This window comes from Furipterus horrens, unplaced genomic scaffold (assembly GCF_987537825.1).
Source record: "Furipterus horrens unplaced genomic scaffold, mFurHor1.1.pri manual_scaffold_4, whole genome shotgun sequence".
In the NCBI taxonomy this organism is placed as follows: domain Eukaryota; kingdom Metazoa; phylum Chordata; class Mammalia; order Chiroptera; family Furipteridae; genus Furipterus; species Furipterus horrens.
The window spans coordinates 71,993,174-72,065,262 of record NW_028327174.1 but is presented as its reverse complement, the minus strand read 5'-3'; the positions used below and the strand labels follow the sequence as shown (position 1 = coordinate 72,065,262).

Genomic DNA, 72,089 nt, shown 5'->3' with positions numbered 1-72,089 from the left:
GGTCCTTCTTGATTTGGGTCAATTACTAAAAATCCTAAAACTATTATTATTTCTCTCCAACTATGTAAATATGTGTTTAAATAAAAATATTAATACGTAACTGTATGTCAATGCTGATTTGTTTTTAAAATAAATATCCAACTCAGTGCCTGGCAGAGATTAGAAATGGAATGAAATAAGAAAAACGAGATTTACATTAGGAAGACATGGGTTCAAGCCCTGATCGTCATTTAAATGCTGTCACATTGGGCCGAAAATTAATTCATCACCTGTAAAGTTAGCATAGTACTAGTGTGTTAGCATATGATATGGTGTTGTGAGGACTATATGAGGGAGTCTGGTACACAGTAGATTTTTCAGTAAATACTAATTTACTCTGGTATTATTTACTAGTGAAATAAATCCAGATCAGATCAACTGGTTATTAAAGAGCCTCAGTATATACAAGCAAAGAAATCCAAAAGACCAAGTTTATTTGGAATAATTCACTTCCTTTATTTTGTCTGAATAAAAACATTGGCCCCCTAATTCAATAATCTGATTCTCCATGGACTCCTAAACCTGACCTCCAAAGTCCTCTGAAACCCTCTTCCCTCTGCTTTTCCTAAGCTTCACTGGTGATCCAGCCAACATGGTCTATGACAGCCAAGCCTGGGCCTTATTATACTCTGATTCACCCATGACCTTGGTTTTCTCTTTTCTTACCCAAAATGTCATGCTCTCCACTTTTCCATGTAGGAAAATAATGATAATCTTTTTTGTTACAATTATTCCTCCTTTTTCAAGATGTTTTGATCTCATACCATCAGGACTCACTATTGAATTCTTCAGCCTTTGAGTTCCCAAATCCCTGTTAATAATACCTCTCACTGGTGCGTTCATCTTTCAGCCAACTGATTTGGGTATGTTTATCTCCTCACCTAGACAGCAAACTCCTTTCATAGTTTAGATTTTCTGAAACTGCCTCCTTATCACTCAGTGCCTAACACTGTGCCAGGCATAGAATGTACACTTAGTAAATGTTGGAATCTGTATGTGTTTGGTGTCCAATTTGGTTTTCTCCCCAACTATTTTCTTTTCCCTTTACCTTACAGAGACTTGAGAAGAATATTGTGTCTGAGGGTCCAATATTACAGAAATATCTGGTTTTCATTTAATATAAGACAGTGAACTTCTGGCTGTTCACTAGCTTCAAATAACATAAGGTTACTAAACACTTCATGAAAGTATGTGAAGCAAAATATTTTTCCTACTAGTGAGTAAAAGCTCCTTTTTGCTTATACAAATCTAAGACCAATATTGATAAATCAATATGTAATTTAATACCTATTCAATTGACTATCTTTATAAATAATTGGATATATCTTTAATTTATTCAAACTTTTTGAAAATGAGGCAAGCCTTAATTCAAATGAACAAATAAATGTAACTCTAGTAAACAGAGAAAAATTTTAATTTCTATGTTTTTCTACTTACTTTCTTTTAATAAATTACAGAGTATGAGGGTAGAATTGGGACAGCTAATGAATGTTCATTAATTTACAGGTGACTACATTTATTCTCTTTCTTTGGAGAAGATTTATTGTTTAGGCCCCACAGGTTCTGTTTATTTAGGCTGCTTGGAATTCTGTCCTCTTTCAAGCCTCCCCCTATCCCTAACCACCTAATCCAGAGAATACCAGAAGAAAAGTTAGAAGAAAGAAAAACAGAGGAATGATTTGTAATTTTTTTCCTCTTTCTAACTAACCTATTTCTTTTTTCTTTTTACCCTGCTCTTTTTTTTTATCACTTAAGCCATTAAGATAATCTTTACAGAAGTAACATGAGTACCCTTTTAAAAATATGGCTTCTGTTTTCCATAATAATGCAGTTAAAAGATAAATACAATATAACTGAAGTAGACACAAATTCATGCAGTTCCAAGTTGGCTTAAAAAAATAAACAGACAAAGAGACAGGAAAGAAAAAGAATTTAATGCAATACAACACTAGGTGGTCACAGGAAATATATAGCCTTATGATCCAACCACATCCCTCTTTGCTCCATGTTCTAAGGTTTGTTTACAACTTTAGCAATTGAGATATGGGTCACATTCATAAAACTTTATCCAAGATTGAAAACAGTTTGTGGGAGAGATTGTAGGAAACAGGGAATTTGGTGTAATCAAAATTCAACTGGCTCCCAACATGTAAATTTTTCATAGCAGATTGAGAGGGCATCTTTAATTGATACCCCCTACCACCGGTATTTACAGAATTAGACCAAGAATAACCACAGGTAGTTTGCAGACTTTAATTATTCCATCCTTATCTGATCAGAAAATCATGAGCATGTCCTTTTATAAACATGAGGACTACATAGCAGTCAGTAAGGAGTCTCAGTGGGGATGCAATGTAACAGAAAAAAGAATTCTGTTACCATTTCTGCTTGTTATATTGCCATCACAAAGCCTCATGTTTGTATTTTTTTCCTTTGCACTAAAAATAAAGTTAAATTGCTTCAAACAAGTCAGTTATTTTAAGCATATACATGACCTAACAAAAACATCCCACTGTTACAGGTCCTCCCTCTGTCTCATCTCCCTTAATTTTGTTTCTCTATTTTCATTTTAAAAATATATATCATATGCTCTTCTCCTTTAGAAGTTACCCTGGCTTCATTTTTATTTCCTGCTCATTTGCATATATTTTAGGATAAAATTTCTGGCTCATTTCAAAGTAAATTTGGCTTGCTGACTATTTTGATGCCTGCCATGTAAATTTAGTACAGCAACTCAAATAGAGGCACTCAATAGTTTTAGAAGAAAATGAGAACAGGAAGAACCTCATCTAGAGCTCCTGCATCTGACTTGTAAATAGAAAATGAAGCAAATCTCTTTCCTCTCCCTTCAAATAAAGACTGGCAAAGAGACAAGACTCTTGGCTACAAATTTAATCAGACTTTGGCAACTGACCGCCTCAAACTTGAGCTGGGTCTTTGTGACTCAGACTCAGGTTGTATGTTTGGTTCCCAGTCTCTTGCTTCTGGCTTCCTCTGTAATTCTCCATGTACTATCAGAGTCTATTTCATTTTGTTTAAAAAGGGATTGCTCATACATAAGACTAATCACATTTAAATATGAAGGGGAAAAAAGCTACCTTAAAATGTTATTCTTCGTTGTCTCTTTGACTAAAAGAAACATGTAAATCAGAAAATATTTTTTCCTATTTTCTGATGTGATTTTTTAATAATTCAATAAAAGCTTCAATTAAAAAAACTAACTTATAGACATTTGTAAAATACAAGAGATTAAGTTGACCTCTGGTATCTAGATGAATTTCATAAATAATCATTTCTTAAAAGTGAAATCTGGAAATATTTTTAGAAAAGAGTATACCAAAGAAATCCTAAACCACTGAAAATCATAAGCATGTCCCCCCGCCCCTGGTATTTACAGAATTAGAGCAAGAATAACCACAGGTACCCACTTATGGGTACCTTTGTTCTACTTACAAAAACAAAGTGTCCACTTAGCTTTTTCTTGCTGTCTCCCATGACAGCATGACCATGAACTCTGCTAGAATCTGTTTTTATTTCAAATATTTTTTTTACCGATTTTATTTTATTTTTTCTTGAAGAAAACATTTTTCCTTCCCTTATGAAGTCACGCTAATCTGATGTGTTTTATTCCATGTGAGTATATGTAACAGCACAGTATTGCCTTCACCAGACCAACTCTGAGCAGTGGGGTCTACTGTGGGCCCCTTCACATGAGTCATCAGTTTCTCCTCAATGCGTCATAAATTTGCTAAATTCCTTATCATCATGCCTGTCATTAGTTTAGACAACTTCAGTTCATTTCATTAATTTTTGTCTGACTTTTCTGTTTTTCACTAACTAGGACAGCAAATACCGGCAACTTAATAAATAGTGCAAAACAAATACACAAATGAACAAACAAAAAGCTGATTGGGCCCTGACTCAGTGGTGGTATGCATTCATGAACAGGATGGCTAATAGCTCATCCTACTAAACATCATAAATATCAAATCAAATTCATCTTTGTATACACTCTTTAGCTTATCCTGATCCTCCTTCCTGTTGTTTTTCCTAGTTTTATTTAATGTAGTCTAAGATGTTCTTATAGTTTTAAATAAATAGGTTAGGAATTTTGTAGAAATGTTTGAGCTTTACAGAAGGTGGAGATACTTTGAGGTCAACAGAATTTTTTTCCAAATTTAAAGAAACAAAAATACTTAAAATTTTTTTAATTTATTGATTTCTAGAGAGAGAGAGAAATATTAATTTGTTGCTCCACTTATTTATGTATTTTTGGTTGATTTCTGTATGTGCACACACCGGGGACTGAACCTGCAACCTTGGCATACCAGGACAATGCACCAACCATTGGAGCTACCCAGCCAGGGCAAAACAAAAATTCTTTAGACAATGAACCACCAAATCAAAGTGTGCTTTCCTTAAAAAACCATTTATATTTAAGTCTTCTTGACCACTTACTACATATCACATGAGTGCTAATAAAGTGTACCTTGCGTAATGAACAGCTGTTATTATTGGTTAAGCTGATTGAAATGGGAGCATTATGGCCAGCTGCAAAACACATTCATGAGTGGCAAGAGAAACTAGCAGCTGGTGTTCCACTTGCTATAAATATTTTAAATTAAAATTTGCCTCCTGGTTTTCAATTTGTGTAATAGCAGGGATTTTTAGTTAGTTACTTTCAGGGTAAAGGGATATCTTTCTATTTAAAAATAGCTTTTTAACTCTTCTATTAGCAATAATTTCACAATAATGGTGGCATCCTGCTGGCTAAGAAAATGAGCTATGTGATGAAACTCTCATTCTTTTCTAGATCTGCACCCAAGACTTTCAAAGTTTTATTTATTTTTAAAACTTATATTTCTACATAGAGTCCCTGCTATTCATCAGTTCTTATAAAAAGTGAAGATAGTAAGAAGATGTATCTTAGAAGTAAGTACCTAAATGGGACCTGCATTAGAAATACAACACACACACATATTTTCTTACTGAAATTTATTCTTTTTGGCTTGTAGGATTCTCATCCCACTCTTTTATTATCTCAGGTTCTCTTTCATCTCATCATTGATTTGCTCTCAAACAGATGCTTTCTAGAATCTAGTTCCCCATGCTACCTCTACTCTGCATGCTCTCAGATACACGCAGCTTCTTTAACCATGATCTGTAGTATATTAATCTTCATCTTTGTTGCTGTAGCTCTTTATCTGGACTGGGATCATTCTTGCCTAGACTTATAACATAACCTCCTAACTGATCTCTTTATTCTTAGATGTGGACCCTCAAATGTATCATTTACCTAAAATGAAATCTGACTACATCATTCCCCTGCCTAAAATTTTATAATAGTTTTCCACTATTTCCAGGATAAAGTCTGAGGTTTTTAGGATGGAATTCAAGCTCGTCAATGATATGTCCAAACCCTATCTTTTCTTACCGCTCCCACCTTCATATTCCAGGCTAGATGGTACTGAATTGTTCTAATTCCTCACTCATCAGCCTTCAAAAATGTAGCTTAAACATGACATTCTAGTGAAGTCTTCCACAGAATCACCCTCCTCCTCTAGGATCCCTTGACTCTTGATCATGTAACTCTAATGTAACATCTATCAAAATAGATTATAACCTCTTATTTACATGTTTGTATCTATGATTGGGGTCATTCTTTGATCAAAGACAATCTCATTTATTCTTGTGATCTGGCAGTGACTGGAACATGTACACAAATGTTTTATTATATAAAAGAAAGAATTTTAAATAAAATTAAATCACTATTTTAGAAGTCTTTACATTAAAAAACACTGTGAAAATTAGAATTTAAAAAAACACCCATTACTTTTATTTTAATGAGGTGGACAGTTTATTAGTGAAAGCAGGGGAAGATCTTGCCTTTCTCTTCCTTACAAATGTCATTAAACAAAACTTTTTTTTTCTCCTGGAAAATAACCCCATGTTGGAAACACTCCTTATTGGTTTACTTAATTTACCTTCAGTTACCTAAGACTTATGTTTAAAATATCTTCATATGATGAATAACCATTATAATGTATGATTAATAAACCTATTGAGCCCTGATAAGTATGGCATGGTTGGTTAGGTGTCATCCTGCAAAGCAAAATATCAATAGTTCGACTCCCAGTCAGGGCACATGCCTAGGCTGTGGGTTCAGTCCTAGTCAGGGTGCATAGGAGAGGCAACCGATTGATGTTTCTCTCTCACATGGATGTTTCTCATTCTCTCTTTCTCCCCCGTTTTCCCTCTCTCTAATATATTTATACACACACACACACATATATAAAACCCTTAAAAATAAATCTATTTAAAATATTTATATATCAAAAACTTTGAGCCTTTCTTATCTGAGAATAGAATTTAGAGATAAATCTATAGGTCTGGACAGTCATCAATTAATAAGCACGTGGTTGAGAATCTGCTTGCTTATTTGAGTTTTTTCCAGCACTGTAAGAGAAATCCAAAAAATTTCACAAAAAGGAATATGTGAGGTAGTCTAAATTTTTCAGTGTTCAAGAAGACTTTAACTTCTTACTTCTGTCAAAACTGCAGACCAATCTGTTATAAATCCCTCCTGTTAAAAATAGATGGAAATGCTGGACAAAACACAACACAACTTGCAGACAAGTCTGTGCACACATACAAACACAAATAAATAGCTGAATTTTTTTCATTGAAAGAGAAATCTTAAGTCATCAGAAAGGAAGAGAAACTTTGCAGTAAGCCTTATAATCTGATCTCTCATAAAATCTTAGTTGGCAGTTGGGATTTCAATGCCCATGTTAGGACATCAAGTTAGATCCTTTGTTGTGAACTGAGATGTTGTAACTGAGATGCCTTTACATATACGCGGGGCATTGGAAAGGCTGCTAGATGAATAACAAGAAAGTCTGTCTTGGACTAAAGCTAAGTAAGGGGAGGGGGAGAAGGGGAGAAAGAAGGGGAAGGAACTAATATAGATGATCCATGGACATGGACAATGGGGCGGGATTGATTGGGGGGTGGGGTGGGCGGGGCAGGGTATAGCAATGGGGGGGATGGGACAACTGTAATAGAGCAGAAATAAAAAAAATGGAAATAAAACTGAGTGGGAAGGAAAGCCTTATTGGAAAAACAAAGAGCCTGTGTTATACACAGATAAGGAATCCAAATGTATATCACTAGCTTTGCATAAGATTCCTTAGGTCAAAAAATAACAATGATGTGATTCTGGACCAATGAATACCTTGAAGTAACCAGTAGAAATAATTATAAATTGCTTTGTACAAATAGTTCAAGAACACAGAATTTTCAGGACTCTGAGACCAGAAAATAATCCTCAGCTGACAATGAGCTCACACTAGGAAAAATAACCAGCTATACAAGTAATATTTGTTATGAAGACAAGTTAGTACACACATTCATTGACAGAATTAATACTCTATAAGAATTTGAGATAATAGGAAAATCTGAAAAAGACTGTAAAAGAAGTGTTTAAGGTATTCAAGAGATTTTTTTAAAAAGGGGACTAAAAACCAAGAACAAAGAATGGGTTACTTAAAAGATACAAGACAATACAAAAATAACCAAATAGAACTTATAGAAATGATACAACTAAAAAGAGGTGTAGTGAATTATAAGACAATTCTAAGCAAATAGCATAGAATGAAGAGTAGAGAACTACAAAGGTATAAAATATCAGAGTAGCTAAGAGAAATGAAGTACAGAATGAGAAAAACTAAACTAAAAGGAATTCCAAAAAGACAGGAAAAAAAAATGGTGGGAAAGAAATAATATTTAAGTAAAAAATAGGAAAAAAGTTAAAGTTAATAAAGATATGAGTTTACAGCCTAAAAAGCACACAAGTCCTAAGAAAGAAAACAGAATCCACATATAGGTACATTGTAGTGGAACTAAAAAATTCAATAAACAAAGAGAAAATTTTAAAAACAAAAGAAAAAAGCACAGATGACCTATAGAGGAAAAATTATTAGGCTAATAACCATATTGCTGTCAGCAATAATAAAGGCAAAAAGACTATTGAATAATACCCATAAAATAATGACCAATTGTGAATCTAAAATTCTATATTCAAGGGAATTTCTTCAAGAGAAAGAATAAAATAAACATTATTTTAAAAAGGCTAAGGGAGTTAGCATTCACACTCCCATACTGAAAAAAACTCAAGGATACATTTATTTCAGAGAGAAAGGAATTAAATTCACAAAATGAGAGTGGGAGGAATGAGTAAACACATGAGTAAACATATAAGTATATCTAAATAAAAATTGACCTTAAAATAAACAAATATACAGTTATGCATATGTATGCTCTATTTGATTATTAGGATATTTTAAAATAATATGTGATATTTCTACTCAACATTATATTGTATGTTCAAAAATAAATAAATAAAAGATTAAGGATTGGAAAGAAAAAAACAGAACTATTATTATATCAAGACTACACTATTGATTATGTAAAAAGTCCACAAGAGTCTACAAATAAATATAATCAATAAGTGTTCTGAATGCTTGTTATATATAATATTAATATATAAGGGTTAATTACATTCATAATTATCTACAATGCAGCAAATGTAATATTAAAAGATATTTAAAATGAGAACACAATTGTTCCATACCAAAGAATACTTCTTAAAATATACAGAAATGTATGAAATGTTATGAAAAAATATTAAAGAAGACCTAAATAAGCAGGAAAATTACAGAGCATGTTTATAAGTTTAAAAAGTTAATATCATTAGAATGTCAACTCCTACCAAATTAATGTAACATTTATTACAATCACAATAAAAAATTTAAAATATTTGATTGTTATTCTATTACAGTTGTCCCATTCCCCCCCCCCTTTGCCCTCCTCTGTCCAGCCCACCCCTGACCCTGACAGTCCATGTCCATGGGTCATTCCTACATGTTCCTTGACTAGTCCCTTCCCCTTCTTTTCCCCCTCCTCTCTGGCTGCTGTCAGTTTGTGCCATGTTTTTATGCCTCCGGTTCTATTTTGCTCATTAGTTTATTTTGTTCATTAGGTTTCTCTTATAGGTGAGATCATATGGTATTTGTCTTTCACTGCCTGGGTTATCTCACTTAGCATAATAGTCTCCTGTTCCAACCATGCTGTTCTGAGAGGTAGGACTCCCTTCTTTCTTTCTGCTGCATAGTACTCCATTGTGTAAATGTACTGAAGTTTTTTGATCCACTCATCCACTGATGGACACTTAGGCTGCTTGCAGCACTTGACTATTGTAAATAACACTGCTATGAACATAAGGGTACATAGGTTATTTTGAATTGGTGTTTCAGGCTTCTTAGGATATAATCCTAGCAATGCAGTTGCTGGATCAAAAGGCAGTTCCATTTTTAGTTTTTTGAGGCAACTCCATACTGTTTTCCATAGTGGCTGTACCAGTCTGCATTCCTACTAACAGTGCACTAGGGCACCCTTTTCTTCACATCATTTGTTAATGATGGCCATTCTGACCCATGTGAGCTGATATCTCATTGTGGTTTTGATTTGCATCTCTGGTGGCTAGTGAGGTTGAGCATCCTTTCATATGTATATGGGCCCCCTGTGTGTCCTCCTTGAAGAAATGTCTGTTCAGGTCCTTTGCCCATTTTTTAAATCGGATTGTTTGTCTTCCTGGTGTTGAATCATATGAGTTCTTTAAATATTTTGGAGATCAAACTCTTGTCCAAAGTATCATTGGGAAATATGTTCTCTCATATGATTGGTTCCCTTTCCATTTTGATGGTTTCTTTAGCCATGTGGAAGCTTTTTAATTTGATGTAATCCCATCTGTTTATTTTTTCCTTTTGTTCCCTTGCCCTATGAGATACATCAGCAAAAATATTGCTGCATGGGATATCTGAAATTTTACCACCTCTGTTTTTCTCTAGGACTTTTATGGTGTCACAGCTTATAATTAAGTCTTTTATCCATTTTGAGTTTATTCTGGTGTATGGTGTAAGCTGGTGGTCTAGTTTCATTTTTGTTTTTTTGCATGTACCAGTCCAGTTCTTCCAACACCATTTATTGAAGAGGCTATTTTCACTCCATTTTATGTTCCTGCCCACTTTATAAACTATTAATTGACCATAGAGATATGGGTTTATTTCTGGGCTCTCTATTCCGTTCCATTGATCTATATGTCTGTTCTTATGCCAGTACCAGACTGTTTTGATTACAGTGGCCTTGCAATATAGTTTGATATCAGGTGTTGTGATCCCTCCTACTTGTTCTTTATCAGGATTTCTGATGCTTTTAGGAGTCTTTTTGGTTCCATATAAATTTTTGAAGTATTTGTTCTAAACCTGTGAAATATGCCATTAGTGTTTTAATAGGAATTGTGTTGAATCTATAGATAGCTTTGGGTAGAATGGAAATTTTAATGATGTTAATTTTTCTAATCCATGAACATGGTATTTGTTTCCATTTATTTGTATCTTCCTTAATATTTTTCTTTAGTGTTCTGTAGTTTTCTGAGTACAGATCTTTTACCTCCTTGGTTAAGTTTGTTCCTAAGTACTTCAGTTTTCTTGTTGCTTTAGTAAATGGGATTTTTCCCCCTAGTTTATGTTTTTGATATTTCATTGTTGGTGCACAGAAATGCTCTTAATTTCTGAATATTGACTTTGTATCTCTCTACTTTGCCAAATTCACTTATTAGATTGAATCATTTTTTTGGTGGAGACTAGAGGCTTTTCTATATACACTATCATGTCATTTGCAAATAATAAGTTTTACTTCCTCCTTTTTAATTTGAATGCCTTTTATTTCTTTTTATTGTCTCATGGCTGTGGCTAGAACTTCCAGTGCTATGTTGATTACAGGCATCCTTGTCTTGTTCCTGATCTTGAAAGGAAAGCTTTTAGTTTTTGCCCATTGAGTATAATGTTGGCTGTAGATTTCTTGTATATGGCTTTTATTATGTTGCGATATGCTCCCTTTATTCCCACTTTGCTGAGTGTTTTTATTGTAAAAGAGTGCTGGATTTTATCAAATGCTTTTTCAGCATCTATTGATATGATCATGTGATTTTTGTCTTTCATTTTGTTTTACAATCACAATAAAATCTAAAAGCCATTCCCTAAAAAGTGAAAGTTGTTGTTCTGCTGTTTTCTGAATTCCCAGGGCCCTGAATTTTGGAAACCCCACCATAAGATTCTTCCCAGATGCTGCAGATGTTGAATGAACACTTATACTTGAAATCTCTGATTATTTTCTAGTAGGTCTCCCTATGTTAATGCTAAGTGCTTTAGGGCTGGCCAATGCAGGCCATGCTTCCTGTGTGAGCTCTCCATGGGCAACCCCTATAGAATGCCCTCTCCCTTCTCTGTGCCAGGAAGAGGGACTAGAAGAGAAGGCTCATCCTGAGTGAGAACATGTTGTTGTGAGGTACATAACCTGGTGATCATGTCTGGATCATAACCCAGGACAAGGTTTGCAGAGTAGAAATGGGAATTTCTGATGTGCCTCATTTATACCCATGCACCTGCAAGGCCTGGAAGTTATGCCAGCTTTTCCCTCCTGGGTGAAGGTCTCAGGCAACTTGTATGTGTATGTGTATGTGTGTGCATCTTTATGTCAGAAAGCGGGGCCTGTCTCTTTTCTGCAGTTGTGGGTGACTCAGCAATCACAGCAGTACCAGAACCACAAGCACAGTAACAGTAGACTGATCAAAGGTGGCACACACAGTGGGTTCTTCAAGGGGATCAGAGGTGTACCCTTAGACCGAAAGAGGGAAATCACATATCAGAACAATCAGAAAAGCCAGAGTAAACAAAGCAGAATGATGATTCTGGGAAAACTCTGGATTGAGGTGTGTTGGGCAGGACAATTTTTGTAAAGTTCCTGGCAGACCACACAGCAGCCTGTTCTTTATGATCTCACAAGTGAATGGCTCCGGAGTGGCCCAGTTTCAAATATATTCTCAAACCTGTGATCTTGCATCACAAACTGACTCATTGTGCAGTACATCAAAGGTCCTCCCTCAGGTGCTGGGTTAGGGGCCTAAAATAGTCACAGAACCAAGGTATAGACTCTGCTTTCGCATGGTTGAGCAGTGGTGATGATATCATGCAGAGCGGAGACCTGCCGTAGGTGGGATGTTAGGTTATTAAAATCATGACCATATCTTTTTTATACAACAATTATAACTATTTTTCACTTTATGAGCCTGATGCTCTTCTAGGATAAAAGGGACTTGATTCATGTTCCGCAGAGCAAAGCAGACTCAGGGCTTCAATGGTAGCAGACAGTATGGACCCCAACGTGGCTGTGCTGGCAGCAGATTGCACACTTGGACAGACTTCTGCTGAAGTCTCCTGTCCAACACCTTCATCGTGTCTCAGAGATTCAGTGACATTTCCACAATGTTATGATTGGACTGCTTGCTACTCAAAGATTCCTGTCACAAAAAAAGGTACCCCATGATGCACAATTACCTCTAATGCATTACACAGAGGGTCAATTTTATCTTTCCTCGAGGTTTACACATGACTGGAGGGGTGAAAAATAGGACAGATGTGGACACAGAGTTTGGACACATCATTTTAAATGTCTGTTTTTTGGCTCAACCTGTATTTGGTACTAGTAGTGGATTTTCATTAGCTTCCAAATGAAATCCATGAATAAAAGCAAGTAAATATTCTCTTTAAAATCCTCTGAGGTCAGAAAACAGCTTCTGAAGAAAGCCAACTGGTATAGGCATGTTGGAGCCAGAGCAGTGTCATTGTCCCAGCAGACATGCACTGCCCCCTGGTGGCCTAGTGCTACAGGGTTCACCGTTCCGCCAGTAAGAAGCCAATCTCTGAGTTTTTCATGCCTTCAATTATTTAATTTTTTAATTAAATTTATTGGGGTGACATTGATTAATGAATTTATATAGGTTTAAGTGTACAATTCTGTGATACGTTATCTGTATATTGCATTGTGTTCCCACTATCCAAAGCCAAACTGTCCTCTGTCTCCATATATTTGACCCCCTTTACCCTTTAGACTGCCCCACCCCTCTTCCCTCTGTTATCCACCACACTGCCGGTTATATCTATGAGTTTTTGTTTGTTTGTATTTCTTGTTTGTTCATTTGTTGCTTTCAGTTTTATTTCCCACGTATGAGGAAAAGCATATGGTTCTTGACTTTTTTTGTCCGACTTATTTTGCTTGGCATGATACTCTCAAGACCTATGTTATCACAAATGGCAATATTTCATCTTTTCTAATGAGTAAAAGTAATATTTTATCCAGTCATCTAGCAAAGGAGACATTGGTTGCTTCCATGTATTAGCCACCATGAACAATGCTGCAATGAACATAAGGGTGTGTATATCTTTGCAAATAAATGTTTTCAAATTTTGGGTAAATACCCAAAAGGGAGGTCTCTGGGTCATATACTAGCTCTATTCTTCATTTTTTAAAAAATCCATTGCATTCCTATATACTAACAATAAAATTTCAAAAAAAATGGGAAAATTTTTTATTTTGCAATTGCAACAAAAAGAATAGAATACCTAAGAATAAACTTTAAAAAATATGTGGAAGACCTGTACACTTAAAACTACAAAGCATTATTAAAAGAGATTGAAAAACACACAAAGAAGCTGAAAGATACTGGAAGAAAAGCCATAGTTAAAATGACCCTATTACTAAGGCAATGTACAAATTTAAGGCAATCCTCATAAAAAATCCCAATGATATATATATTTTTAAAAGAACAAAAAGAACCACAAAAGATCCTAACTAGCCAAAGCAATCCGGAGAAAAAAGAACAAAGTTTGATGTAACATATTCCCTGACTTCAAATTATAGAACAAAGTGACAATAGTAAAAACAGCATGCTATTGGTAGAACAATAGTACACAGGCCATTGGAACAGAATTGAGAACCCAGAAATAAACCCATATGTATATGGACAAATAATTTTCAAGAAAGAAACAATAAAAGTACAATGGAGAAAAGAAAGTCTCCTCAGTAAATGCTGCTGGGGAAATTGAAAAGCCACATGCAAAAGAATGAAACTAGACTACAGTTTGTCCCCTTGTACAAAAGTTAATTCAAAATGGATCAAAGACATAAATATAAGGCCTGAAACATTAAATTATACAGAAGAAAACATAAGTACTAGACTTATGGACCTTGGTCTTAGAATTTTATGAATTTAACCCCAAAGGCAAGAAAATCAGGTAAAAACTAAATGAATAGGACTACATCAAATTAAAAAGCTTTTGCAAAGCAAAAGAAACTGCCAACAAAGCAAAAAAGCAACCTACCAAATGGGAGAAAATATTTGCAAACAACAGTTCCAACAAGGAGTTAACATCCAAAATATATAAAGAATTCATTTGTACAACTCAACATCAAACAAACAACAATCCAATTTTAAAATGAGCAGAGCCTGAAGAGACACTTCTTCCAAGAAGACACACAAGTGGCCAACAGATATATGAAAACGTGTTCAACTTCACTAGTCACCAAAAAATTCATATCAAAACCACTGTGAAATACTACATCACACCAGTTAGAACAATGATCATCAACAAGAGAAGTAATAAGTGTTGGAGAGGTTGTGGGGAAAAAGGAAACTTTACTCACTGTCGGTGGGAATGTAAACTGTTATGGCCACTATGCAAAACAGTATTGGGGGTTCTCAAAAAAATATATAGGCTTGCCTTTAGATCAAATTACATTTCATAAGACCCAATGTTTATGAGGTGCATTCCAGTGGAAGTCATTGTCTTGGCATTTCTCACTGTAAAATCAGAGACCAGCTCCCAAATGCAGTATTTCAGGGCGTTCATTGGGTACCACAGTTATGCTCAGGGTCCCATGTCAGTAAATTAAAAAAGAAAATGTTGGGAATAACTTGTATACTTCACTATACTGTGTGCTTGCTTTAAAAATTATATTAGCATACCAACCTCCTCATCATATCAACAAGAAAGTGTTCTTTTTAAATTGGAAGATTACAACTCAGCATATCTTCATAATGCCATCTAAATTTGTAAAGAGTTTTTTTTTTAATGAGATCACCCTATATCCCCAGTCAGCTTTTCACTTCATATAAGCCATTATATCTCATTCCTATTGATTTCCCCAAATATGTTTCACGGCTGCCTAGAGTTCATTCTAAAATCTTGTACACAAGTAACCTGCTTCTATGGTTCCTGTTGGGACCCTCAATGTCCCAGGGTTTTGACTGGGTGGGGACTGTACTCAGGGCAGGCAGAAGACAAGAGGGCCTAGGGTCTGAAATCTACAGATCTGGGTGGAAACAAATAGGATGATCCCTGCCTGCACCCCCATTACTGCCCCCAAGATGGAGGGGATTAACGTAGAGAAATTCTCAGTTTCACCAGCCCCACTGCCCCGCCCCCAGATTTGAGGACATGCATGGAAAAGCCAAGAGTCCCACAGGCTCCGGAATGTTACTGTCTGTTCTCTGTCCATGACTCCCTAGGCTCCCAAGGACATGGAATATGCTTTCTACGTTCTGGACTTCCTTTGGAGCATGGAGAGGCTTGGAGTCTTGGAAGTTCAGGGCCGTGTCTATAGTAGCCAGTAGCAAAGAACTGAACCAATCATCTTTGGGTTTGGGCCAAGATTACCTGGCCTAAGTCTCACAACCTCCTTTAGCAAAAAGGCTTATGTCATTGCCCCATTCCTGATGAGAGGGTCCCGGGAATGACCTAGACATACCAAAGCAATGCACACAGGAGAAACACAGAGCAAGCTTCTGAGAGACCTCTGACAGGCCCCTGGATTCTGCAGGTCCTGCTGCTTAGTTCCCCGGGGACCCGGGAGAGCCCACGCCTCAGAGACTCTCAGAGGCAGGTGGGGCGGACTCCGTGAGCCCCCTGCTGGGGGTGCAGTGCTAGCGCTGACCAGCAGGGGCATCATGAGTACAGTGGGTTCAGCGAGAGCAACTGGAGCAGGAGCGCTTCCCGTTTCCTGTTCCGGCACGACATGCACCTCTTTATAATAACATCCCTCCCTAATATATGAACTGATTAGTGGTGGGGTGGGTCATCTTATTTTTGTCTCAGCAACCATGCCCTGATCATGTGAAACTTGCCTAAAGTCACACTGCTAATAAATTACAGAGCTGAGATTCAAATGCAGACACTGGTCTCTTTATCTAATTCTGCTCATATTTATTCAGCAAATATTTATTAAGCGTGTACGATCGGAGAAAATGAAGAAGGTCAGTCAGAGTCCCTGCTTTCAGAGAAGCAATCACTAATTTTAAAAGGATAGGGAAGTGTCTGGACAGCAGGCTTATGATACTACAGAGTAACATACTGTGTATGAAAGAAGACTGGTTTTTCCATTTGGAACTTTCTATGAAAACAGAAGTTCCCCTTATTCATGAGAAAATCAGTTACTGAAGCTTCCAGAAATTTAGGACTATAAAATACTTAGCTCCTTATTTCTTTTCTAATTCAAACATTTTCTTTAAGCACAGAAATGGCCATGTCTCAGACTGTGTTAATAAACAGGGACGGTGCCAGCACAGCACCTATTTCTCCACTGCAAGCACCTTTACCTCCCCAAAGCTCCTAAGGTAGGAGGAAAAATCCTTCCTTATCCTGTTGCTTGCAGTGTTAGCAAAGCTATAGACATAAAGTCCCAAAAGGGAGGTACCTGCCTGTATCATGAACTGTGAGTGTATATGAATACCAAGAAACTGATAATTAGGTTGCATGTAATTAATCTGTATTGCTAGCTCAGGGGGAACATTTTCTTTCTTTTTTCCGCAATAGTTTACTGATGATGCATCAACATGGGACCCTCAGAAAGACTATGCTAATGCTTAATGCTATGACATCCCCCCTCTCAATTACATTGTTAGCTGATAGAATCTTTTTGTTGTGGTTGCTATTGTCTTCTCCAATTAGGATGCAAGCACCATGAGATTAGGAACCTTATCTCTCTCATTTAGCAAAAGGTACTCTAGGCCTAGAACTGTGCCTGCTCTACAATAGGCAAATAATTAATTCAATAAATATTTATTAAACATGAAAAAGTGAGTGAATGAAAGAATAAATGCTCTGTTTTGGCAGGACTTTTATGAAACTAAAAACTTGCATCCTCTAAAAAGGAATTACCCTCTCCATTTACCACACTATTTTCTTATTTTACTTCTCTGGGGGAATCTTATATTTCATTTAGCAAAGAGGACATCAAGAGGTATTTTAAATGACTCTGTTTTAAATATTGATAGCTGTCCAGAATATCTATTGCTGTGCAACAAACAGCTTGAGAACATAATGGCTTAACAATACCAAATATTTATCAATTCTCCTGTTTCTGCCATCTGACTGGACAGCTTTTTTGCTCCACGTGGTGTCTACCAGAGCTGAAATGTGTAAGATTGCTTCTCTACTCACTCATATCCAGAATGTCAACTGTAATGAATGGAACATCTGTGAGTTGGCCAGGTATGTTTCTCTCTGTCTCTCTCTACACTGCCAGTCTGGGTTTCCTCACAGTGAGGTAGTGTCAGGATAGCTGAATGGCTTACACTGCATTTCTCTTCCAAAAGAGAGGAAGCAGAAGTTGCTAGTTCTCCTGAAGGCTTGACCAGGAATTAATAGAGTGTATTCACATTGGTCTAAGTAAGTCACAGGGCCAGTCCAGATTCAAAGGGAAGGAGAAAAAGGCTCAGTCTCTTGGTGTGAGGAGTGGCATGCATAAGCAATGAAGAAAAGCATCGGCGGTGGCTATCTGTGGAGACTATGTGTCACATAATGTGGTTCTTTTAGGGTTGCCTTCCTGACTGCCTGGGTATTGCTATGGCTATGTACCAGCATGTACCAGGCAGGGATGAGGGACAAAGCAGAGTATGAGGCAGCAAAGATTGCACCTTCCTTCTCCTAACATGATGCTGTTGACATGTTGTCATTACTTCATTGCTTTAGTGCGGCAATAGCTCCAGCCAAGTCACTATTACCAGATTTCTAAATTATTACTAATTACCATTATAATGATTCTTCAGCTTCATAAAACTCCTGTCTTCTGCAAAATCCAATAAGATTCATAAAGACTTCCTCATTAACCATTACAGCATCCCTGTTGAGAGTCTGAAGGAGGTAGGTGTATTTTCATTTTAGAAATGAAAAAAGATGAAACAAAATTAAGCTCTAAGAAGGTTAACCAAGATCACACAGCTGGTCAGCTCAAACGAAGGGTAGTGTGTGTACGTGAATGTGCGTGTATGTGTGTGTGAAAGAGAAACAGAGAGGGAAAGAGAGAGAACCCTCTAGGTAAAAGGAAAGAAGAGTTATCAAAATTATTCTTTTTGTTTCTCTTCCAATGCTATATGAAAATCACTTAAGTGTCTTAACATATTGAAAGATTTCTAGGAGCACCCAACTTCTGGTATAATCAAAGATTGAATAGTCCTCAATATTATTGTAATAACATTCAACCTATATTAGATTTATATTTGTTTTGATTCATTTTAACTCTGTGTCCTTGGACAAGATACTGGCCCTCATGTATTGATGGGTATGTTTCAAAGGTTTGTTTTACAGGTTAAATGAAAAGACACACAGCACATAATGTGTGCTAAGTGCCTCATAACTAGAACCCAATAAATAAGATCAAAATAATTTTTTAAATCTTAGGAATATTAATATGTTAATTAAAATATGATTTTTCTAAAGCATTTTTTTCAATTTTATATCTAGTGATTTAAAAAAGAACAACAGAATTGATTTTACTGGATCTGTATGTTATTGAATGCAACCGAGTTCATACATTTAGTCTGTATGACCTCACACCAGTCAGTTAATGTCTCTGGGCATTAGAATCCTTATCTGTAACTTAACAGAGCTGGACTTCATAATCTCTATGGTATTTTGTATGTCTGACGTCTGCAGTTCCATGGAAATGAAGTCTTTCAATTATTGACTCAAGCTATCATTTGTGACCATTTTGCCCTCTAGTGGCAAGAATCAAGAGAAAAAATTCTTTGTGAGAAGTTTCATTTCCACATGCCCATATCAAAATCTAACTGTTTTCATAAATGCTTGTACTTGCTTTGATATTGTTTTAGTTATGTCTGTGTAAAAATGATCAGTTTGCAACAACAAACATATAGTTTTTGAGGAAAGTAATTCGTGGGCAGCTTAGTTGGGTGCTTCTGGCTCAGGGTCTCAGGAGGCGTCCACCAAAGCTTCAGTCATCTGAAAGCCTGACTAAAGGATGTGCTTCCAAACTTTCTCACAGGCTGGTGGCAAGAGGCTTCAGTTCCTTCCCATGTGGACCTCTCCATAGAGTTATTCAAGACATGGCAGCTGGCTTACCCCCAGGGCAAACATCTGAGGGAAAGAGAGAGGCCAAGACAGAAACGGCAATATCTTCACAAACTAATTTCAAAAGTTATACATCATGGATGAATGAAGTAGAATTATGAAAAGTCAGCATGAATATATCTCAACACAAACTATTTCACAAAAAAAGCAAGCTGCACAAGTACACACAGCATATACATGTATGTTTGTTTATAAAATATATACTTTATATATATACAACTAATATAAAATACATAATTATATGCAAGTTTATTCATGTATAATGTGTAAATATGTCATATATAAAATAGTTAAAACCTACTTTATTTTATTTAAAGATTATGCCTCTGTGTGAGTGTGTGTGTGTGTGTGTGTATGTGTGGTAAGCGTACAAACAAAATGTTCATGGAAGTGATAGACACCCCACTTGCATAGTGATCACTTCTGATGGAAGTGGGAGGAATGAAATTAGGGGTGTGTACACAGGGGCTTCAGTTGGCAATATATTATGTCTTAAGTTTAATTATGACTACAAAAGTATTTATTATATTAGTCTATCTGCCTTTCTGTAAGTCTAAAAGAGTTCATTTAAAAATCAAATAATATAGTCATTTCTTCCAGAAGAGAAAATAGAGATATGGGACTATGAAGAGAGTAACTTCATTTCGCATAAATGTAAGATTACCTTATATATACATTTGCATAAAGCTGGATTAAAAATGACAAAATGTTAACATTTATTAATTTTAGGTGAATGGGTCTTGGATGATGGTTGTGTAGTTTCTCTTTTTCTTTCATAGTCTTTTCAACATCAAGAGAAAAAATATATAGTAATTTCCTGTAAGGAAATATACTTCATGGGAGAATAACCATTATCAAAAGGAGATACACCAAGTTACTACAGATCACATTTTCAGTATCATCACATGTGTCTGGAGAAATATAAACCAAGTTATTAGAATAATCAATAGACATTTCAAAACCTCACAGCAAATATGAAGAATTATTGCCCCCACTTCCCCAAATAAAATTTTAGCAAATAATTCCTCCATCTATCTTGTAATTGTATCTAAGTAATTCTTTAAGTGTGTGGCTTAATTTTTTAAATCCTCACCAGGGGATATGTTTATTGATTTTTAGAGAGAAAGGGAGGGAAAGAGAGAGAGAGGAGGGGAGAGAGAGAGAGAAACATTGATTGGTTGCCTCCCATAGGTGATTGGACCAGAGATCAAACCCATACATAAGTATGTGCCCTGACCAGGGATGGAACCTGCAACCCTTTGGTGCACAGGATGACACTCCAACCAACTAAGCCACCCAGCCAGAGCAGTGTGTTGCTTAATTTTAATAAAATGGTGGCATGGAAATGTGGGATGGTGATGAATAAAACCTGAAAATGTATTAATCCCTTGGGTATCTTACTATACTTACTGTTCTATACATTCTGGGTCTTTGCTCCTCTGGCCAGCACCCAGTACCCTTCTTTTGGCAGCAACTCTTACTTTTCCCTTAGTCTTCACTCCTTCCCATTCCCGGCCCATATAGTTTATATGAATGTGATCCACCTCTAGGACTGGTGTTGGAGTGTCTTCCTGGGACTTTTGATGAAACTCTCAGGAAGAAAGAAACTCCTTCTCCTGAGGATTTAATTCTGGAGCTGTAAGTAGACATCTCTGCTTCAGAGGACAATGCTGAAAAGCAGAGCCAAAACATAGAATGGTGTGGCAGGAGAGGGAGAGAGAGATAGAGAAATTGACAAAGAGCATGAATGTCTCTATGACACTGTTGAGGTCCTAAATCCAATTCCCAGCTATTCAGGACAATAAATTTTGTTACTCTTTTTTGTTAGTCTGAGTTGCAATAGCTTAAAGTCAAAGGAATCTTGAAAAATATACCTGCAAGTACTAAGTCATACCAAAATTCTCATTGTAAAAAGCATGTGCTTATTTATTAAGGTGAAGGAGCCCCTCCAACGCCTCTGCCTCTCTTGGGGAGCTCTAAGAATAGGGAATTCAAGTGCTCATAAGATTAGATCCAGGCTGATAAGATACTCCTTCCATGTTGCTTTAAGAGGATCCTTAGCCTGAACCCCTAGGGTTTTATGAAAGAGCCTGACAGATGTGTGAACATCATATCAAATTGTGGGTAAAATGTTATGTGTACCCAAATATATCTGCTTTTCTGGGTATAGGGCCCACAGAGTTCATCACATTAGTAAAATGACTGATAAGCCAAAAGAGGTTAAAATCACTAAGTGATCACAGGCAAAAGTGTAGTGTTAAAGACTGAAGTTTCATGTCTCTGTGTGTCAGGTGCTAGAGTTTTTAATTAGAGAATTTGAAACAAAGAATAAGCAAAGTCACTATTTTGAAATGGTGGCATCATGAAATAACTTGTTTAAATATAAACTCATTACATGTTTAAAATACTTCATCTAAAAAGTTCATTTCATCACAGCCCATCTGCAGTTACCACTACCTGAAGGATGGGAGAAGCATATAGATTTAACAAATGACTAGAAATTTGCTTTCTGGAAAAGTTCATATATTCCCCTAGTGTCATGTAAACAAATAAAAGACTGTAGTTTGTTTGTTCTCCTTGCATAAAATAATTCTCAGTAGTATCAATACACTTCACATGCCACTGATTAAATCTTGAATATTCATGCATGCATTAAAAAGCCTTCTGTTGCTCTGTGGAAACTAATACCATAAATGTGTTTCAGCTTCTCTTTAGGGAGAAGAATATTATACTAAGCATATCAATAAGAACAATTAGGAAGAGAAAGAGGAAGGATTGCTCTGGAAATAGCAGAAGAGGCTAGATTAGATTCCCAATGAGTTATTATATTAATGTTTCATAGGCCTGGGGCCTGGAGAGACTAATATTCAAGCAGTAAAAAGTGTCTTTAGACCCCAAGCATCAATTGCATGTACAAGTTGCATTATTTGTGTGGGTCATGAGACAACAGAAGCCTAGAGTTACAGAGGCAGAGTTGAGGGAAACTGAGTCGGATTGCCCACTGAGGAGCCAGCATAATAGCGAATACTATCTGGAAACTTTGGCTTTTGATACCAGGCAAATTTTGCCCTAAGTAGCTAAGCAAAGTGGAAAATAACTGCTTTCACGGCATGCCTTGTTAGAGGTGAAGCACGTACAAACCCTTTGAAGTAGAATCACTGAAATTTCTGTGTTCACTAATTCTTTTTTTGTTGGGACTGCAAATTCTTGGGCCCTACTCCAGACCTACTGACTAAAGTGAGAGTGGATTCACCTTTCCAAGTGATTCTAAAGTTGGCTAAAGTTTGAGAAATAATGATCTAACTCAATTCCCTCATTTTAAAATTCAAGAACCGGAGAGATTGGTTAAGTAGTGCCTATCCAAGGTCAAAGAACTGGTTAGCAGCCAAAGCAGTACACCGTATCTCCTCCTCCAGAGTTGCTATGAGTAGCCTTGCAGGAAGACATGGCTATCCCTGTAGGGATCTCATCCCATCACCAGCCATGGTTGTGACACATGGAACATCCTGTTGCACAGCAGAAAACAGTCCAAGATTGGCTGAGTATGTTTTTCAGACTTGGTCTCCCAGATTTCCAGGTTTTCTAGGCTTTCATGCAGGATACTTCACTTTTACTGACATTATTTTTCTAAAAATATGTTAATAATATAATTAGTTTAAAATGAGGATGCTTTATTGTGTTGTTTCTTCTTGACTGCCTTCCACTAGATCCCTGTTTTATTATGCAATCATTTGGAGTTAGAAGGGCCTCATTTTACAACCATCGTAATAATTACTGCTATTGATGTAGATATATGTTGATTTAAGGTTTTAAACCTTTTTCTGAGGTTAACTGGAATAGAAAGCAGCTTATGTATGTTAGAAAATAAAAAATATTCAACCCTATGTATTTGAGAAAGTTCCTTTTGATTGCTTATTAAAAAATAGATTACTGGGAAAATCATTTTTTATCCTGTAAATTATTATAGAAATATTAAATGAAAATACATGCCTATTTGCCCAGTGTTTCTGCTCTTTTTAATAAATGTGAAGTGCACATCCCACTCCCACCCACCATCACTGTTAAGCCACATCATGACTTCTCTGCCCATACTCTCTGGGTTACTTGTGTGGGAATTAAGGTCTCTAAGTCCAAAGGAGAGTTGTGAGGCCAACTTACTTTGCATGGGAAAATGAATGAGCAGAGTATAAGGGCTGGTGAAACACACCTGTAGGAGGATGGCTGCATGTGGGTCTAGATTGCTGAAGAGGCCAAGGAGGGGGAAAGTCATAGTCAAAATGGGTCTGCCTGCAGTTGGTGTGGCCAGAAAGGACTTTTCTGGCTAAATTTATGCCAATAAACTTCAGAGATGTTAATTTTTCTTTTAGTGTTATTTGTGCAATTTCTGGGAATAACTTTGCAGATCTGAGTGCATTATTCATATTAATATTTTCAAGGATGTTAAAATAAAATTATATAAGCTGTGATTGTGGGACAGGGGAGAGCAATGGGGGAAAGACAGGACAACTGTAATAGGACAACAATAAAAAAATGGAAAAAATCTGTGATTGATTTGACTGTATTGTTATTTAAATTGCCATCCTTTGAAATATCTCTGTACTGAGAGGTAGCAGTCAACATTGTGTTGACTATCATTTTATAGATCTTCCTATGCAGGCACACACACACATACACACAGTTTTACAAAAACAGGGTCACAAGCCCACTGCTTTATTATGAACACCTACTGTGTTTAGTCTTTTTCCCTACTTTTTTTTTCTTTTCTAATAGCCTTCATTCCTAACATAGCCAGCCTTGAAAGCTTAATGTATATCCTTCCAAATAATTTTTCAATGTGCAATCATATACACATATATTTATATATATCACATTAGTTAAGTAATGTGTAAAGTAAAATAATAATTATATAGAGTAATATTATTATGTTCGGCACATAGGACATGACCAAGTACTTAGAACAGTGCCTGAAATATTGTGGGTGCTCAATGATAATTGTTGAATTAATTACTGATTTGCTTTATAAAAATGGGATAATTACATTATGTATATATGTATAATTATATATTTTAATGTAATTATAATTATGCATATAATTATCCCATCTTTCTGTATCTGGCTTTTATCACTCAATACCTCTAGGTGATCACTCCATATATATTTAGTTAATTATTATGAAAGGTTGCATAATATTTCACAGTCATGAAGGTAACATTAATTTACTTAACTATATCTCTAATTAATAGTCAAGATGTTTTTATTTTTTGCCACTATCAGTAAATAATAGCTAACACCTACTGAGTGTGTTCCATATGCACTGCACTTCTTTTTTTTAACACTTTATATGTACAGAGTCACTGAGTTAATTTTATTCCCTCCATTGTAAGAAACTGAATAGGGTTGGCTAAGAAACTTGCTCAAGCCTACACAGCCGATAAGCACTAAACTAGTCAGTGTGGCTTCAAAGTGCTTTTCACTGAACTGCTTCTATATGACAGTACAGTGGTCCCTCTCTATATCGCAGTTCACTTATCACGGCCTCACAGTATCACGGGATTTTAAAAAATATATTTAATTATCTATCGCGGATTTTTGGCTATATCGCGGGATTTTGCAGTACTGTATACATATGTTGTTAAAGTTACATAAGTTTAAGAGTGTAAACTATGTTTAAGAACATAAGTAGTGTTTATAAAAGTGTGGAAAAGGTTAATAAAGAAGTGGGAACGGTTAATAAGGGACTGGGAACGGTATATAAGTGTGTGGGAAGGGTTTATAAAGCCTTAAAATATATAAATACTAAAATAAATGTAAGGTTCCTACTTCACAGATTTTCACCTATCGTGGGGGGGGGGTGTCTAGAACATAATAACCCGCGATAAGTGAGGGAATATTGTAACCAACACAATTGTACACATGCCCTAACAGAATAGTGCTTTATTTCTAGTCAACAGTTTCCCAGGATTGAAAATATTGTGGAAGAATATGTATATACTTTATATTGATTGATTGCTTTGCAAGAAGGCAGCAACAGTTTACATTACCACCAGCCTGTATGAGAGTATTCTTTCCTCCAGCAGATTATTATTAAAAAATATTTTTATTATTTCTTTTTTACCAATCTGGTAGGGGAAATATGATATTATTATACCTATATGCTTTTCTGGCAGTAATGTAGTTGAGCGTAATATGTTCATCAGCCACAGGATTTGCTCTACTATAAATTACTGCATTAGTCAGCGTTCTCCAGAGAGACAATATATAGAGAGTATGTGATTATGGAAGCCTGGAAAGTCCAAAAAGTTCAGGGTGGGCCCTCAGGCTGGAGTCCCAGAAAAGGGTTGGTGGTGTAGTTCATGCCCAAAAGCTATGAGGCTGAAAATCCAACCCTTCTTGCAACAGAGCTACTAGGTCAGACTGCATGGAGTTGAAGTCTTACTAGTGACTGGGTTTCTTAAGTAAGAATAAAAACTTGCTTTATAGGGCTTCTGGGAACATTGAAGGAATTGCTTCACACTTTATAACTTTCACCTGTTATTTGCTCTATTATAGGGATTTGTAACTTTTTTGAGCAAATTGTAAAAATGTCAGAATCATTGTCTGTAAGACACACAGGACAAAAGCAAAAATCTAAACATAATCCTGTGTCTTGGGATCTTCTACCCCTAAGTAACAATCTGTTTTCTACACTGTACCTCATAAAAATCATTTATGTAAGATACGCAAGGATGGATTTCAGATAATTGTTTCCCATTTCACTGATGCAAGGAATTCAACATATCAAAGACTTTGTGCTGCAGAAAAGTTTTTAAATGACACGCAGTAAGACCATTCATCAAAAGAAGTATTATCTTCAGTGAATCTAAAAAGTTTTAGACTCCGATAGTGTAAAAATTTGTAGTAGTGATGAACTTCATCTTGAAGTCAGCTAATACGAAGGTTTGCACTACGCGACCAACCCCTGGAGTGGGTCGTCGGGGATTGACTCTGAGGCCATGGGACAATTACAGACAACACTTGAGCTCAACTACAATTCCCAGCATGCAGCCAAACTCCGTGGTCGCAGTACATCCCGGAAAAGAACTCTGACTTTCCATTGGCCACGTAGAAGAAGAGCCGATTCTAGCGTAAGGCACAGAGACTGCGCAGGTCTCCTCATCTAAGTTATGCGGAACTCATTTTGAGTACGGGGGGGCTTTAGAGGGAGGGATTTAAGAGCCGTCCCACTTCCGGTAACACCGGATGCGATTTCAAGATGGCGTTATTCAAACTGAAGCGGCCAGGCACAGCAGCTGGGGAAAGTAAATTTTGTAACCAGAAGTCGAAGCCGGAGAAGCGAGGTAAGGTTGTGTGAGAGCCGAAGTCTGGGGTTACGGTGTTTCAAGCTGAGTAACTATACTAGCGGGTATTTAGTGTTATTGGGCAGGCCTGCCAAACAATCTGGCGGATTTGGTGTCGGTCACGTGTTCCTAATTAATTGCTTTTGCTAAAGGCTCCCAAAGTGAAGGTGTGGCAGAATTCGTCTTTTGAAAATAGTGAGGATTTAGAAGTTGCGGAAGGCTTTGGGGACGTTAGGCATCGGCAATGGCTGGAAGTTGTTGAGATAATGAGGAATGCGGTGGAAGTAGAAGGTCGTTGTTAAAGGGTATTTCTTAGTGGGGAATGTTAAAGGGTATTTCTTAGATGTCTAGCCAGGAAGATAATCAGCTGAACTTGGGTCCCGGGAACCAGACCCCCGCGGTTGCATGCTCTGACCCAGCAGAACAAGGAACTTAACCTAACTGTTATTCCTTAGAACAGTGACCTATTTCTTTGAGCAATGACCTGGGGAATAGTGGAAAATTTTTGTCTATACAAGCTGTATTTCTGTCCAAGTTCCTGCACCTGAAATGCTTTATAAAGCCCCCAATCCCTAAGTTCGGGGCTGTCTACTTAAGTCCGGTTGTGGACTGGTGGGGAGTCGCTGGCCAACTAATAAAGGCTCTTTAAATTATAATTTGATTGTTTCCGACCGTTTGGTTCTCGCACTTGCTCCACAACAGTCGTTTCGTATTTGAATGAACGCTGATAATGGAATGAGACAGTTGTAGTGATAAGAAGATTATCTGGCGCGTCCTGGGTGCTAGTTTGTCAATTTGTGGAAAAAAAATTGGAAGATTTATTATTTTAGTGTTTGTCAGATTGCTAAAATATTAGACGACACAGTTCCTACTATTAGACTGTCCTGCTTTTAAATTGCTGCCACATTTTGTTTTATGTTGGTTTTACCCATTTTCTTCAGTGTAAGTGACAGGAAAAGAGGCTAGAGAAATAGCCCAGGGTCTCAGCATCCATTTTTACTGGAAATGTTATAAACCTTGAAGTGTCATTCTTAGAGGCATTTGGAAGTTATTAAAAGTGTTTTGTTTTAATTATGAACGTACATAGCAGAGCACAGTATATGTACAGCTTAAAGAATAAAACCAACATGTGAGACTGGAGCGCTCAAACCGTTGAGCAGAATAATTAGTATTACTGTACCCGGAAAGTTCCTTACAAGCACCTCTTCAAATCATCATATTCTTTTTCATTCTGAGACATGAAGTAACCGTTCTAAATTGTGTTGGTCATTATTTTCTTTTTCTTTATAATCTTTACCACCTATGTGTTACTGAACAGCAAGTGGGGTTCCTGCTGCCCGCCACTGGCCTCTAGGCAGAATTCCAGGGGCAAAGTTTTGGTGGTAAAGAAAAGTAATCTTTATTCAAAAGCAGTTACTAAAGCTTATCAAGTCACAGCTTCAATTAAGCCTATCAATTTCTGTAAGGTTAGTTTACAAACTAAAACAACATAGTACACAAAAGCTACACAATGGTGGAAAAATGGCAGACTTCTGCCTCAGAACCTGTTCCTTCTAGAACACCCAAAGAATAAACCTGCCACTCTCTGGCTGGGGCAGCCTTATGCTAGGCTGTGCCTGGAGTTTCTGCCCATCCAAAATACCGTCGGTTGGGAAATGCAGGCAGCTGTAGCACCAGCATCCTGGCATCCTTGAGGAAGAGCCTGAGAGCTAGAGAGCCAGAGCCTGAGAGAGAGCCAGCTCAGGAGACAGAAAAGCTCATGAGTCAAAGAGCCAGCCTCTTAAGTATATTTTATTGATTATGTTGTTACAGTAGTTCCATTTTTCCCCCCTTTGCCCCCCTCTGGCCAGTACCCCCCCTTCCCTTCAGCAATCCCACCGCCCTTAGTTCATGTCCATGGGTCATGCATATAAGTCCATTGGCTTCACCCTTTCCTACATTATTCTTAACTTCCCTTGTCTATTTTGTACCAACCAGTTATGCTTCTTAGTCCCTGCACCATTTCCCCATTCTCCCCCTTCCCAATCCCAGCTGATAACCCTCCAAATGATCTCCATACTTATGATTCTGTTCCTATTCTGGTTTGCTTCACTGGATTTTGTTTTTATTTTTCAGATTCAGTTGTTGATAGTTGTGAGTTGTTGTTTTAGTGTTCATAGTTTTGATCTTTTTCTTAAGTAAGTCCCTTTGATAGTTCATATAATAATGGCTTGGTAATGAGGAACTCCTTTAGCTTCAGCTTGTCTGGGAAGCACTTCATGTGCCCTTCCATTCCAAATGATAGCTTTGCTGGATAGAGTAATCCTGGTTGCAGGTTGCCTTTCATCACCTTGAATACTGCTTGCCAGTCCCTTCCTGCCTGCAAAGTGTCCTCTGAGAAATCAGCTGAGAGTCCTATAGACACCCCCCCCCCCCCCCCGTAGGCAATTCTCTGCCTCTCTCTTGCTGCCCCCAGGACTCTGTCTTTATCTTTCACCTTTGGCATCTCAATCATGATGCGTCCTGGTGTGGTCCCTCTGGGTCCAGCTCACCTGGGACCCTCCATGCTTCCCAGACCTGTATGTCCATCTCCTTTGCAAAATTTGGGAAGTTTTCCTCATTTTTTTCAATTCTGCTTCCTCGTTCTACACTGGTTGACTGCTTTTTTCTTCCGTAAGTTCCAAATCATTGATTTGAACCCTGGTTTCCTTCCCTTCACCATTGGTTTTGTGTGGAGTTCCCTTCATTTCACTGAGCATAGCCTTCACTTCTTCTCTTATGTGTTTGCCATACTCAAGCATAGCTGTCAAGCCTGTGAGCATCTTTATCATGTGTTTTGAATTCTTCATCTGTTAGGTTGTCTGCCTCCTCGTGTGTTACGTTGGCTATCACCTCGTTGCTTAGTTCTCCCACTGGAACCTTGATCCGTTTCCCCTTTTGGGCCATACTTCTCCCTCTCCTCATGCTGACAGGCTCTTGTGTTTGTTTGCCTCTGAGTCCCAGGTAGAGCTCTCACTCCTGTTACGTTGTAAGGGGAGGAGTCTTATGGATTCTTCAGTACAGGGTGACCTGTTTTACCACATCGTGGTGCTGTATGTGGGGGAGGGGCCTGAGAGGGAACAATGCCGCCTGCCCAGTACTCACCACCTCTCCCACTTCCCCACCAGACTGGCACCCCTCTAGCTGCTGCCCTGGCCGTCGTTCCCAGAGTGGGTGGGTCTTCAGACTTTCTAGAACCTTGGGAGCCCTTTAAACAAATGGACTCTGCTGAGAGACCAGCAGTTTTGTTACAGAAACAGGGGAGTCCAAAAACAAACCCCAGAGTTCGCAGCAGGGAGATAGGGAAAAGGAAGCAGCTTTCAGGATGCCTTGCATGCCTGGGGCTAGTGGCTGGAAACTTTGTTGCACAAAGATTGGCTTTGAAATTTCCAAGGCCCAGGAAGATGGGAGGGGTCTTGGATGGTGGGATGGTAGGGAAAGAGCCTACAGAGCCTGCCTAGGGTTCTGTAAATGGTCAGAACTGGTTGCCACACCCACTGCGTCAGAGGACGCAGTCAGGGATTTAAAAGGCAGCTGTGGACATTTTGGGGGGGGCGGATCTCCAGGCTGCTTTAAGAAGGGCTCTCGCCATGCGGTTTTGAGGAGAGGAGATCCACGCAGTTTGCAGGATGAAGGTAGTTTACAAGGAGGCTAAGAATCCACGCGGTACTGCATTGAGAGCTGGAGGGCACCACAGCACAGAAAGGACCTCCCCAATCAGAACTGAGTGATTGGCAGCTGCTGGTAAAGCTGAACTGTGTCTAGGAAGTAGGGAAACAGTATCTCTAACTTTTCTAAAACTAGCCTGGTTTGGTAGGGGGAGGTAGAACTATGTGTTTGTGGGTATTTTAAAGAATATAAGACCTAGCGGCAGAAATCCACAAATAATCTAAGTCTATATAACTGTTAAATAAACAATTCTTTTTCTTTTCACTAAACTCTGGTATTGAGAGTTATAATTCTGGCGGCGGGCAATCGGGCCCCTAACTAAACAGCCTGTGGGTTCTGTAACAGTTTCTGCCTTCACCCCAACCCCCACTGGTCTGCACAGTCAGAAGCAATGAGGCTTGATTTTTCCTGGTGGTGGGACCGTGAGCTGCGAGGTCCAGTGAGGAGCTGGGAATGCTCCCCAGGTGTCCCTCCTGACTTTTTAAAACGTGTCACTGCACTTTCTGCCGGCCTGCTGCTGCCGCCGCCACCACCACACCGCATCCTCTCTGCCCCGGCTCCACCCCTCCTACCTGTCTGGATGAATATTTCTTTATATCTTTGTTTGCTGGATTTCCATGCAGTTTGATTTTCTGGAACTTCTGGTTGTTTCTAGTTTTGAGGTAGTTGTATTCTTCTTAGTTGTGGAGGGAGATGCAGCGTGTCTGTCTACGCCTCCATCTTGGCCGGAAGACCCCTCTTTTTATTTTGATTGGCTCTCTGCATTGAGCTTCTCAGCTAGTCCCGGCCTAGACTGCCTTCCATTTCCTTGGCAAACTCGTCCTACAGCTCCTCCTACTTCTCCGTTATCTTAATTAGATCTCTGTATCATATGCCCAACGTGGTTTAATTTTACCTGTTTTTCAATTTAATATGAACTAGAGGGGACTGTAGGGATTTTTCTGTGTCTTTTTAGGCTTAACTTTGTGTTTGTTATTTAATCAGGGCAATACTTGAAACTGTAGTTTATTCTTTTCACTACTATATGATGTTCCCTTGTATTAATATGTGCTAATTTATATTTTCATTCTACCATTGATGGCCATTTGCATTGTTGCCATTGTTTGCTATTATAAACAATGCTGCTGTAAACATCTTTGTATATATTTCTTGGTTTACATGTTAAAGAGTTTTCTCTAGGTAGTACGTGGGATTGGAATCCTTGAAGTACAGGGTATTTGTGGGTAATGCTAAATCTTTCCCAAAGGGTTTGTGCCCATTTATATTGCCACTAGCAATGGATGAGAGTTCTCATTGCTCTACGAATAGTTATACTTGGTATTATCTGAATTAAGGATTTCTTATCACTTCGATAAGTGTGAAATGTTATCTAGTTGGGGTTTTAACTTGAGCTTCCCTTATTACTAATGAGGTTGCACATCTTTTCACATGTTTTGGGGCTATTTGTACTTTATACTGTGAAATTTCTATGTATTTTTTCCAGTATTTAAATTCATAGCCAATAAAGTGTTTAAATTTGGGTAAGGACTTGGTCAGATATACATTTTAGCAATGGCAATTGTAGATATTGAGCTTTCTTTTTTAGGATACTGGAAAGTGAATGATATATGAAGACTACCTAATTCACTGTGATTTCAACCAGAAATAGCAAAGTGGATGTATCAGAAATAAAAGCAGGTTTACTTGACTGGGGTGGGTAACATGGACTATAAAGACTTGCTTTTTAGCCTTTAGTAATCTCCTGATGAGATTGCTAAAAGAGATTTTGGGCCCAGGAGCTTTGCTTTACGAAGTGACTGAAATGTATACAAGTAATTTTAATACAGTGTGTGGATGATAATTATAGAGGTCTATTCTTTGTTGAATAATCTACAAAGCATAGGAAGAGGAAATGTAAGGAGAGTATTGGAAGCTTGTAAATGTCCAAAAGTTGGTTAAAATCTTATGTGTAATTTTTTTCCTGTAGATGAATCAGACCTCTTCGCTATACGTATTGGTTGGAAGGAACCAGCTTTTTCCAAAGAGGACAATCCCAGAGGACTCATGGAGGAGAGCAGTTTTGCAACTTTGTTCCCCAAATATAGGGAGGCTTGCTTGAAAGGGTTCTGGCCATTAGTACAGAAAGTGTTGAATGAACATGTATGCATAATTTATATATGTCTTTGAGAATCTGCTTCTGCTTATACCTTTACTTTTAAGTAAGTATGTGTGCTGCTGGATTTTTTTTAACATGCCAGTGTAATTGTTTAATTTGGTTCCTTTGTTTTTTTAAACAGCCTACATAAGCTTTATTCTTGTAATCTATTTGTTTTTAATTTTGTGGATAATAGAGTATTTTGAAAAATTCACATACCTTTAAAATTGTAGGGATTTCATGGACTGTTGGAAACTCATCTGTGCACTCCAAGTTTGAGAACGCCTACTCTGTCCAATGGTAGTCGCCATGTCCCGTACACTTTGAATTTCATTTTAAAAGAAAGCTGCGGATGTGCCAACTTTCCCTGATTTGTTGCTGCTGCCATGCCCTTAGAGCAGTGTATTTGTATTTTTAGCATTTTATTTAATTATTTTTAGAGGGGAAGGGAGGAAGAAAGAGAGGGAGAGAAACATTGATCCAGCGCCTCTCCTGAGTTCACACATGCTCGCTCTCTCTCAGTATGCTCACAAATCAAAAATACCATTTCTATTTGCTTTATTGAAATATCTTTTTTTTTCTCATACTGACATTTGATGCATAATTTTCCAATTATTGCTTGTGGGGATCTGCTCCTTGTGGTTTAGGGAATTGTAGCCCTGGCTTGAGCCTGACCTGTCCCTCCACCCTGGGCTGTGCTTGTCTTTAAGTCTCAGCAAAGGCTGCATGGGAGACGTACCTGAAAACCATTCAGAGGGTTTCCATGGGAATTGGATTTAAAGAATGCTTATTATGCTTTTCTTGATCTCTTAATTAAGTATAAACAATCCCTAGCAAGGAATATATGAAACCTTGTACCCAGTGCCAGTGTGGGGTCAAGATGTTTGATAGACCCTGGCACAGACGGGTCATCGTACCCGCTGTACTGGAACTTGTAATCAGTTATTGTCCGTTGTAATCTAGGCACCTGAAAGCCATTGATGATTTATGAATTTTGATCTTGTATCTCCCATGCGTATCCTTCTCAATAAAAAGCCTGAGGGACAGAGATCTGGCTGCTGTTCTCCACTAGAGAGGGTCGCGACCTCCCTACCCCCCAGACAAAATACAGTGTCCTGGATAAATTTGTTGCGCCATGGTTGTGAAACCTCTGCTGGACAGAGTAGTTTCCAACCGAGTCTAGGGTGTTGGAAGCATCTCCGCCTCAATTGCTTCTTTAGGAACCTATGATAATTTGTTTTTACTTTGTTTGTATTTAGCTAGTTAAAGCTGACTTGAAAAAAGTTGGAAAGTGAAGTCCATTCTCTCCCTAAGGAGTAGATGATGGATGAGAGCTTCATCCAGGATAGGGAAGCCATACAGCTTTATATTTTTACCTTAGGTCTTAAGTATGGCCTCATTTGGATTGTTACATATTTTTTAAATTTGAGATAATCTTTATTTCAGTAAATACAAAGTAATCTAAAGCCAGGTGGGTATAAATGGTTTTAATTGCCCCACTTTCTATATTCTTCAAGTATGAAAGTAATCAAGTATTCTTTGAATTAACTACCCAGCTTCTTCAAAAGGGGAATTGATGTAATTTTAGAGAGAGCTTAACTCATAGTAATTAATAGTTAGATTAGGATAGGCTGTATAAATATCTAACATTGAATTCATTTTTAGACAGCTGCTTGTTCGCTCTTTCCTTTTGTAGCACATTGATGCAACCCTGAACCTGATCGAAGGCAGCATGGCTGTTAATACAACAAAGAAGACTTGATCCATATATCATCATTAGGACCAGAGACCTAATAAAACTGTTAGCAAGGAGTGTTTTATTTGAACAGGTAAATTTACAGTTACAGAGTTGTTCCTTTATTTGTGCCAACACTAGAGACAGCATAACATTGCATCCATTGATCCCTGCCTCCCTACTTACCCCCTCCATTGGTAGAGTTTTCATTATTCTGCTTAGATGTCAGTGTGGGCTTTGAAAAGAAATGTATTTGTGTTTCTGGAGTATTTTCTTTATTTTTTCAAAAAGCAGTACAAATTCTTCAGGATGATGTTGCATGTGACATCATTAAAATAGGTTATTTAGTAAGAAAGATTTGTAAAAAGACAACAGCTCATCTAAAGAATCTAAATCAAAAATAGTTTTTATCGGTAGGAAACTTGAGTATCTTCCTATGTCATGAGTTTTTCAGTGTATTTCAACGTATTCTTTTGGTGTAGGCACTGGAACTCTTAATAAGTTTACATTATGGTTCAGGGAAAACAGTTTCAACCTTTGGACCATTGAGAGGCTTAAAAGAGGTGAGAACTACTTACTCTGAGTTACTTTTCATCAGAGAACAAATTGAGTAGTTGTTGTAATACATTGTTTTATGATTATTTTTTTAGAGTGTGCTTTGTTTGATTACCCATTAGTAATTGTTAATTACTAATTCCAGGAAGTACCCACAATGTGTACTTCCTGGAATTTGAGGGAGTCATCGCTTCTGGACCCTAACATGTTATGGCCAACCTTTGATAATTATACAGACATCCATTTCTCAGAAGGTCTGCACACTTCTTTCACTACAAATTTTAATGGGTATTTAGGCTCTTAACCTGTAGCACATTTGAAAATCACATGCTCAAATATTAGAGGATTGAACAGATCTTTTTTGCACCAACAGATACAGACAGTAGAGGTCAAACTCTGAAAACTTTTCCTTAAAGATACATTTTCTTCTGCTTGAATTTATTGTCATGTTTATTTAATTTTTTCATGAACATTTTTTTTAACTTGTTTGAGAAATGTGTGGAGCAGATACTGTTTCAGTTAACTCCTTTTGATGCTGTTGTCTGAACCAGGCTGTGAGGTCTTGCTTCTTCCTTTCCAGGGCCTTTAATAGAATTCCCTTGGACCTCATTCTTATAAATTACCTGCTCTTTTCTCATGGGGCAGTAATAACGTAAACTTTATAGTTCTGTAAAGTCTAAATATATTATTCAATTCTTACAGCAGATCCTCGAGGTATTTTCATTTCCTCATTACAAAGGAGAGAGCTGGAACAGGAAAATTAAGTGACTTTCCATAAAAAAGTGGCCATCTAATTACTTGAACCCACATTTTCTGACTGAATCCAGCCCCCTTCCTCCTAATTCACAGTTCCAGAGTGTCGTACTAGTTCTGTATGTCACATTTTAGCAGTATAATTGAGTAATGTCATAGTACTACCGAAGGGAGGTTGACCATTATGGAAGATATACTAGCCACTAAGAGCAGCTGAAGGAACTGTTATTTCAGTTTGGCAGCCAATGTCTGGTTTGTTGGCTATTTTGCAATATAGTAATAATCCCTTTCTATCTTCCACCTTGTTCATTAAAATCTTTATAAGTGACTAATTGACTTTGTAAATTTCAGGTTTGAAAAACAGTCCTAGATATTATGAAGAATATTCATCTAATTTATAATATTATAGTGAAAGTTAATTATATATTGCTATAACAGTTGTCAGACTTCTTTTAGCTAAAGAAACCTTTCTTGAAACTAAATTTTATATGAAAGTCTAATAGACATAACAGCTATATTGGGTAAATTAGAAGTAGAGTTCAGCCCACTCAACTGCCCAAGTCCTGTAGTTACTTTCTTGGGAGCTGAGTCTGTGTGGAGCCCAGTATTGACAGGGACACTGTAATGTATTATATAGTTCTGATACAAAGAAAATCTGCACAAAATTTGTCCTAGGTGATATCAATTCTATTTTCTTAGATTGTGACCTCATGTATTATATTTAAAGATGTGATCTTTCAGAATTCTGCCTTTTTCTATTAAATAAAGCTTGGAATATATCAGATTGCATTAAAACCTTTTTTTTTTTTTTTTTTAACACTCATTTAGCGTTAGCTGTTTGAGAGAGATCTGTTTATATCTGTGTGCAGAGGTTCATGACTGTACTTGGAAATGTAATCATGGTACAGTGAACTGTTTTATTTAGGGTATTTGTTGAGCAGTCCACTTAAATTTGGTGAAGATAAAGTCTGTTGAATTGGCATAAAAGAACAATTTTGAGGTGCATTGGGATATTAAATATAAAGGAGCTAGTTGTGCATCTGATGCCTGGTCTGCATCCTCTGATGTTCCAATGTCTATAAAATTCAAATAGTGTGGGGGAAATGTGACAATATTGGTTTTGTCTGATAGTGAGAAAGTTTGCTTTTTTTCCCTGCGGGAATATTATTAAGAGCTCTCCCTGCTGTTCAGTCGAATTTTAAGGATTTAATGAAATAATGGTTGAAAAAATTAGTCTCATTTTCATCTCTATTTTAATAATTCTGAATTTCTTAATTTAAACTTCCAGTGGTTTTCTGATGCTTGGTTAATTATGCATGTCCAGGATTACATGTTATTTTTTTTATTTATGAAATTACTTTAATCCTACCAAACAGGCTACAATATTTGTAATGTCTTAGTTTGACAAATGTATGACTTCGGAAATTGAAATATTTTACATTGTTCTTACATAGCATGACAGAAGGCCTTAATGTTTAAAAAAGAGTTGGCAAAAGATTCTGAATTAAGATCACAAAATTGGGGAAGATTTTTGCCACCGTTCAAACACAAAAATGTAAACAAACGCAAGGAACCAAAGAAAAAACTGTTAAGGAAGAGTATACAGCATTCCCACCGCCACAGCCAGAAAGCCAGGTCAGTATTAAATGTTGAATTTCGTTACATGAGGGAGAAACTTACAATCAATTTTGTCAGAAACTGTATTGAGGGTATTTTAGCTGGAATTGGTGGGTGGTGTGGTGTGGTGTGGTGTGGTGTGGTGTGTGTGTGTGTGTGTGTGTGTATTTTTGATTATGTACGGTTTGGCTCAGTGGATTGAGCGTCGGCCTGCGAGCTAAGTGTCGCTGGTTCGATCTTCCAGTCAGGGCACATCAGAGAAGGAAAACTCTGACTCCAAAAAACCTCCGCTGCCTTGCGGCATACCTCTTCAGGGGAAAGGCTAAGGGAGTAAACCCCGACAGAAAATCCGGAGCCGGAGTCCCTAAGGCGGTTTGACGTTGTAGTCAACACCGGCAACTCCTGCGGCGCACCTGAAGCCAAGCTGTATTGACTCCGTCTTTCCCTTGGACCCTTCAGCTGCGAAGAGAGGGGGGGTCTGCTGCATGGGCAACAGCAGACCCTCCATATCACCCTGCCCAGGCTCTGTAGCTTCAGCTTCACTGGAGAGGACACTCCAGCGTCATCGCAAGATGTCGATTTAACACGGGAGGAGACAGATACCGTGTCACTCCCGAGTCGGACTGCACAGCCATTCTCGGCGGTGCAGATAGACTCTTGAGAAGCTACACCATCGTCTCTTGAGACGGACGGCTGCCGACGACAGGTATAAGAAAACTGAATGTAAGCCCTGGCTGGTATGGCTCAGTGGACTGAGCTCTGGCTTTGGAACCAAAGGGTCCGCCAGTTCAATTCCCAGTCACGGCACTTGCCTGGGTTACGGCCCAGGTCCCCAGTTTTGGGGGTGTGGGAGCTGCAACCATACATTGTTTCTCTCTTCCTCCCTCCCTTCGCCTCCAAAAATAAATAAATAAAATCTTAAAAAAAAAAAAAAGAGGTGGAGGGTTAAAATGGAGGATGGAGAGAAATGTAGCTTAAAAAAAAAAAAGTGTAAATAAGACTTATTTTGAGCAAAGTGCATGGGAGTGGGAGTTTTCACATTGTGAGTATAAACTGTATCAAGGTGGTTGGTGTCACTCCTGTCCCTGTAGCCTTTCCCCAGTCCTAGTCTCATTTTGACTCACCCTCTGCTCATTTGCATTTTTTCTCACTAGTGACATTGTGCTGTTTATTCCTAAAGCGCCTCCACAAAGTGACCAGTGGCTCCCTGAGGGGAGGGTGTCACTGACAGTGTTGTGTACAGCCTGTTGGTCAGAACTAGATAGAGCATTACTGTTTTATATAGTATCTTATCTTACATCCGTGCGAACCGCAGTAAAAATACAGGGTGGGGCAAAAGTAGGTTTACTGTTCAAATGGAAAATAATACAATAATTAATAATACAAGAATAAACTTTTGTGTACTCACAACTGTACACGTGCTTTTGCCTTTCCCTGTAGTATATTTTACTAGAAAGATAATTGGTTAAGTAAAAGTTTAAGATGTCATACCATTATATTTCCAGTTTGTATAATCTTTCAGTTATGTACTTTGAAGGTGGTTCAATAGTTAGTTTAATCTCAGTTTATCAGGATTAAAAATGTAGCTGTTCAACTATAGTGGAGGCTTTAACTCTGCTTCTCAAGTTGCGTGGTAGTTTGTATAATATTTTATCTTGTGATTCTTTTATGCTCTGAATATTCTTTAAATGGTAAGAAAAGGTTGCATTGTTTCTTGCCGCTTTCTTTCTATATTTTGTTCATGCTTTTGGCATTGATTAGATGGTTGAATTCTGGTACAGGGACCTGTAAATACTTTCAGATTATTATAGTCATTCAGTGAACTAATACTTGGAAAACTTAAGTTTTTATGTGATATTAAATGAAGTAGATTTAGACTTGTAACTTTATGATTAGTTAATTAAAATTACTGAAGCTGCTGGAAGGACTACATATAATATTCTCCATGAAATGTACTTTTAAATTATTTTAATGTGCAAGATGGAAAATTGGCATATTAATGAGTACTCTAAAGTTCCAAAATATGGAGAAGAATACAAGTAAAAATAATCTCATTTCAAGTATAAGGGGGAAAAAAATGTAGTTTTAATACAGTTGAATTCAGTAATTGGTTCAGATAGCTAAATTATAATGCCATTTTCATGTATACTTTCACTAGTGTATTTTTATGATTTTTTTTTCTCTTAAAGAAATGTCTGACTTACCTCTAGGCAGATGGCAGGTATTTTATATTTTATAATATAATGCCCCAATTATAGCAGTATTCTGAAATTACTGTCTTAAATACATATTCTTTATGTTTTATTTGGCAAAATCTAAAGAATTACATATATTATGTTTTTTATTGGTCCAGCTTCTACTGAAACTAAAATTGATGTGACTGCCATCAAGGAAAAGATTAAGAAAGCAAAGAATAAGAAACTGGGAGCTTTTATAGCTGAAGAAGTGAAGCTTACATTGAAAGCAGATGAAAAGGAAGAAAAAAAAGTAATACACACAAAACACTGAACTAGAACTTACATTATCTCCTTTTGTAAAGGACTTTGAGATATTAGGGCATTAGTTGCCTTATATATAAGAAGTAATATTCTGATTACTTTGAGTTTTTTTTTTGTCCTTTATAAGAATGTTTGTATAGCTGTTCTTTATAAATATAAGTTTTGTATTCTCCATGTTGTTGTTGTTTTTTTTTAATTGTATACTAGAGAGCAGTATATATGTCTTTGTATACATTGCATCTAATGTGTTCCAGGCAGGCTTGGTCTAACATGATTTTAGGAGTACTTCTTTAGATTGTTTATGAAAAGATTTTGAAATGTGGCTGTTGTAATTATCTATCAAATCAAATGTCTGATGATGCCATTGGTCAGTTTTTAATACAGCTATGTCCCAGCATTTGGTTTTGAGGAAAATAAATGCAGATTTTTCAGTGCTCTCTATTGATAACAAATATTTAGGCTTATGCCTTTTTGTAATCTTAATTTTACATTTTGTTCCAACATTAACCCATAAGCAAAACAAAAAACAAGGCCATTTATGTCAAACCCCATAATTACTATTCTGTTTTGAGCCTAGGGAAATAATAAACCAAAAAGACATAAAATTGCAAATGGGTAGAACCAGATATTTAGAGTTGAATCAGCATGCAACAAGTTACATAGAAATGTTTTTACTAATGAAGGCCAACGGACTTATTTAAAATCACGTAAATCTAGTTCACCCATTTTAGGTTACTTACGGAAAGTCATGGTTGTGGCACCCAGAAAAGAGTGCTTATTCATAGGAAAGTGGAAAGCAAAGAGGAGTTTTTTCTGTAGAGTTAGCATGTTGAACAGTTCCTTCTTTTGGTTATGGCTTTATTGCAGCAATGTGTTTTTCTTTTTTTTCTGGAATGGTTTAAAATTAGAAATACACCCAATTGCCATTTTAAAAAAGTCATATATAAATGAGTTTGTAAACTTTTATTCTTAATTGTATTAGCCAAAAAGAACTAAATGAGGCTGTTTGTACTTGACCAAAATGATAACGATAGCACTCAGTATTAGTATTGGTGGACTAACAATAAGAAAGAGAGATAAGTTTCTATTACGTGAATATATTGGCCAGGCTGGATACTTAATAGAGTAGTAACCTGTGAAACAAACATACAATACTTTCTTAATTGTTGTTTCTCATAATGCAGTGACATAATTCACAAAGACCTTAATGAAACAAGATTTATATACATACGTGTGACTTTGTCTCGCTCTGGGTTAGCTATAAAGTCAGAAAAGAAAAAAATTAAAAGAGTAGGTACTTGATGAGGCTTTCATTCTATTTTTAAAAGCCAAGTTTCTAATTATGACCATTAACTGTTGCTTTGACTTGATTGCAGTGATTTTCAAAGGTTCATTTCTAAAGATTTTATTGTATTAACTGCACTTACTTGATATTTTTAAAGCAACTTTTTATATAAACTTTAAACTTTATATATGGTAAATCATTTTACATGCCATATCTAGCAGATAATAAATATAATTAAAATAAAAATTAAAACATTAGAATTTAAAAATAAAGAAATAATAATACTCAATGTGAACAGTTTACTAAAATATTTTTTTCTGAAAATAAGTTCCTCTCTTGGAAGAATGATCATTCAGTAATAAAGACAGTTGCCTCTCTTCTCATCCATTCCAGTATGTCATTAAATTATAAATAGGGCATTTGGCAATCATAAAGTCATAATTACTCCTCTCCTTTCACTGAGCTTTATTCAGAATTTGACGTTCAGAGCACTAGGAAGAAACCTCCGCATCTGCCTTAACCTTATTGATAATTGATTAGTCAAACACATTTTGTACACCAGCTCTGCTCCAGCTGCTGTTGGATTCCTGTGGTGGAACCCTAGAAGGACCTGGCCCTCTGGGTACTTGTGAGCATCCTTGATCATCATACATGTCATTGGGCTTTCTCTCTGGTCAGTTGCTGTGAAGCCGCTGCTCCTTCAACTTTTCTTGGCAATTATATCCATGAAATCAAGAATGTGATATGTTACTTATATTTTTTCTTACATATACTAGATGTTAAATATTTAACTTGAATATTGAGGCAAATATATCCATGCACTAGCTAAAACCTTCTTGTGTACTTTCCGTATGCCCAGCACATTTTGCAGTATAGTCCTGATTGGCCTTCATGGGTATCTATTGGACCTACCAACAGTATCTAGAAGACCACAAAGGAATTTTTTTCCTCCAGTCTTTGCCATAATTTGTCAGAGATGGAACCTATTGAGTAAAATCTTGTATCCTCTAACCTTTACCCCCTGTGCAAGTTAGCATGTATTTTCCCTTTATCTTTCTTAAGAACCCAGGGTCTTTTTATTATTGGACTAGAGTCTTAGTTTTCTGAATTTTCCACAGGATTAGAGACCATCTCAAGCTGGATCTCCTATATCGAGAGCTAAAACTTAACAATTTTCTTGTTATTGTGTTGTTATTAATAAGCTGGATTTTTAAAGGACATTTAAAAAAATTTTTTTTAGGAAATGTGCACTCCGTTAGTGCTTATTTGCCAGGCAGACTAGGCACCTTGGCTACGAAGGTGAACTAAATAGGCATAATTCCTACCTGTTTGGAACTTTGAGTGGGAAAGACAGATAACTAACCAACAGCAATTAAATTACTCTCCAAATAATTGTCTCAGTTTGAATCACTGATCTCAAAGAGAATTGTTTATGAACATAAGAAAATTACCTAAAAATTTGGACATGGAAAAACCAAGAGTAAATTCAAGATTTGAGATGATAGGATAAATTTAGGGGTAACAGAAAATATTTATTGAGTGGTACTGTATGCCAGGTCCATGCTGTGTGTGTGTGTGTGTGTGTGTGTGCGTGGGCGCGCACGCGCGCGTGCGCATGTGTGTGTGTGTTTCAAATTGTTTTGCCCAACCTGTGAAGAAATATCATTTTTGTTTTCTTATCGAGGAAATAGGTCCAGACAACTTTCATTTGGGATGTATTTTTGTCTCCTCGTTTTGGCTGCCTCCCTGTGTTTGTATCTGTTAGGTAGAACTGCTACTTCTCCCAGTCATGGTAGAGTGGCCTAATGTAGTAGATGTCCTGTGGGGCCCAGTGGTGCAGGCTCCCTGGTCACCTGAGTGGGGGTCTCTGGGTATGTCCTTTGTGTGGGTTGTATGTGCCCTCCTGTTGCAGTTGAGCCTTGATTGCTGTAGGCACATCAATGGGAGGGATTAATCCTCATGCTCATTTTTTATTAGGACTGGCCATGACTACATTTGAGCTCTTGTGTAGGGGCCGACCCTATGGAACAGGATTTGCTTTAGCAGGTCTCTTGGTGCCTGGAGAATCTACACTTTAAGATGGCGAATAGTTGGCTGGCCACCAGGTGTGCTGGTTCTGGGGCCTCTTGGGAGGTGAAGGCCAAGATCAGCCACTCCCTGTGCCTTGCCAGGGGCCACCTGGTATGAGATACAAAGTGACCTGCAGTTGTTTGCCACTTGTGCTGGTCTTGAAGGTGCCTGGGAGAGGGTAAGCTGTGAATCACATCCAGCTGCTGCTAGAGCTGGGCCTGACGGCACTTAGCAAGAGGTATGGGGCATGCCAAGGCCAGATGTTGCTTGTATGGGTTTGTGAATTTTTGAGAGATTTTAGGAAAGTCCAAAGCATGAGCCAAGACAAACCATTTGTATAGAAAAATCACTGGAAGTGGCTTGGGTGGGCCCAAAAGTTGTGGGTTGGGGTCTCAGGGAATCACCAGGGCAGGGAAAACAGTGTTAGGTTGATGGAAACTCAGGTGTAGCACCTGCCTGTGCCTGCAGAGCGAGGTCTCAGCAAAGGAACAATAACTTCTGCCAGCCCTTCTGTCTGGAAGAAAGCTGTCCCTCTCCCAGCCCCTGCCCTGAAGCCAGTCTACTCAGTTCCTTCCTGTATGACCCTGGTGCCTTTTGAGCTGCTGGCTCAAGGTTGATGTCAGAGACAATGAGTCCAAGTCAATAGAGAACCTTTAAGAGGAATGCCTGGTACTCCAGAAGCCCTCGATCTCACTCAGGCAGTCTGCTGGTTTTCATAGCCAGAAGTTATGGTGTGGGGCTGGAACCCCTGACCCCTCAGGTGGGAGCCCTGCAGCTGAGATACCCTCCCGATTTTTAACCACCACCCATGGGTGTGGGACCATCCAGTTTTGTGTCTCTGTCACTCTTACCAGTTTTGATGTGGCTTCTGTATAGCCTTAGTTATACAGAAGTTTTAGTTATATATCAAAGTCTTCTGTTCAGCTAGACTTGAGGCAGCTCTCAATGATAGTGGTTCTGTAGTCTAGTTGTAATTTTGATGTTGTAGGAGGAGGCGAGTACAGCGTTTACCTACACCATTGGTTTGAGTGGAAGCCTGGCCATATGTTTCTAAAATTTATGGTTTTAATTCCTATGTTATAACTGCCTAACTTGTAAAAAATCATACTATGCTTTGTAGTGTTGTAGCAACATGAAAGGGAAAATTCAGTTAACAATGATACGCCGAAAAGAGATTTGTTGCACTTGGACTACCCCTTACCAAGTTCTCGTTACTGATGTGAGTGAAATAAAAGAAGGGTTGAACTGGAGAGAAATGACTGGCTCAGAAAGCTGGTCAATGGAAGTGTTACTGTTGTCGGATATGAGAGTTAAGTGTTTACATCATGAAAATGGGAACCTTTTTAGACATGAAAGGGACTTAAGAAAACATGTAAAACAGTGGAACACTTCTGCCAGACAAAATATGTGCAGTTAAACTCAGTCTACTTTATCTTGCTGTACTCTTTAAGAACCCCACCCTGGCCTTGGAGCTCTGGGCGTTTAGTTTGTTAAAGATATGGACACAAAAGTACTATAGGATTTGCACAACTGATAGCTTAATTGAGGTTTCCCTTCCTTACATCATGGGGAAAGTTTTAAAACATACTGGGATGAAAAGGAATGTTTCTGGAAGAGGAACCATAAATAAACTTGGCCAATTATGGATTATTATTTCAAAATTACAAAGCAGAATTTTGCTAGAATGTTTAGTAAAACATCCTTCAAGTTACCTTTATTGGCTTTCTACACAGTTTTGCTCATTTGAAGTGCCACATTACAACCTTATTTACTTCTACAGATGAAAATGCAAGCCTTGAATGCCTTGGACAAATAGTATCACAAAATTCAGAATTCTGTTCCTTTGAATAGCTTTATTATACAAGTTTTTGATCTTGCTGAAATTTGCAAATCTTGGATCTATGGGTTCCAACACCATAGTAATTTTTTTTTTTTTTGTACTGAATAGAGCTAAATAAAAAGGATATTATTTGCTTCCTTAAATTTACCTTAAACGTATATTCATTCCTAGGACAATAGGCCTTTGGTTTGATTGTGACCTGATGCAAGCTTCCCTGAAAATAGCTATTAGGATAAAACAAATGTCTGCATTCTTAACTGTGGGAAGTTACAAGAGTTTCAAACACATTGTATTATTCGTAGGTTGTTTCTTTTACTTACTGCACATATTGTCCACACAGTTGTCATTCTGGGGGCAAGCACTGCACGCAGATCCTTGTTTATATGGCCAGGTGGGGTAGTTTCCTCTATAAAGTAGGAGAAAACCCCATTAGGATATATGTGTATCTATATAGATATTTTGCAATTATAATTTACTGTGGATCATTCACTAAATCCAAAGTATGGACATCTACAGGTTGAGAGGATTGGTAAAAGAAGTGGAGAGAGGGAAGCAGAGATGGAAGCCTGTTAGGATTTTGACTTTATTCTGTGTGAACCTATGTCTTAATCTACATCATCTCATTTAATTCTTAAGACAATTCAGAGAGGAATATATTTTTATTTGTTTTATAGATAAGGAAGCTAAAGCTTTAAGGATGAAGTAATTTGCCAGAAATCACAATATAGATCACAACATATGCCAGAGTCAGAATGAAATGATTTGTCTGGCTCCAAGGAAGGCAGTGTTTCACTAGCTGGCCCACACAGTCACTGCCATCCAAACACTGTCCACCTGAGAAAAGGGGACGTGACCCACATGTTCTCGAGCTCCAAGCTTCCACGGTTTTTGTTGGCTGGGAGCCATTTGGCTGGGAAATTACCTAACAAAAGAAAATTAGAGATATGGGGGAATTTCTAAGGTGCAAATTGTTTTCACATACAAGATGTGACATGAATAATAATAGAGTACTCCTTATGTGCTAGGCACTCTGTTCTAAACCTTCATGAATTAATCTCATCCCTATGAGGAAGATACAGTTATGTATCCCCATTATATAGCTAAAGGCTGAGGCACGGAGTTTAAGTAAATAACCAGTGTCACAGACTAGAAAGTAAAATAATATCCAAACATTTTATATCCCCATGAATATCTGCAGAGTAGTAAGGAAAAGCTGGTATCTACTCTAACCCTTTTTGGGACTCAGCTTTTGGGAAGGCGTTCTTAACTTTATGCCATTCTATCCATAGGTGGGACCTACGGACTCCTGAAAAGTTTGTTTTTAATACATGAAATGAAGTTTATATCATTATAAAGGAAACCAATTAAATTGAAAGTTGTCCAAATGGTAAAAATATTTGTACTATAGTAATATGTGCTTCTCTATTAAATATTAGATAAGATCAAGCAGGGAGTCTAGTAATTACCTTAATTTAAAAGTAGTGATTAATAACGTTTAAGATAATCTACAGCAACTGGAATGTGCTATGAAAATATCTGTGATATTTACAAAGGTATAATATTGTCACTATGAAGTCACGGTGTTGCTGACAAGACTGGAGTGTTACCTTCATTCATAATGAAATATTTTCAGTAGAGGTTAGTGAAGATAAAGATTTACTTTTTTCTAATCCAAGTACATAGATTTCCCTAATACTTTGTTTATCTCCAAAGTTAATCCTCTTTTAGAAACAATATATTAACATTTCACTTCGAACCCCAAAAGACATATTCTAATCTTGTTTGGCTCCAAATTAATTTAGGTTGCTTTGGAAACTAAATTTACCCTCATGCATACTCTGCACCATGGAAAATAGTCAAAGGAATGTATTAGAGATCCTGATAGTAATTATAAAGGTGTCCAAAATGGGCATTAATCATGAGAAAAGTTTTCATTGTTAAGAAGGACAATACTCATTGAGTGGTTAAGTTCTAGAATGTTTTTAATAAAACCATTTATGTTACTTTGTCTAATTGTGCATTCCAAACTATAAAGAGGGGAAAATGGCTACTTCAGAAACAAACTAAAAATGAGGCAGTTGTAAATTCTAGGGAAATGGCAGAATTCACCTTGAGAGAAACACGCTACTGGAAAGGCCTGGATTTTTCTAGATGGGAATGATTAAGACAAAGGTACTTAAAGTATTCTGCCCAATAAAGTTTTAGTGTTTCCTCTGGTAGCCTCAGAGATAAGGGGCAGGGTCCCTGGGATTCTGCAAAAGAAAAATGTATTTAAAGAAAAAGATTAGTATGCACAAGGGTCCCCAAGGCTGAGGTGGCCACAGTCTGTGAGGTACTGTACCATCTGATCCTGTCATTTTCTCTTCTGTGCTATAATCCTTTCCCACTGTCCACTGAGTGAAGGTCTGTTACACAGCATAGCCTTGCTCAGTAGGGTCCAGGGGAGGGAAGGAAGGGGCGAGATGGGTATGAGTTTGGGATAATACAGATGAGACAGCCCGGAAGCAGCCAAGGGTAGAGGGGCCGAAACTGCCCTGGGCGATTGAAAGGAGCTGAGGGTGTGACTCCAGAGCTGGAGTATAGGTGAGTAGAAATTAAGCCCTCCACACCTCATTCTGAGGAAATCGCAAGTGTTGGGGGGGATGTTGGACTTAGAATTATGTGGAATGGGGGTCTGTGATGTTTTGTTTACAGAAGAGAAAACCCATCTCAGAAAGCAGAAGGAAGTGAGAACTTCTGAGCGTCCTCATCCCCCCCCCCCACGCCCTCCAGTCCATACACCGCATCCTATGCAGAAAAACCTTCACATTAAAGCAGGTCTCGTTACTCCCTCACTTAAAATAGCTGCATGGCTTTCCCTTGTGATACCTGTGAAGCAGAATTTGCCATGGCCTACCAGGCTGTGCAAGGTCTGCCCTGCCTCTCCCCAGCAGCATCTCACACAGCTGGGCAAGCACCCTGATCTGTCTGTTTTTTTAATCCTCCCCGCAATTGTTTTCTCCATCAGACATCTTCTCCTGAAGTTATTCACATGCCTGCTCCTGCTCATTCTTCATGCCTAAGCCTAAATATTATCACAAAGCTCTTCCCTGATCATTTTAGCTTGAACAGGGCCCTGACTAGTGATAGCATTGATTGCAGTATTATTTATATTTCCTTCACTACTCCTACCATAACAGTTATTTTATTTGTATTTTTGTTGCCTGTCTGCCCCATAAATATAAATTACATTAAGGCAGGGACTATGTTTGGTTTGTTTTCCTTTGAAGCTCAGTAAACAAATATATTTGTTGAATAATCAGTAAATGTACCAATGCATTTATTTGTATGATTAAATGAATGTTTAGCATTAAAGCTGGTTATAAGTTTTACAATTTAATATTGTTTATAACTCTGAAGGTAAGTAAAGTAAGTCTAAACCAAGAGAATTCACATTTGTACCTTATTACAACAACAATAATAATTATGAATACTTCTCAATCACCATTGTCAGGCATTCCATATACTTGTTTCTCATGTAACTTTCATAGCTACTTTATACTGATCTTTTCGAAAGAAAACACATTCAGAGAGGTTATGTAATTTGTCCATGCTCACACACTCACACAGGAGGTAAACTAAGGTCTAAAGAGCCTGTATCTTAACCATTAAAATATAGAGAGAGCCTGTCTGGGAAGAGTCCAGCCATTGTTAATATAACAAGAATGGTTTGCACGACATCAATGTAACCTGGCAGCCAAGGAGGGTGGACTGGAATGCACATGCATGAACATGATGACTTCACTGTACTAGTCAGTGGGGGCGGTAGATGCCGTTGAGTGAGCATGTGTACTGTGTGGCTATTGCATTCAAAATGACTGAGTGAGTAGAGCAACGAATCTGCATCCAGTTTCGCCTTAAGCTTGAACATTCCTCCACAGAAATTATACGGATGATTCAGAGGCCGCAGCTATGGGCAACTGGTGACTGGCAGCTTCATCATGACAGCGCACTTGTTCATGCATCACATATTGTGCCGAGTTTTTTTGGTGAAGCATAAAATCACCCAGGTGACTCAGTCCCCCTACAGCCCAGATTTGGTGCCTTATGACTTCTGGCTTTTCCCAAAACTAAAATCACCTTTGAAAGGGAAGAGATTTAAGACCATCGATGAGATTCAGGAAAATATGACAGGGCAGCGGATGGCAATTGAGAGAACTGTGTGAGGTCCCAAGGTGCTTACTTTGAAGGGGACTACGGTGTCATTGTTGTATGTACAATGTTTCTTGTATCTTGTCTCTTCTTAAGTAAGTCTATTTTTCATATTACATATATTATGTGGCCGGGTATTTTCTGGACAGATCACACACTTATCTTCCATTATTATATCAATTTATATTATTAATAGTGGAAGGTAATTTGGCTCTATATATTTAAAAAAAACTTAAACACTATTATATCTTCTACTTAATACACTATTTCTAGGAATTGTTGGGAAATAGATGTGACCAAAGACTTAGTTCAAGGTTGTTCATCATATATTTAAAAAATATATATACAGGGAAAAAAATCTGAATTCCTTAATAGGATGAGCTGCTTTGTGACCATGAAGAGCACAGACTCTTTAACCAGGCAGCACAGGTCATAGTCCAGCTACAACATTCACCAAGCTATTCAACCCATCAGTGCCTCAGTTTTCTTATCTGCCAAACAGGGTAATAACAGGAGCTATCTCACAGGCTTTTGTGAAGATAAAATAAGCTAACGTGAAGCAATCAGAGCAGTGCTTAGCACGTGGTAAGCATTGTCATTTTTTATAATTTATATTTTAATGACCTGGAAAATGCATATGGTATAATTTTAAGTAAAAAATAGAAAACATGTATTTCCAGTATGACCTCAGTTTTCTAAACGTGCATATAAGGCATAAGCACACATAGAATTTATAGGACAGTGGGGGAAAGACTATGTAACCCCGTTTTCCAAAGGGAGAAGAATTTTATCTATTTAAAAGCAAAACTGTCAAAAGTAAATGAAATAAGTTATGTAAATTGAGAAATTCAATTATTTTTTGACAATTGTGCAAAAATTGCAGTTTTTAATAAACCAATAAATATGTAACACCAGTCCTCCCATTTTGTGGTTTTATTACCATATCCAATTAATCTATGTCCCTGAAAACATTTTTAGTCTTACTATTGTTAAAAATGTGTGCATGTATTTATGTAGTATTGATAAAGGGTGTACACACACATACAAACACACAGAAAAATATACCAGAATGTTAAAGGTGGATTTCTAGGCAGAAGAATTAAGGCTGTTATTAATTTTTTTATACTTTATTTAGACTTCCTGTAATGAAGATTAATATTTGCAAATAGAACTTAAAAAATTCTTTCAGAAAGAGGTTAATTTGGACACTTACGGTGGTCCGTAGTTGCATATAAAATGTGCTCCTTTGTAAAGAGATTCAAAGCCAGAAACTCTAGAACAGTATTGTACCGCACAGCCAACTTTGTAACTATCTGCCCAAACAACCTGAAAGAAAATAAGGATTCTTAATGAGAGAGAGAGATAAAATGAACATGAACATTTGATTATGATTAGGCCTTCATAAACATTGTGAGGTATATTCGCTCTAGTTAGAACACTTCTACCCCCAAGGAAGTATTAGGTGCTCAGAATTCAGGTGGAAACAAAACTTGTAAATTATAATCGGTGTGTGTATCTGTATGTGAAACAAACATATAAAGAATAATGAAGATACTTCTTGACAGTGCAATGAAGAAACAGGGTAACAAGATAGGGAGTCACTTATGGGAAGGAGGAGGCTGCTTGAACTTCAGTGTTTGGGCAAGAGGTCTCTGGGGTGGTGGCATTTAAGCCGAGACCTGAAAGACTAGGAGGCAGCACTGTGAATGGCTGTGCAGAAGAGCTACCTGAGGGAGGAAGACACTCCATGCAGAAGGAGCACGCAGGGCGAAGGCCCTGAGATGCGGTCACAGCGAGAGGAGAACAACAGCTGAGCGGGGGAGATCCAGAGGCAATGAGGTCAGAGGCAGAGCAGCAGGTCACGGAGAATTTTGTATGTATGTGAGTCACAGGTTCATTTTTCATGTCTTGGAAATATGCCTTTGGTTATTATGAAGTAAATGGACTGAGAAGAGCAAGGAAAGAAGTGGGGGCAGGTTTGGGAGGCTGTCTCTGTGGTATAAGAAAGAGAAGATCACACCTGGATGATAGTGGAGTTCCTGAGAACTGATCAGGTCCATGGTTCTGCTTAGACGCAAAACTGAAAGGATTTTCTGTTGCTCTGAGTGTGAGGTTAAGAGGGAAGGAGAAAAATCAAGTTCCTGTTTTAGCCCAAGCAACACTGACTGAGGTGGGGAAAATCACAAGAGGAGGAGGATGGGTGGGAACATGGACAGGGTTCTGTTCAAGTCGTGTTACTTTTGAGATGCCTTTCAGATGTCCAGGTGCACAATGAGTTGGCTGTGGCACAGAACCACAGATACGAATCTGGAGGACATGTGACTAGATTAGATCACACAGGGGAAGATAGTAGGGAAAAGAAAGTGAGATCATGGGATAAAAACAACAGCCAGCAAAGGAGGTTGAAACGAGTGGTCAGTGACAAAGGAGGGAAACCAAGAACAGAGCAGCTTCTGGGAGAGAGACCCTGTGATCAGAAGGGCAGCATGCTTGGTTTAATTAAATGCTGTTACATTTTAGCACCTTCAGTAGCACTTCCTTAATTTTTTTTAAAGTTCTGAGGATATATTAGCCCCTTAAACATTATTTATTTATTTTTAGAGAGGGGGAAAGGAGGGAGAAAGGGGGAGAAACATCAGTGTGTGGTTGCCGCCAACTGGGGACCTGGCCTCCAACCTAAGCATGTGCCCTGACCGGGGATCGAACTGGTTACTTTTTGGTTTGCAGGCTGGTACTCAATCCACTGAGACACGTCAGCCAGGGTTTTCCTTATTTTTGAACAAGGGACCCTACATTTTCATTTTGCACAAATTATGTAGCTCATCTTGACATACAGGTATATAGCTCATCTTGACTTAAAGAAAAATGTATATAAAGAGCTGGTATCTGGAGCTAAGCCAGCCATTAAAAACACTCTTTTTTACAGTGATATCAAATTGCATTTTAAATAATTTTTACTCAAATTTTTTTTGCAACTTTTTGACAGGAACTGTGCTGAGTATGGGGGATGCAAAGGCGAGTGGGATGGAGTCAGCGGATGCCTTGTGGGGAAACCGTTACCCAGGGCTCTGACGCTGTGCCGGGGAGCAGAGAGCATAGGGAGTGTATAGCACGGGGCCTTCCCCAGTTAGTGAGACGGAGCTGAAGCTGGAGGGAGCTGGTCTGAGAGCCAGGAGAAGTGTCCAGCCCAGGGCAAAACCCTGTGAGCTCAAGTGAGGAAGACGCAGAACTGAGACGGGGCCATGTGGCTGCAGAAAAAAATCAAGTTGACTTGAAAAAAGTAAATCAATCATAAAAACCTCTCCCTAGGGAGAGAGTTCAGAGTGAGGGAAGAGGGAGCTGAGGATGGAGGCTGAGCTTTTCCAAGGCTTATGTCCTCGTGCCAACATCACAGAGTGCACTTACACACACCTAGATGGTATAGCCTACTACACACCTAGGCTAAATGGTATAGCCCAGGGATATTCAACCGGTGTACTGCAAGAATTTTTAAAACATGCAATACCTGACTATAAAGTCACGGCACAGACCTTTTTTTCCCCTTAGGTTGTCAGTTAAAAAAAAAAAAAAAAGACAGCAGCCAACACAACACTAGCTGTCTGGTATGACTGAATCAAAATTATACCTATTTTTTGGTCAGATCAGTAAAAAAAATATACTTTTGGCGTGCATGTATTTTATATGTGCTGTGAGATGGAAAAGGTTGAAAATCGCTGGTATAGCCCATTGCTCCTAGCCTAAAAGGCTGTACAACATGTTGCTGTACAAAATAACATGAGATTAAGTCAATCCCATGAGGAAATGATGCAATCAAGACACTTGATAAACATGTATGAGGCTGCTGCTTGTGTAACACAGCATACTGTTTTGTAGCAAACTTAAAAAGTAAGTAGACAAGTACAGCCTAAAATAATCAGTAGTATAGTAAATATCCCCTGGCTGGTTTGGCTCAGTGGACTGAGCGTCGGCCTGCGAGCTAAGTGTCGCTGGTTCGATCTTCCAGTCAGGGCACATCAGAGAAGGAAAACTCTGACTCCAAAAAACCTCCGCTGCCTTGCGGCATACCTCTTCAGGGGAAAGGCTAACGGAGTAAACCCCGACAGAAAATCCGGAGCCGGAGTCCCTAAGGCGGTTTGACGTTGTAGTCAACACCGGCAACTCCTGCGACGCACCTGAAGCCAAGCTGTATTAACTCCGTCTTTCCCTTGGACCCTTCAGCTGCGAAGAGAGGGGGCGTCTGCTGCATGGGCAACAGCAGACCCTCCATATCACCCTGCCCAGGCTCTGTAGCTTCAGCTTCACTGGAGAGGACACTCCAGCGTCATCGCAAGATGTCGATTCAACACGGGAGGAGACAGATACCGTGTCACTCCCGAGTTGGACTGCACAGCCATTCTCGGCGGTGCAGATAGACTCTTGAGAAGCTACACCATCGTCTCTCGAGACGGACGGCTGCCGATACCATACGATACGAATCCTGGGGTCTGAAGGAGGGGCGGAGCTAGCAGATGGTTGTCAAAGGCTCAGGGAGGCAGCTGCTCTGCAACCTACCTGTCCTGAGCCTCGGTCTGATAGTGGGGAGAGGAGCTGGGGAGGCAACTATGGTCTCCCACAGAGGAGCAGTGCTTGTCTGGCAAGGACGGCCCCCTCCCTGCTCCCCGTCCAAGTGAGGTATTTTCGCTTCCCATCTCACGCCTGGGGAATCCCCTGCAGGGAACTCCAGGTAATAAGTGGCTTAGGCTTCTGTCTTTGAGCGAATCTAGCTTTATGGCCATAAATTCTCAGATTTGGTTTTTGTACGTTTACTTCCCAATCATTTTTGTATTTATTTTTACAATTTTTAAAAATTTTTACTCGTTGCATCTCAAAGTGGTTTCACCTGGTTTATATTTAAAATGCAGGTTTCTGGACAGACCTCAGACCCACTGACTGACTGACTGACTGACTGAGAGTCACTAGAACTGTCCTGGAAATCTGTGTTTCAACTCTGGAGATTCTTATTTATGCCAACTGGGTTGCCTGTTGTCTGTAATCCTTTTCCTTTCACTTTAGCTCGATTTGTATTTTTTTACCTTTTGGTCTTTGAGAACTTTCTTTGGTCTTGTGTCTCAAATATCCTTAGTCTTTGCCCCTGTGCCCACCTTTAATGCTTTATGCTACTATTCTTCTACTTTCTTTTATATTTTTGCTCTCTTTTTTCCAAGAGTGTGCAAATGTTAGTATTCATTTGGTGTTTTAGTTGGTCTCTTTTTTTTAGAAGTCAGGTTGTAATTGAGATACAGCAAAATACATCTTTTTAGGTGTAAAGTTCAATGAATTTTGTCAAAAGCATATAGTTGTGTAGCCTTATTCATAGTCAAGAACTAGGACATTTCCACCCGAAAAGTTCTCTTATGCCCCTCTATAGTCAGCACTACCCCACGCTTAGCCCCTGGCAAGCACTAATTTGTTTTTTGTCTTTGTAATTTTGCCTTTTCCAGAATGTTTTACAAATAGGATCAGTTTAAATGTAGCTTTTGAATCTGGCTTCTTTCCTTTAGAGTAAGTCTTCTGAGATTCATTTATATTGTTAAATCCATCAGTAGCCTCTCCTTTTCATTGCTGAGTAATAGTTATTGCAGGGATGTACCACAGTTTACGCATCCTTCATTGTAACGCTTCATGGGCATTCAGATTCTGGATTAAATTTGTGAATTCTGGAGCAACAGTCTGAATTCATATTCCAGCTCAGCCACTCCTGTGTGATCTTGGTCTTAGCTTCCTTGTCTATTAACTGAGGGTAACACCAACTCCACAAGCTTATTTTGACATTTTCAATGGGCTAATAAGAGAATGCTTAGAACAGCTTCTGGAACATAGTGAGCACTCAGCAAATGTTCATGTTTAATTATCCTATAAATAATTTTTTTCTGTCTAAAATTTTTTGAAACTTTTTTTATCAGGCAGGTTTCTGTTATATGTTTTTATTTTTCATTTAATATGGTAAACAAAAAATATAATCATAAAAAAATAAGAGCTACTCATTGAGAATTTAGCCAGTGCCAGGGTAATGTTAAGCACTTTATATGCAACATCATGTTTAACCTCATAACAAGTCAAGAAATAGATATTTTTATAGGTGAGCTTTGGAACCTAATTCTACTTGACCAGGAAGTACTGTGAGTACAGTCCATGCCCAACATGACTGCTTTCTCCAGTGTGCTTCCTCTTTTAGCAGAACCAGGAATGACTTTCTATACCTTACTAACAACAACACTGCATTTGGGGAGCTCTGTGGGGGCAGGCATTTCTCTCCCTTCCAGCTAACAACCCTTTCAACCTTCTTCCCCTTTCAATCTCAGTATGAGTCCATCTGGCTCATTATCAAAAGTATGGTAATCTTGCAACATATAAAGAGCCAGCTAGGCAAACTGTGAAACATGTCACACTTCCTTTGGTTCTGTGAGTGTGAAAAAATTAAAATTTCAGGAGGCTTGGGGTGGATGGAGAAACAAACGAGGCCAATAGTGCCCTCTAGTTAGGCTTCCTCAACACTACTAAACCTAAGCTGGGGCCATGCCCAGATACTGAAGTAAAGCTATTCCCAAATTTTACAAAGCTGAACTATTGACAACAAAATACATAATTTAAATACTCTTCCATATTGATACGCCAAAATTCTTCCACTATACAAATCATTTCTAGTGAAGACAGAACGAAAGTGTTAATTAACATTTAAGAAGTACCACATCTTTGTGAGGTAATGATGGATCTGAATCTGTTGTCTTTATGCAAGCACCCCTCATAGGCCAAAATCTGAAAATAACTTGCTTTTTAATTAATAGATGACAATAAGTGGGAGGTTATAATACCCACTTGAGGTAGTTTCCAGCATGAATTAAAAATGGCAAGTCTTGAATCTCCTAGCAAAGTTTTGTGCAGGCAGAGTCTTCTTCTAATACAATTGGTGGAAAACCAGCTCATGGAGGAAATGATGTAATCTTTGTTTAGTGTAAACTAAATGCTAGTACCTTGCTGGATGATTTACATACATTGTATTATTTAATCTTTATAATACACCTGGTATCTGATTCCAGCTCTTCTTCCTAAATGAAATTGGGGAAACAATTTCTTAACTGTTCTAAGGCTGCTTATTTATAGATGGAGAATAGTGCCTCTCTTACACGTTTGTGGTGATAATTCAATTAGATCTGAAACATAGAGTTAAGCACCATGTTCACTTAAAAAGTAATTGCTGGTGGTGCATCTTCCCAGACCCAGGGGGTGCTTGAACATGTTCCCATTAATGAGGGTCCCTCTTTTGAAGTGGGGATAGATTGTCTCTTAAAGAGGCTAGGTGAGGATCATTCAGCTTGGGCTCTGATACCTGAATGCAAGGAAGTGGATTTTAGGAAATGAGTTTTCTCATATCCTAAATATTAGCCCTCCTTTTCCCTGCTAGATGTAACATGAAATTCTACAGGTAAACTCGGTTAATTTTGGAAGGGCCATCTCTAAAATCTCAGGCTTATATGACATAAAATCAAGTTGTGTCTTCCTGGAATTGATGTGGAGTGTCTTAACTTGCATGGTTTAAGTCTTTTGTCAATTTGACAGTCTTTTAAGCTCTATATATTTGGTGTGCTAAGTTGTTAGCCATTCTTCTGAAGTACCAGGCTAATTTGTATACATTATACACCTCCTACACCTTGATAATTTTGCCTGGCATTGTCTTCCCTTTTCTTTTCATTTAACAAACTCTCACTTAGTTTTCAAGAACCATCTCTTATGTTTCCATACTTCCCTTTGGCCAGATAAGTTGCTCTGTCCTCTTTGCTCATATGATACTTTGTTGGGGTCTCCAAATTGCACTAGCCATATATTATAATATGTCCATTTACACATATGTCTCTCCCCAAAGAAGGTCAACTCTTAAGGGTCAGGGCCATTCCCAGCTCTGTCCCTCATTCCCTGGTTCACTCCCCAGTTTTCACTCCTACTTCTCTGTAACGCCCCCCCCCCCCCATAAAGTGCTAACACATAAGCTATTGTCTCCAGTTCTGTTTTTTAGGAATCTGGACTAAGACATATGACCAGTGCCTTAGTGCCTGGTGTAGGGTAGAAGCTTAAATGCTGCCTGAGTGAAAGTTGGCATCCTTAAACTGACAATGTCTGGGGATTTAAGCATCATAACACACTATGTTACCAGGTCCCACTTGTAGGCAATCTGGATTTAGCTTTCTTGTCCCCTTGGACTTGTGCAAACTCAACAAAATTTATTTTCTGGCTAATTTTATTTGTAAACATAAACCAGAATTTATAATTTATGGGATAAGTCTAGGGGAACCTTATTTATATTTCCAAGACACGGACTAATAATTTCATAGCCCTTCTTTGCTTACAATAATCTTGAGATGAAAATTTCACTGAAATGAGTCCTGTCCTTCTCATCATAATAATCTCCTGTAACTGTGTCCAACTTATCCTCCCTGTAATAATACCAGTGAGGTCAAAGGCTTTATAAGGCTGAACTATATTGAGAGTTTTTCCAATAACATTTTTGCTCTTTAAAAACACCGAATATTACAAGTTAACTACTTTGTTAGGAATATTTTTGCCACCATACCTCATTTCAACACATTCTTGTGCATTCAAACCAGTCAAACGTAGATCGAGTACCTATAGTTATTAGTTTAAAAAGGCCTACCAGGAAATAAAAGTGAAAACCAAAAAACTAAAATGTGTCCAGGTGGCATATCAAGAAGACTTCAGAAGATGTTTCCTAGTGATTTCTTCCCATAATGTTGCAAACCTGAGTTAGGGTTAAGAAGATAAAAACCAGCTTGAGTGAAAACATTCTCAATGGGAGGCTCTGGATGTGGTTTTGGGACTAATACTATCAATTTTGGGGGAAGTAAAGCCACAGCATGGTATATACAGGTTTATATATTGGCCTCTCTATAAGGGTGTAACTGTTGGTTTATTTTTTTTTCTTTCTTTCTCTTTTTGTGGTACTGGATAGGTTCTCAATCCATTTTTGAAAGAATAAGAGGATATGAAAGCATCAATTCTTATTGATTCTTCTGTCTGAGAAGCTTATTTCTCCCAGTTTTATTATTTCAAAACAACTGCCTCAAATTTTATGGAGCACTCATACTTGAAAATCCACTTATAATGCCTTTTGATTGCTCACAAATGGAATAAAGGTCCACAGGAAGATAGCTGCTATCAAAACTATTCAAAACCTTGATGGGCCTCACATTTTACCTATGTCCACTTAATTAATTATCTAAGAATATTGCAAATGCGTTCTCTTGTGTCCTTTCTTTTAACCTTATATATGATACCATTTTGACAGGTTTCCTCGAACAACTGTTCTACCAGTTGCTTGTTTGCTTTTAATTTTTAATTTTTTAATTTTTTAATTACAGTTTATGTTCCATAATATTCTGCAGTAGTTTCTGATATACAACGAAGTGTTTTGCTGCTTCAAGGACCCACCTAGCCCAACAATATTATTGACTCTTCCCTGTGCTGTAATGTACATCTATGTTACTGTTCTGTAACTACCAATGTGGTTTTTTAAAATTTATTTTATTTTATTGTTGTTCAATTACCATTGTTCTAATTTTCAAACAAACAAACAAAAAACCTCTTAATTAAACTCTTCAACTACTACCTTATTTGGTATTACATTCTGTTCTATTTATTTGTATTTAAAAGTAAGTCTATAATCCCAACTCTTGCATATTTAGATGTACTAACTTCCTGCATATTATCTTAACACCAGGTTCTGGTTTTCTCCTCACCCATGAAAAGATGATTTCCAGAGAATAGGACAGATCCTTACCTGAGTGTAATGGCCACAGACTTTTTTGCATTTCCGAGTCTTGAAGTCGTAGTATTGAATTTCACTGTACCAATTTGTGATGGCTGAAGACACAGAAAATACGGAGAGAGACCCAGTCCAGATGTTTTCTCCCAGTGTGGTGAAATTTGGGTGCAGCTTATGGGGAAGCTTTAGCTGTTCATTATGTGCAAACTTACAATTTCTTGCCCATGCTTTTGCAATCTGGGCTAGTATTGGGTCCCAAGTCTACAAAATAAATATTAAACAAGAGGGTCAAAAGTGGAACCTTTTATCCAACAATGTAACTGGAGTGAGCAAAGTGGGAATTCAGGAATGCAGTGTGATGACAAGAATAGAGAAACACTTCCAGCCAAGATAGAGGCCTAGATAGACACACTGCATCTCCTTTCACAACTAAGAAGGAATACAACTACCTCAAAACTAGAGACAACTAGAAGTTCCAGAAAATCAAGCTGCATGGAAGTTCAACAAACAAAGATATAAAGAAAAAAAATACTCATCCAGACAGGTAGGAGGGACGGAGCCAGGACAGAGAGGATGTGGTGTGGTGGCAGCAGTGGTGGCAGTGGCAGGCCAGCAGAAAGCACATTCACACATTTTAAAAAGTCGGGAGGAGCACCTGGGGAGTGTTCCCAGCCCTAGACTAGACTACACAGCTCACGGTCCCAGCGCCAGAGAAAATAAAGCCTCATTGCTTCTGACTGTGCAAACCATTGAGGGGTTGGGCAGAAGAAGAAACTGCCAGTGGGCGGAAGAAGAAACTGCCAGTGGGAGAACTAAGTGATGAGGAGATAGCCAACCTAACAGATGCAGAATTCAAAACACTGGTGATAAAGATGCTCACAGGCTTGACAGATATGCTTGAGTACGGCAAATGCATAAGGGAAGAAGTGAAGGCTATGCTAAGTGGAATGAAGGAAAATCCACACAAAACCAATGGTGAAGGGAAGGAAATCAGGGTTCAAATCAATGATTTAGAACATAAGAAAGATAAAAACATTCAACCAGTATAAATGAGGAAACAAGAACTGAAAAAATGAGGAGAGGCTTAGGAATCTCTGGGACAACTTTAAACATGCCAACATCCGAATCATAAAGATGCCAGAAGGAAAAGAGGAAGAGCAAGAGATGGAAAGCTTATGTAAAAAAAATAATGAAAGAAAACTTCCAAAATTTGGTGAAGGAAATAGACATACAAGTTCAGGAAGCACAGAGAGTCCCAAACAAGCTAGACCCAAAGAGGACCAAGACACATCATAATTAAAATGCCAAAGTTTCAAGATAGAAAAATTTAAAAGCAGCAAGAGAAAAGCAGAGAGTTATGCAGAATGGGAGTTCCTATAAGACTATTTATCAGACTTCTGGCCAAGATGGAGGCGTAGACAGACATGCTGTGTCTCCCTCCACAACTAAGAAGAAATACAGCTACTTCAAAACTAGAAACAACCAGAAGTTCCAGAAACTCAAACTGCATGGAAGTCCAGCAAACAAAGATATGAAGAAGAAATACTCATCCAGCCAGGGTGGAGAGGACGCGGTGTGGTGGTGGGAACAGTAGCAGCAGCAGTGGTGGCAGTGCCAGGCTGACAGAAAGCACAGTCACACATTTTAAAAAGTCAGGAGGGACACCTGGGGAGCGTTCCCAGCTCCTCACTGGATCTTGCAGCTCACAGTCCCAGTACCGGGGAAAATCAAGCCTCATTGCTTCTGACTGTGCAGACCAGTGGGGGTTGGGGTGGAGGCAGAAACTGCTGGTCTCAGAAGAGTCCACTTGTTTAAAGGAACCCCACAGTCCTAGAATGTCCGCAGACCCATCCACTCTGGAAACGACAGCCAGAGCAGCAGCTAGAGGGGTGCCAGTCCAGTGCGGAAGTGGGAAAGGTGCCTGGAAAAAGAGACGAGTGCTGCGTAGGCGGCATTGTTCCCTCTTGGACCCCTCCCCCACATACAGAGCCACAACGTGGTAAAACAGGGTGCCCTGTATGATGAACCCCTAAGGCTCCACCCCTTACAATGTAACAGGAGTGACAGCTCTACCTGGACTCAGAGGCAAAGAAACACAGGAGCCTTTCAGAATGAGGAGACGGAGAAGTATGGCCCAAAAGGGGGAACGGATCAAGGTTCCAGTGGGAGAACTAAGCGACGAGGAGATAGCCAACCTAACAGATGTAGAATTCAAAACACTGGTGATAAAGATTCTCACAGGCTTGACAGATATGCTTCAGTATGACAAATGCAAAAGAGAAGAAGCGAAGGCTATGCTAAGTGAAACAAAGGAAAATCCACACAAAACCAGTGGTGAAGGGAAGGAAAGTGGGGTTCAAATCAATGATTTGGAACATAAAGAAAAAAACAGTCAACCAGTGCAGAGTGAGAAAGCAAAAATTGAAAAAAATGAGGAAAACTTCCCAAATTTTGCTAAGGAGATGGACATACACGTCTGGGAAGCATGGAGGGTCCCAGGTGAGCTGGACCCAGAGGGGACCACATCAGGCTGCATCATGACTGAGATGCCAAAGATGAAAGATAAAGACAGAGTCCTGGGGGTAGCAAGAAAGAGGTGGAGAGTTGCCTGCAGGAGGGTGCCTATAGGACTATCAGCTGATTTCTCAGAGGACACTTTGCAGGCAGGAAGGGACTGGCAAACAGTATTCAATGTGATGAAAATCAACCTACAACCAAGATTACTCTATCCAGCAAAGCTATCATTTGGAGTGGAAGGACAGATGAAGTGCTTCCCAGACAAGGTAAAACTAAAGGAGTTCATCATCACCAAGCCATGATTATATGAAATGTCAAAGGGACTTACTTAAGAAAAAGAAGATCAAAACTATGAACACTAAAATGACAACAAACTCACAACTATCAACAACTGAATCTAAAAAATAGAAACAAAATCCAAGTAAGCAAACCAGAATAGGAACAGAATCATAGGTAAAGGGATCATTTGGAGGGTTATCAGCTGGGAGGGGGAAGGGGGAGATTGAGAAAATGGTGCAGGGATTAAGAAGTACAATCAGTCGGTATAAAATAGAGAGGAGGATGTTAAGAATAATATAGGAAAGGGTGAAGCCAAAGAACTTATATGCACGACCCATGGACATAACTAAGGGGGATGGGATTGCTGGAGGGAAAGGTAGTACTGGGCAGAGGGGAGCAAAGTGAAAATAATTGGGACTACTGTAACAACATAATCAATAAAATATACTAAAAAAAAAAAAGAATAGTGAAACAGACACTGCACATGGTTCCTCTAAGTAAGGGGGTCTTCAAGTATTATCAAGGGCTAGTAGGAAACATGATCATCTATATTTCATGAATTTTAGAATCTAAGTGATTGACACAGACCAACCTTTCACTCATGATCTATTATAGTTTTTCCTTACTCTCTGAAAGGAGAGCACACTAGAAACCTTTGGTAAGCCAAAATGGGGTAAAGCGGAAAAGCCATGAACTCAGGAGCCATCTTGTGAATGGATACACAAAAGAAATTGAACTAAAGCACAGATGTTCACAGACACAAGTCAAAGCAATGGGAGCTTGATATCTGAGACGCCGGGTGTGGTTCCTGGGAGGAGCTAGGTGGTGCCGCTTTTGCTGCTCAAGGTCTGCTTCTTCTGTAATGGCTGTGCAACAGACACTGAACATTACCTTCATATTTCACCTTTTTTCCCATAGAAGCAAAAATCCTCTTCAGGTTTCTTTCAGTTGGCAAAAACAGGTACGAATATAAGTCTTTCATAAAAGCAAAGTGGTGTAAGGAGAATTTTTGAAAAGTGAGGGATACCTGTATGTGCAAAATACTGTGTGCTGTTCACATATTTTACCAAATTTAACAACCACAGTACCTTATATTTCAAGAAACTCAGAAATGTTAAAAACCAGCTCAAAGCCACAGAACCTGAATCAAAATCCTATCTTTTTCCAGACTCTATGCTGTCTTCCTGAGAAAGTCAGTACTCTGCTAGCACCAAAAAAAGTAAACTTAGAGACGATACAAACAAAAAATCCTCACAAAAATTAAAAGTGAAGAAAATGACAAAAAAAGAGAAGTGCAACCTATCTATGACCAGAGGAAAGGAAGTGTCCAAAAAGAGAAATGAATGTACTTGTTTTGATCACAGAGGGTAAATTTACTGAGCACATAAATCACAGTGAAAAAAATCATTCAGAATTAGCAAGGATTTGCCTCCCAAGTCAGTACGGATTAGTTGTTTCTGACTGACTTATGCCACAAACACTGATAGTTTGCTTACCATGTATAGCATATCACTGGCTCTCGGCTTCACCTCTGATCGAAACTTGTTATGAATGTGAACACAGTCTTTGATAAATGCTTCATTGTCGATATCTGGCAAACTACTTGTTGAATAGGAATAACTGGAGACTACAGAAACCGCCCAGGCTGTCAAAGCAAGTGTGGCTCGCATGGTCAGTCTGTCTGGTGTGGAGCCCAAGAGGCTGAAATTCAGAGCCCGTGCAGGTTCTGAGAGTGTGCTTGCTTGTCTCTCTTTTACAAAGCACAGCCTACTTCAGCTTTAAGAAAGTGGAACAGGAGTGACAACAAGACAGAAGATACGGGTTTCTCCATATATGGTTTGCTGCTTTTAACCCTTTTACAACACAGATTTTTCTGAGGCTGAGTCAGACTTTCATTTGAGCTTGTGGGGAATCTCCAGAACTAACAGTTTTAATTTTCACAGAGGCTCTGCTGGTTAAGTAAAAACATATCTCTTACTTCTAGAAATGCCTTGCAAAAATGCTTTCTTAAAACTTCTTTTTTATTTTTTGACTCAGATCAGCACACAGTGGTTGAAATATCTAGTTAACATCAGAACTTGACCTAGGTATGTCCTTTTAAATACATGATGAGCTTTCTAATTTCTTGGGGAAGAAATGATGTATTATTCCTTATGCCCTCTATATATTCGTCTCTGATTAGGATCTAGAAATATTTAGGCTCCAAAAGGCTCCAGTCACCCATTACTTTGAGGACAAGGATGGGTGGGTGGGAATGGACAGGGGTAAAGATTCCAGAAAGGGAGAAAGACTATTATATTTATCACCCAACCAACAAACACCCCACTGTTATATTGTCTGTGTGGTATTACTTCAGACAATAATAACTTGAGATAAACCAGTTTTAGGTATGCCAGTGTGTACAAGTTAACTCTACCTAATCCATATCCTATGAACAATCGATTAGCTCTAAAGGACTCTAACCAGAAATCTGCATTCCAAAGGTGGTTTCAGCACTTTAGGGATGGTTATGGAAATTGACAACAGAGAATTTGTTAATTAGGCTAGGAAATGTTCAGGAATAATTTCCTGAGTTAAATGAGTAGTATTGAGAATGGATGGTTTGTAGGAAAATTGAACATGCCCTCCTGTCTTGCATAAATGAGGTGTAAAGAAGCAGCCAAGCACAGCTCTCTAGAGACCTTGTCACAGAGTCAGGCTCTTGTCCCCAGTCTCGACCCAGACCTGACTTCAGACCTAGCCAGCCCTAACTTCAGAATGTATGTCGCGTGAGCCTCTCTTACAGTTGTATGGCTGGAGTGTCCAAGGACACAGCAGGGCTGTTTTTATTTGTGACCGTTTGCTAATGAATGTTTAGACATTTAGCAGCATTTGTCCAAGACTTGCTTTCACAGTAGCAAACCTTCAAATATTGAGGTTGCGGAGGAGGGGAAAGGAGCCTTTGAGTAACCAGCTCCCACTGCACCAGGCTACTCATTTTATGCAAAGAACCTGACCGTGGAGGCCATGCTAGGTCAGGTCAGTTGGCAGCAGCGATGACAAGCACCAACCTGGGTTTTTGTCATATTCATTACCTCACAATGCTCTCACAATAACTGTGTGAAATAAGTATTGTTATCTCTACAGATGATAATACTGAGACAAAAGGAAGTTAAATAATTGGCCCAAGAGCATGACACTAGTAAGACGTTAACATAGGGTCTGTCTGACTGCAGATCCCGTTTCTAGTTGTTAAGCACACAAGTTCTTTAAGTTGTCTGGGTTCAAATCAAGATCTATGACTTTGGGCTTTTTACTTCTCTGGGCTTTGGCTTCCTTATCTGTAAAATTGGGATAATAATATTGTAGTACCTCATCAATGGATGAATAAGAAATGATTTGTAAGACAAATCTTAGAAAGTACCCTGACACACAGTGAGTGCTATACATATTAACTATTATTATTATTACATCCCTTTAATTATCCTAGTTATAAATATGCACATTCCACAGGTACATTTAACATAGAGCCTTTTCATATATTACAGCATTACATTTAAATAAGTTACGTGTTCAGAAAAAAATATATCTTGACACCATAAAAATTATTGCTGTAGATTCACAATGAATTTTGATGCAGATTATATCACACATGCAGAGATTTGTTTGGTAAATGAGGGCACGATTTTATGCAATTTTGTATCCTGCTTTTTATCGCTACTTACCATCATTTTATAAGTATGATTTTGGTTACTATGATGCTTCAAAAATATTTTGAAGGTTGCGCAATTTTTTCTCAAGTGAATAAGTCATAAATTACATAACAGATTATTGTTGGATATTCAGGTTTCTTTCAATTTTTTTAAATTACAAATAATGCTGCTGTGGATATTTTTATACAGAAAGCATATTCCAGATTTAGTAGAATTGATTCCAAAAAGAGAATTACTGGGTAATAAGGTGTTATAAAATTTTCAAATATAGTGTTCACTTACTCTCTTAGAACTTGTACTACCACTTCTATCATCATCATATGGGCATTGAGACCATGTATTGTTTTAAACATCAGAACCGTGTATATACATGTATCAGGTTGTGCGGATTATCAGAGATCCAGAGCCAGGCACTAGCTAAGGCAGTAAAGATGGATTTTATTATGCTCAATTCTGAATACAATAAGGACAGCTAGGGATTTATAGCTAAGGAGTAGAACTGGAGTAGGGGGAAAAATGGGTGGATGGAAAATTACCACAAGCAGAGTGATCAGATGTCAAGAATGGGGGCTTTAGGAATTTGGTTAGACACCAAGAGTGATCAGATATCAAGGATGGGAGACAACCTCTCTAAACTGGCTTGGCAGGATTTTCGCTAACAGTGGTCTATGCAGGTCTGGCAAGGATGGAGGAGGGGCGAGATTGAGGCCTAGTCCAGTACAGGCCTTTGAGAAATCTGACAAAAGTTTGGTCAAAGAAAGTGTTATACCCATATATGTATTTAAGTACTTCTCTTCTCTCCTTTTGCATTCTAGATGTCAGTTTATCACTTCTTAACTTTAGCTGACCTCAAGGCATAGGTTTTCCAAAGAAGCCACAGTGGAACTCCTACATTTTGCCTTTGATTTGTTGTATGGCATAACAAGAGAGACCACGCCCAAACTAAATCTACAAAGCCTGGAATCAGTTCTGCTTATACTTCAACGGAGCAGTCACTTATTAAAATATAAATTTAAAGATAATGAATGTTACAATGAGAACCGAGTAACATACATTTCTAAACTCTTAAACATTGTGATACTTGTCCTTCTACGAATAATTCTAAAAACTTTCTTTAGCATAGCTATGTTTCAGAGAAAACTATTTATTGAAGGTTCATGTGCTCTTGTTGGATTTCTGAATTTGATAAGGGTCCAAATATAAGTTAGCTCAATGTCAGCATAAAATCTGCCTGGTGTTCCCTTTTCTGTTTCTCTGTGGAGTAATGCTCTTCTGATCTGAATAAGACAAAAAAGTTCTTACTATGCACTCAGTTCCCTGAGGACCTCTCAGCTGGATGGATATCAGAGAATGAGTCATAGGTTCCTGCAGTTACACCAGCAGCCACTCAGTAGCTGAGCAAATATCTTTGTACAAACCGCAAACTGTGTTCAGGAAAATCAGCTCTTGTGTGGAGAGAGAGCTGGTGTGCAGTTTCCAATAGCAACATGCTTTCACCTTCTACCCTTCAGCTTGTATCACGCCCAAGACTGGGGAAGTCTAATAGTTGTATGTTGGACTACTCCACTTACTCAAAGAGGACAGCTTCCTTCTGCCAGTTCACATGACAGCATGGCCTTATCCTTTTCATTCGTGGAATCACAATGCCTAGCATGTTCTCAGTTAATGTTTACTTCATTCTGATCCTAGAGAGTATGCATTTTTGATGAGGACATTGAGGGCCAGCAGTAAGTAATTTGTTCAAGTTCACACAGTTAGTAAAGGGAAGCAGCGAATTCAACTCGGGGTTCTCTCTTCCTTATACCAATGACTCACAAATCTTGTGCATTAGAATATGTACCCTACAGTAACCTGTCCATGCTTTTAAGCAGCGCTCTTGGATATGGCCAAAGTTTGAGAACCACTGTTTTACACCATGATGCTCCTCTTTGCCCAGATCATATTTGATCTGTGTCTAAGTGCTTCAGCTGAAGGCACTCATTCACTCTCTTCCTCTGCATCTTAGGATGTTGGGACCCAAATCTTCCCAGCTCTGTACTGCTGCTTCCAGACCACTGCTACACAGCTTTTCCTTAACATACTTCTTTGGAGGAGTATGATATTCATTGATACCAAGTTCTGCTCTTGCCATCCTCCTCCTCAGACCTCCCCTGCAACTCTTGAGGATCAGTCTTTGTCTTCATTTGAAGTATCTAACACTCAACCCACAAACTTCTTTAACCAACTTTACTTATTGATTTTAACAAATCATTCACATAGACATATCCTAGGCCTTACCAGCTGGAGTTTGTCTACTTCCAGACTCCACCTGGAATTGCTCTGTCTCCAAATTCTTACTCTTTGGCCTCAATTTTCTTCCTCCCAACTCTCAAGCACTGGCACTGTCCCTGCTATTGAGTCTGCTTTCCTTATTTTCTCGTGACTCACAAGCCTCTCATCTGCTTATTCTCTCAGCCTAACACCCCCCACTCCAACCTGTTTTCATTAGCCTGCTTAGGCACCAATAATAAAAAATCACAAGCATGTTCACACAAATATCTTTAATATTCTCACTCTTGAGATTTCCCTGTGAGCTTGTTCAGCCCAATCTTAATAAAAAAATGTTTGTGTTCTGGTTTCTGTTAAGTAGAACTGCAGAAAGTAGAAAAACTTTGCTGCTGGGCATCATAGTTTGTTGTTGCTCAGCAACATTTAAAATCAGATCCACTTTTTATGTTGAGCAGTGGCTTGTCTAAACCTTTTGCAATTCTCAAGGCATCTACCCTCCCTCCCTGATATCTGGTCTCCTACAAGCTTCTAAGCAGGCAGCAAATGTCAGGTTTTTCAGCAATTTTGTGTTTTTGTTCCTTTTGACCCAATTTATCACTTCTTTCTGTCAAACTCCTACTCGCCATGTAAGGTCCAGCTCAAATGTTGCCTTTTTTATGTTGCACTTTCTGACTCCCCTAAGCATCCCTTTTCCTCTGTGTACCTGTGTTGCCTTACATACGTCTTTCTTTTCCACTAAACTATGAGGCAGAAGCAGTCTGTTTTCATTATATTACCTCCTATTGTCTTTCCTTCTGTCTCAGTCAGCTCAGGCTGCTGTAACAACATATCATAGACTGGGTGGTTTAAACAAGAGCTTCATTGGCCAGTTTCTGGAGGCAAGGATGTCCCTCCTTCTGGGTGCTGGTTGGTTTGGTTCCTGAGGAGGCTCTCTTCCTGACTTGCAGAAGTCATCTTCTCGCTTTGTCATCACATGGTAAAGAGAGATCTCTAATCTCTTCCTCGTCTTATAAGGGCAGTAATGCCATCATGGGAGCTCTACCTTCATGACCTCATGTAAATCTAATGACTTCCAAAGGCTCCACCTCCTAATACATAATAGCTTCAACATATGAATTTGGAAAAGACACAAACATTCAGTCAATATACCATCTAAATGAGAATCCCCATCTCAAATCATATTAAGTAAACATAAAGCTACTTGGAAATAATGTGCTGTAGAGCTGAGGCTGTCTAGTGTCATAGCCACTAGTCATGTGGGTCTACTGAGCACCAGAAATGTGACTAGTTTAAATTGGAAAGTGTGCTAAGTGTAAAATATACCCTGGATTTTAGACTTGGTGTGAAACAAAGGGCATATAACATTGCCTCAAATACTTTTAATATTGATTACATGTTGAAATGATAATATTTTGGATATGTTGGATTAAACATGACCTATTATAAAAATTAATTTCACATGCTTCTTTTTACCTTTTTAATGTAGTGACAACAAAACTTAAAATAACATGTGTGGTTTAAATTGTATTTCTATTAGACAGTGATGTTTTAAATAAATATTTACTGATGTTTAGTATGACTACAGTGACTAACAGAAGTATGGATTGAGAGTTCAGGAATAGTTTCAACTAGGAACTTTATATATAAATATGTATTTAAAAATGTTTTATTTTTTATAATTATCCAAACTATATAGTAAATTATTAATATGAGGTTAGAATTAGAACAAAGTTGTTGACAATGCTATCCTCATTATTAGATGATTTCATAGATTCTGTCCTAACACATTCTTATATAACAATTAAAATTGAAGCATCTTCATTAGCCAGGTATTCATATCCAAGTCACCACACGACAAGGGGGTATATGGCAGCTAAAGCAGTCGGGACACAAAAACAGAAACATGTGTTAATCAATCTACATGGAATTACTTCCAATTTAAACATTTCTGTTCCCTAATCACTAACACTTAATCCTTACAGGAAGAGTCAACATCTTTGTAGTTCTTTTGCTAATTTCACAATATTGTCAACATCTTAACACACAAGGCAAATGTAATAGCATAAATCACTTGCAATGTGAGATTGCGATTCTTGCAAAAGATTTAGGATTTCAGAAGTTTATTAAAAAGCTGTTGACTAGAATTAAAGTGGTTACTATTTGAAGGAGAACAGATACACAAAATAATGACTCCTTTTGTCTTTAAAAGGAGAATTATTTAAATGTCAAAGTATTATGAGAAATCTTGGGAAAATTGATAAAGAACTCTGATTATATATAAATGACCCTCACTAGTTTGAAAATCAAACGTGAAGTGAAATATGCAGTTTTGTGTTACCACATACCTGTTTAAAAAATTATGCCAATCCCCTCAATGAACAAATCAATCAAAATTTTATTCTTTTCTGTTTCTAAGAATTAGTTTATAGTGCACATCTTAGTTAAACATTTATTAAATATGAGGATGAAAGAAAAATTACAAATTTTTACTTTTATTTTTCTCATTTTCACCAATAACTTTATTGATTTGGATATTTTTAAGTATATTTTATTGATTATGCTGTCACAGTTGTCCCATTTTTTTCTCCATTTGCCCTCCTCTACCTGGTACCCCCTTTCCTCCAGCAATCCACTCCTTTTGTTCACATCCATGGGTCATGCATGTAAGTTCTTTGAATTTTCCTTTTCCTATCCTATTCTTAACATCCCCCTGTCTATTTTGTACCTACCAGTTATGCTTCTTAATCCCTGTACCATTTCCTCCGTTCTCAGTCTTCCCCCTCCTGGATGATAACCCTCCAAATGATCTTCATACCTATAATTCTGTTCCTATTCTGGTTTGCTTAGTTTGTTTTTGTTTTTTAGATTCAGTTGTTGATAGTTGTGAGTTTGTTGCCATTCTAATGTTCATAGTTTTGATCTTCTTTTTCTTAAATAAGTCCCCATAACATTTCATGTAATAATGGCTTGGTGATGATGAATTCTTTTAGCTCTACCTTGTCTGGGAAGTAGTTTATCTGCCTTCCCTTCTAAATGATAGCTTTGCTGGATAGAGTAATCTTGGTTATAGGTCCTTACTTTTCATCACCTTGAATACTTCTTGCCAGCCCCTCTTGCCTGCAAAGCTTCTTTTGAATAATCAGCTGATAGTCTTATGGGAACTCCTTTGTAGGTAACTCTCTTCTTTTCTCTTGCTGCTTTTAAGTCTCTTTCTTTATCTTTAACCTTTGGCATTTTAATTATGATGTGTCTTGGTGTGGTCCTCTGTGGGTCCAACTTATTTAGTACTCTCTGTGCTTCCTGGGTTTGTATGTCTATTTCTCTTGCTAAATTAGGAAAGTTTTCTTTCATTATTTTTTCAAATAGGTTTTCAATTTCTTGCTCTTCCTTTTCTCTTTCTGGTACCCCTATGATTTGGATGTTGGTACATTTAAAGTTGTCCTAGAGGTTCCTAAGTTCTCCTCATGTTTTTTGCATCTTGTTTCTTCTTTCTGTTCTGGTTGACTGTTTATTTCTTCCTTTTGTTCCAAAGTGTTGATTTGAATCCTGGCTTCTTTTCCTTCACTGTTGGTTCCCTATATATTTTTCTTTATTTCACTTTGTGTAACCTTCATTTCTTCCTTTATTTATTTTGTCATACTCTGTGAGTTCTCTGAGCATCCTTATTACTGGTGTTTTAAACTCTGCATCTGATGGCTTAGCTATCTTCATGTTGTTTAGTTCTTTTTCTAGGGTTTTGTTCCATTCTTTCATTTGTTGGACTTTCATTTCTTTGCTTCCTCAATTTGGCAGCCTCCCCGTGTTTGTTTCCGTGTATTCGGTAGAGCTGCTTTTACTCCCTGTCTTAGTAGTGTGGCCTATGTAGCAAAGGCACCTGTAAATTGTGTGGGGCAGAGCCTTAGGTAATTGCCAGGGTGCGGCCACCCACTTCACTGTTTTGTGGCTCTGTGTGTGGTGGGGGCTCAAAGAGGGGACAATGCTGCTGCCTGGCTTCTGGCAGTTGCCTAGCACTCACCCCATTTCCAGTCACTTCACCCACTTCCTGTATGGCATTAGCACACTTCCAGTTGCTGCGCTGTGGTTTGTGTACATTCTAAGGCCATGTGGGCCCTTTAAACAGTGAAAATCCTACAGTTTCTTCTGCTGCCCCAACCCCGACTCATTTTTACACTCAGAGGTAACAGGGATTTATCTTCCTGGTGCTGGAACCCTGGGCTGTGTGGTCTGGCCTGAGGCTGGGAAGGCTTGCTCCCAGGGTATCCCTCCTGATGTTTATCCACCACAAGTGAGTATGGGACTGTCTGTTACACTGCTGCAGCTGCCACAGCTGCTTGTCTGAGCCACACCACTTCTCTGCCCCATCTGAATGGATGTGGCTTCTTTAAATCCTTGGTTGTTGGGCTTTCACATGGCTTGATTTTCTGACAGTTCTGGTTGTTATTTGTTTGTGTCC

The 72,089-nt window shown here is 38.3% G+C and overlaps 1 protein-coding gene and 1 long non-coding RNA gene across 3 annotated transcripts; one reads left to right on the top strand and one right to left on the bottom strand.

Annotated features, from left to right (window-relative positions):
- The first annotated feature begins 26,604 nt into the window (after positions 1-26,604).
- On the top strand, positions 26,605-40,129 carry LOC150012200 (uncharacterized). Of its 2 annotated transcripts, none has more exons than XR_016510508.1 (6): positions 26,605-26,701; positions 31,974-32,046; positions 32,355-32,586; positions 34,219-34,351; positions 37,020-37,200; positions 39,536-40,127. It is a non-coding gene; the product is annotated as an uncharacterized LOC150012200 (long non-coding RNA). The 2 variants fall into 2 exon arrangements; XR_016510509.1 differs by lacking the exon at positions 26,605-26,701 and adding an exon at positions 31,030-31,050 and having other exon boundaries at positions 39,536-40,129.
- A 501-nt stretch (positions 40,130-40,630) lies between these two features.
- Positions 40,631-63,442, bottom strand: GLIPR1 (GLI pathogenesis related 1). Its single transcript, XM_090273634.1, has 6 exons — positions 63,173-63,442; positions 58,896-59,141; positions 50,280-50,392; positions 45,196-45,281; positions 40,912-40,938; positions 40,631-40,813 (listed from the first exon to the last, which is right to left on the bottom strand). The coding sequence occupies exons 1-6, from the start codon at positions 63,344-63,346 to the stop codon at positions 40,659-40,661; spliced, it is 801 nt and encodes a 266-aa protein (XP_090129760.1). The 5' UTR covers positions 63,347-63,442; the 3' UTR covers positions 40,631-40,658.
- Positions 63,443-72,089: the final 8,647 nt, after the last annotated feature.

Coding starts and splice junctions, on each gene's coding strand:
- GLIPR1 (XM_090273634.1), bottom strand. CDS start 63,346: ATGCGAGCCACACTTGCTTTGACAGCCTGGGCGGTTTCTGTAGTCTCC. Junction 59,142..63,172: donor CCAGTGATATGCTATACATG/GTAAGCAAACTA, acceptor TTTATTTTGTAG/ACTTGGGACCCAATACTAGC. Junction 40,814..40,911: donor AGAGCGAGACAAAGTCACAC/GTATGTATATAA, acceptor TTTGTTTCACAG/GTTACTACTCTATTAAGTAT.